This window comes from Mercenaria mercenaria, chromosome 12 (assembly GCF_021730395.1).
Source record: "Mercenaria mercenaria strain notata chromosome 12, MADL_Memer_1, whole genome shotgun sequence".
Taxonomy (NCBI): Eukaryota; Metazoa; Mollusca; class Bivalvia; order Venerida; family Veneridae; genus Mercenaria; species Mercenaria mercenaria.
Window position 1 is genome coordinate 25044 of NC_069372.1, and position 72089 is coordinate 97132.

The 72089-nt window shown below is 35.5% G+C and overlaps 2 protein-coding genes and 1 long non-coding RNA gene across 6 annotated transcripts; 1 reads left to right on the top strand and 2 right to left on the bottom strand.

Annotated features, from left to right (window-relative positions):
• Nucleotides 1-1438: 1438 nt before the first annotated feature.
• LOC123533919 (uncharacterized) lies at nt 1439-34886 on the bottom strand. 4 transcript variants are annotated; one of them, XR_008366348.1, is made up of 3 exons: nt 34787-34886; nt 17129-17182; nt 1439-4285 (listed from the first exon to the last, which is right to left on the bottom strand). It is a non-coding gene; the product is annotated as an uncharacterized LOC123533919 (long non-coding RNA). The 4 variants fall into 4 exon arrangements; XR_006682904.2 differs by lacking the exon at nt 34787-34886 and adding an exon at nt 32702-32860; XR_008366350.1 differs by lacking the exon at nt 34787-34886 and adding an exon at nt 30927-30942.
• A 1511-nt stretch (nt 34887-36397) lies between these two features.
• LOC128547146 (uncharacterized) lies at nt 36398-37276 on the bottom strand. Its single transcript, XM_053518893.1, has 2 exons — nt 36844-37276; nt 36398-36699 (listed from the first exon to the last, which is right to left on the bottom strand). Exons 1-2 carry the CDS (start codon nt 37274-37276, stop codon nt 36518-36520), a joined length of 615 nt encoding a protein of 204 aa, XP_053374868.1. The 3' UTR covers nt 36398-36517.
• A 4006-nt stretch (nt 37277-41282) lies between these two features.
• On the top strand, nt 41283-43478 carry LOC123534536 (uncharacterized). The gene has a single exon (XM_045316824.2). The coding sequence runs from the start codon at nt 41283-41285 to the stop codon at nt 43476-43478; it is 2196 nt and encodes a 731-aa protein (XP_045172759.2).
• The last annotated feature ends 28611 nt before the right edge of the window (nt 43479-72089 follow it).

Genomic DNA, 72089 nt, shown 5'->3' on the forward strand with positions numbered 1-72089 from the left:
AGATTATATATGTGCAGAGAACATATTTTTGTGCGTTGCATATAGTGGTTATTAACTATGTATGTGGATATATGTACGAGTTCTTCAGCGGTAATATTGCGCGACTTTAGGAGCGCAATATTATCCGCGAAAGAACAAGTGCATATACCCAAATGCAAAGTTGGTAACCTTTTTTTTTTTACATACCCACTATCAAATAATTAATTTATGTCTATCTTATCGTTTTGTAACGAAAGACAGGAAAAATACGAAAAGAGTTTCTCCAAAAATGTAATAAACAAATCAAACTGACGTTTATTAATATTTTTCGCAAAAATGACGTCAACTTATTGTCGCAACGTTCGCGTGGTCGCCATGGACGTCACGCGACTCTTTCCATTACAACATTAAGAAAACATTTCACGTCCGATATGAAAGCGTTCCACGTCAAAATAGAAAAAAAATTGCACGATCGCGATCCATTGAAACTCAATGGAAAATAATTTTAGGAATGTAATAAGACAAATATATGGTACTGGGAATGATTACTCTTGGCTTCCACAAAACTTATTCGTATTTGAATCAACGTAAATGAGGACCTAACACGTTATTCAAAGCCTTTGTAATTAGGGCTACTATGATCTAAGATAAATTTCACAAGTGACTTTTTCTGCTTTCACTGAACGCATCCGTATAAGACTTAGCGCAAGTCTGAACCGCATCACAAGCCTTTATAATATTGGGTTACAATATCTTATGAGTTTGTCCCTCCCTGTCAACGAAGGTATATCTTGAAGTTAAGATAACGATCTACAATTTGAGGGGTTACATTGCCGATTCAATGCATCGGTTAGGGGAGGCGGACGGTATCAATTCGGGTTAAAATTCCAGAGCAAATGTTTTCTATACGTTTCATAGGACAAATATATGGTATTGTGGATGATTATTCTGTGCTTTGAAACCTCGGACGAGTTTGAAACCGGGTCATGCCGTGCCAAAAACTGGATAACTAGTTCAACAATGTTTACACGTTTATGATATATTGCTAATTTAAGTGAGCGACCTAGGGCCATTTTGGCACTCTTATTTCTATTAAGTGTGTTTGCTTCAAAAATTTGCTCCGCACTGGTACATGACCGAAATCACTTCAAAATCTTGCGATAACATTTAAAGAATGCGTCTGATAATTGTCACTCTGAAAACGGTTTTCCAAATTTGAAAAAAAAAAATGTCTGTATCTACTTTTTGGCCACGTACTCATGACTCTTACCGCTATGGGTCTGGACCCTCGCTGACTTACGAAAGGTCGATGGTCAATACATTGTCTTGCTCGGCAAGCCTCGGCGAAAATAAATTTTTCTCCATCTCGGCGGACACACTCGGCGGATAAAGACAGTAACCTAATACTCTCTATAAATACACTAAAACCAAAACAAACAATAATGTTGAAAATGAATACTGTAATTTCTGTCTACTTTATTTATTCTATGAAAACATATGAAATGGATATACAAAAGCCATATCACAAATAAGGTAAACAATTGAAGTATTATTATCATGCCTCCATTGTTTGACGAGAACGCACCAGTGTCAGTCCGAAAAGTTGGATACATATATCAAATTCAAACAATTTTTATTCCCATGTGAAATACTTCATATTATCAACAAAGGAAATTAAAAAATGTTGAAGTAGAATAAAACAATTACAATAAGACGTGCATCAACAAGACAACAGTTTTTGCAGGCTCTAGTATCAATTATAAACAGTCAAAACCAAACATTTGACCCACTTTAGAAATTTCCTTGCATTCTCTGCTTTTTTTGGTTTGAACGTAAAACTATACATAAAATATAGCGCTGAAATAATTATGTCTCTTTAAACATGTCCGTTACGGAGGCGATAACGTGTTCATACATTCCAGTGCAACATTCAAATTTCATACATGAATATTTGGCCAAAGAGATATGTCAAAACGGACTCAGATTCAAGAAATATATATTTTTTCTGAGTATTTTATCTGAGGAAAAGTGATATAGAGCTTGAATTATCCCACATTACCGTTATGGAGGTGAGATAGTTTGTCCGACTGCATTGAACTTGTCCTTGTTTAGTCACTGCACCCAATATGATCTGGTTTCAGTAATGTTCCCGTCATTATGTAATATTTAAAATCTTACTAATTTTTTTTTAAAAATGTGACTTCGGCGACCCTAGGGTTAGGGTTAGGGTTAGCGAGAAGATATTTTGTTACGGAGGTTACATAGAAATTTTGTTATTTATGTAGTTGAAATAAGGTATTCTTAGACTTGCTTTATTGTAATTAGGTTTCTCTGAATTTCCTTTTTTGACAATTTTGACTATTTTTCTTCCATGTTCAAAGAAGATGTAGTGGCACATATGACTTACAATGATTTGAACGGACTTAATCAAACCGAGTCTGCTATTACTTTATTTGACTGCATTCTTTGCTTTCAAAAAATCTTTACAGAATTTATTATCCAGTAGAAACTGTTGTATGTTGAACGTCCAAAACATCGTTGTGACAGAATAAAAGACAGAAAATAGTTAGTATGGAAACGTTTATTAACATTATTGATTGAGTTGGAATTGTTCAGAAAGTGGTTGAAAAACACAATAATATCAGAAAAGTAATCGAAAAATGCAAATTCAACTGTTGCTGACAAATCACAGAAATTTGTGTGCGAAGAGAGACATCTGGATGGCTGCGTAATTTAAGACATGGCTCCTGATAAAGTTCTGATTAATTTTCTTCCTGAATCTTGGAAATATAGTAACAAATGCTAAGTCCAATTCGTCCAAGATGTAAAAAGAATAAAAGAAATCAGACTGATACAAAACAGCTGATTATTTAGAAAAGACAGGAACATCAAGAAATGTTCGATGTACTTTGACGGAGATCGTAGATGGATAGAAAGCCTGCATCATGAGAGGGCTTTATCATTTGAACTGTTTCTAATGAGCCTGTCTCTTTAATGAAATGTATTGTTTTTGAATTTATGTTAGGTGACAGGTTTCTAATACTTAAGCACTGCCCGAACTGTAATATGTCATCTTATTGCGTTGTGTTTTAATCAATTCTTTGAAACATTTGATAAAGTTCTAAAACCATGTTCCCATGGTAGAAAAACAACAACAATATATTCTTTAGACTTATTTTTTTCATTTCGTTGTAACGGAGTTGTATGCTTTTAGAATCGCTATTCCAGCACTGTGATATACGTAGCACATTCGCAAGTTTTTGTGTGGTGTTAAGCACATTCTAAATTGACAGAGGGTTGCCAATTTTCTTCTACACGACGCTAAATTTAATAATTATAACGAGTGTAAATATTCAAATTTTGGTTTTAAAAATACAGCTTAAAATTGTCAGTCATATACTTTTATTCTCTCTCGGTATGGACGGTAGAAAATGTCATATTGGTTGGATTGTGTGTCGGACGTGTTTTTCAATTATGTTGCATTAAAGTGTTTCTTTTGAATAAGTAACTGCGTTATTGTATAATTTCTTAATGTCCAAAAATATAGATGGTCACATAAATCTACCCTCCATAACATGAGTAAATGCACATATGTATCAACATTCGATATTGTTTAAACGCTATCAATTTTGTGGTAGAAATTTTTCAGAGACAACCAGGAAATGTTGGACGTTTGAATAATACAAGTTAAGAAGTGTTATTTAACATTCACATTTTTAAGATTTTTCTAATTGTAAGTGGGTCAAAGTTTTGGTTTTGGCTGTAAAGCTTATTACCATTTTCTATGTGGCTGTTATCATTATGTATTGTGAACAAATATCCATTTATCGATTTCTGTCTGTCAGAAAACATATGAAATAACGATTATGTGTTGATCTTGAGTTCGTGATAACACACAATTAAACCTGTATTAGAAAATTGTTTTAACAATCTCTTGTTTACATAGAACTAACAAAATAGCTGAGATAATGATGTAAAGTTAAAATCAAACCAAAGCCGTTAGACGTGAATTCATGATTAAGACAACATATGCCTCTATTAAGAATATGTGATATAGCATACAATGTACGTTTATATGCGTGTCTGGTAAGTCATGTATTATACATTTGTGACTTTCAATGAGCCGCTCACTTGATCAAACCGAGTCTGCTATTATTTCTCTTGGTTGCATTATTTGCTTCCAAAAGATCTCTGTACGGATTTTATTTACTACATATGCTTTGTAATGTCTTTCTTCCCGAGATGCCACAACGGCTCCAAGAATGGAACCTAAAACCGCTATAACAATTCCGAGGATGTCTACCATCTGCAAAGAGAAGATAAAATCCATTTGAAATAAAACAAAAAAGTTAATCTACCTCAGCAAAGTAATTTGACAATATTCGTTTCTCCAAATATCGCCTCGAACAGTACCAATCGGGTGACGATTTCAAATACAATTTAGGGTACTGACCGCAAGATCGTACATCAACAAACAAGGAACATTATTATTTTTTAGATTTCAGAACGGTATTGCAATATATCCTAAGAAGGCTTTGAAACTTAATTGATGACAGCTCAGATGCTATGGAAAAAAAAACATTCTATTTTCTTGGATCGATTTGAAAAATATTCAATGATCAATTTGCAAGAAATTCACAGTAAATGATGTTTACAATGCTGCAAGGGAGTCTAATGCATTGGTGTCAGTTTAAAGATGGTATTAAGTCACGTTTATAAATATTTTAATTTTGTTCACCCAAAAAAAAATTATTCATGTTTTGTTGACAATTTCAGCAAAAATATATTATAAACACATTGCATTGTTACATTTTAGTAGATAAAACCGCATTTTAGGACAAAATACAAAGTGGTTTAAAGGAATTAATTCAGCATAACAAACTGCTTTAGTTGCATTGTTTAGCTTGCAACATTTTAGTTTAAGTTTTGAAAAAAAATGGCAAGCTTGTTTGACGAAATAATATTGTAGATTTTAATGAGACTTGATCGGAAGTACGCGGATTAATTTGTACCCCTTTCATTGTTGTTACTTCATAATTGTCACTTTTAGCTTCTAAGAGTCTTGCGATAGCATTACCTCTGTATCTGCTTGATTATTTTCTAAGACTTTGACCGTTATGTCTCAAATTTGACTGCTGTATTCATTATAAATTGTAGCAAACCGACCTGCTTAATTTTACAACTTGGCATTCAAACGGAAATTAAGCACAAACGAAGGCTCTTGTTTTATATTAGTAGACATTTAATATACCGAATTATTAAATCATTGAATTTCCTTATATATAGTACCCGCCAATAGTTAGCTTTCCAAAGTTCAGCACATATTTGCTTGACAACAATTCAAACTTTATAATAAAATTTTGAAACGTACTCATTATGTCATTTTATAAAACACTTACTGTTTGGGTTGACGTAAAAAAGTCAAAACTATCATTTATGATCCTTCGGACCTCGGAAGAGACAAATGAGTTGCAGAAATTATGTATAAGTTAAACAAATGACATAGAAAGCTTATTATGTTGCTTATTTGCGTTTGAGCTTTCAACGGATCTTCGAAACGACTCTGTGCTTCAAAATGTAAGATAAGGAGGACATTTACTTGTTTTGATGACTTGAAATTTATTTCAAGATTTTTTTTTTAAAAAAAAAAATGCAGTTTATGCACTTTTAATAATAAAAACTTTTGAAATTTTCAGCGAAATTCCACAGAGCATAGGTAGCTTTAAATTTCGAAACATTTTGCAATAAACGTAAGCATAGACAATAATTGAAAAGTATATGCCAATACCATTCTAATAAGTCAACTTATACCGACATAATTGTAGTTACTTTATCGTGTTGACAATTAAGGAGACATGAATTTCTGCTGACTCAAATTATTTGCAGTTATATTTTCATACCGCGAGAAAGCGAAAACTATCGATTTTATAAGATATTAGGGTAGATTACTGCATTGATTAACATCGGAATTATAATGGTACAGAAAAGTTCTGTGTGCAATCAGATTATTTACTGAAACCTTGAACCTGAATACTGAAGACATAGATAGACTGGAATCATTACAGAATATCAATTGGATGGGCCAACACGTAATAAGGAAATCGGTTTTAGTTGCATTTTATTTTTTAAACGACAGATAATTTCCATTTATTTTCAAATTAGTTAATAGCCCGCCCGCTTAGCTCAGTAGGGAGAGCGTTGGTCTACGGATCGCGGGGTCGCGAGTTCGATCCCCGGACGGGGAGAAGTTCTCCGTGACGATTTGATAAAAGACACTGTGTCTGAAATCATTCGTCCTCCACCTCTGATAATTCATGCGGGGAAGTTGGCAGTTACTTGCGGTGAACAGGTTTGTACTGGTACAAAATCCAGGAATACTGGTTAGGATTACTGCCCGCCGTTACATGACTGAAATACTGTCGAAAAACGGCGCTAAACACAAAACAAACAAACAAACAAAGTAGTTGATTATACCTCTGACCTCTTTTAGCGTGTTTTCATCAGTAATTCAAAATTAAGCACGTTACCTAATGTAATTTCAGAATGATAATGGTAATTTGGTTATTGAAATTAATATAGCAATATTTTGTTTCATGTTTTTATGTAACAAATAATTCAATTTTTCAATAATAAAAATATTGTGTAGATTGCTGTCTTTAAAATAGACAAATACATATGTTCATGACAAAAGTGGATTATTCCCTTTTATTTTGTGTTATCGAACGGAATATTATCTGAAGAAAATATAACATCGTTTGAAATCGTATTTAAGGATGTACGAGCGTTTTTTTATGGGATATCCGCCATTTTGAAAAGTGTTTCTTAGAATATTGCTTTCTAACTAAAGTTTTGCCAAAAATTTATGCTCAACAACTAAAATATGGCTTATAATGTACCATTTAATCAAATATATTCTATTTTTTGCGAAAATAAAATTTTCACCATTATTTTTGGCTGGCATTTGCCTAAAATTGTCGTAATATTTACAATAGGGTAGGTGTAGGTGATTTCAAATATCTATTAAAGTAGATCAGGTTTGGTTTTGATATTTTCATGACTGATACATGTAATAATAAGCTATTACTGAAATAAATGTTTTCAAGATAGCACTTTATATTACTTTGAATCTTAGATGCGCGGTGACCCCAACATTTTTTCTTTCCATGATGAAGCATTTTTGTTGTGTTATTAAAGCTGTGTTACAACCACATTTGTAATAAAAATCAGATTTGTAATAATTATAACAATTCTCGTTTTTATTACAAAAGTGGTTGCAAAGGTTCAACCACATTTGTAATAACCAGATTTGTAATAACAATCGCAAACACTTTTTTTCGGGAGATGTGTTTTCCCACGTGATATTCAAGCTAAGGCATGCGTTATTAAGCACGTGCAGGTCGAATTGAACTGTCCTGGGTCATTTAAGACTCCAAATCTTTTACCCGAAATCCTTGTTCATGGACATATTTTACTTTAGAAAATTATTACATTTCTCGTTTTTATATCAAAAGTGGTTGCAAAGGTTCAACCACATTTGTAATAACCAGATTTGTAATAAAAATCGCAAACACTTTTTTTCGGGAGATGTGTTTTCCCACGTGATATTCAAGCTTAGGCATGCGTTATTAAGCACGTGCAGGTCGAATTGAACTGTCCTGGGTCATTTAAGACTCCAAATCTTTTACCCGAAATCCTTGTTCATGGACATATTTTACTTTAGAAAATTATTACATTTCTCGTTTTTATTACAAAAGTGGTTACAAAGGTTCAACCAGATTTGTAATAAAAATCGCAAACACTTTTTTTCGGGAGATTTGTTTTCCCACGTGATATTCAAGCTTAGGCATGCATTATTAAGCACGTGCAGGTCGAATTAAACTGTCATGGGTCATTTAAGACTCCAAATGTTTTAGCCAAAATCCTTGTTCATGGACATATTTTACCTTTTAAAAAATTATTACATTTCTCGTTTTTATTACAAAAGTGGTTGCAAAGGTTCAACCACATTTGTAATAACCAGAATTATAATAAAAAACGCAAACTTTTTTTTTCGGTAGATGTGTTTTCCCACGTGATATTCAAGCTTAGGCATGCGTTATTAGGCACGTGCAGGTCGAATTAAACTGTCCTGGGTCGTTTAAGACTCCAAATGTTTTACCCGAAGTCCTTGTTCATGGATATATTTTACTTTAAAAAGTTATTACATTTCTCATTTTTATTACAAAAGTGGTTGCAAAGGTTCAACCAGATTTGTAATAACCAGATTTGTAATAAAAATCGCAAACACTTTTTTTCGGGAGATGTGTTCTTCCACGTGTTATTCAAGCTTAGGCATCCGTTATTAAGCACCTGCAGGTCGAATTAAACTGTCATGGGTCATTTAAGACTCCAAATGTTTTACCCGAAATCCTTGTTCATAGACATATTTTACTTTAGAAAATTATTACATTTCTCGTTTTTATTACAAAAGTGGTTACAAAGGTTCAACCAGATTTGTAACAACCAGAATTTAATAAAAAACGCAAACTTTTTTTTTTCGGGAGATGTGTTTTCCCACGTGATATTCAAGCTTAGGCATGCGTTATTAGGCACGTGCAGGTCGAATTAAACTGTCCTGGGTCATTTAAGACTCCAAATGTTTTACCCAAAATCCTTGTTCATGGATTTATTTTATTTTAAAAAGTTATTACATTTCTCGTTTTTATTACAAAAGTGGCTGCAAAGGTTCAGCCACATTTGTAACATCCAGATTTGTAATAAAAATTGCATTTTTTTTTTGAGAGATGTGTTTTCCTGCGTGATATTCAAGCTAATGCCCGCGTTATTAAGCACGTGCAGGTCGAATTAAACTGTCCTGGGTCATTTAAGTCTCCAAATGTTTTACCTGAAATCCTTGTTCATGGACATATTGTACTTTATAAAAGTATTGCATTTCTCGTCGGTTACTAACATAAAGATACTGTTGTACTGATTTTAATATCATTGACATTCTTATCATCATTATAAACATTATCATAATAATAATAGTAATAATAATAATCCTCATCATCTTGAGCTGGTCCGTTCTAGGATCAATGGTAAGATTAATTGCCCTAAACTGTATTACCTAAATACTGTTGAAAGCAGGCTCTCTGAATCCAACAAACAAATATAATATTCATCAAAACCATTATACAGATTGCCAAAATTAGAGACGTTTGCAGTAATAGGTGTAATATGACCACTACAGATTGACAATAAATGGTGGTTATTTGTACCAAAGTATTTGGAAATCTGACTAAAGCGAGTTATGATTCGGGCACAAACATTATATATTACACAAAATAACAAAACAAATCTAAGTTCAAAGCTGTGACCTTGATCTTGGAGATAGCAACAAGGATCATGATCGCAACACATCTTCTTTCCATGCTGGTTATTTGTTCCAAATAATTTGAAATTTCTGACTATACATGGGCAAGTTATACCAAGGACAAAAACTTAAACATGAATATATAACTGCACGAACACACAAACTGCGCTGTTTCACGGCGGGATTATAATAAAAGAAGGCCTGTTAACTTATAGGCGGGCTCAATGAGGTGAGGGTAATTAGAAAATAAGGTATATTTTCTAAGAATCTCATAGACATTAGTTCGCAGCACAAGATCGGGCCCTCCTAGACTTAAGGTTGACAAGTTGTACATAACTTGTACCATGACATAGCAACTTCCTGTCTATCAACCAGCTTGAAACAGCTCTGGATGACGAAAGATAGCTACAAATGTATGTCGCCACCGGGTTCGAACCAGTGACCTGAACTTGTAGATAAACATTTCAGCTAGTCGAGGTAACAGTAGATGTAGCTGAAGTTGGCATTCTGACATTTTCGTGAATTTCCGGAAAGTCTATATTTAGGCTGACCTGTGCATTTAAGCATCTGAATTAGGGTCAGAAAATTTCATATTCAGGTAGAATAAGCCTTCTTTGAAATAACAGCGAACGGTGTTTACTAATTAACCCGTCACGTGGCTCAATTTTTGTTATCATTTCTGCATCCACTGTCACTACCACTTTAATATGATTACAACTTCAGCTACTTCTACTGTTACCTCGACCAGCTGAAATGTTTATCTACAAGTTCAGGTCACTGGTTCGAACCCGGTGGCGACATACATTTGTAGCTATCTTTCGTCATCCAGAGCTGTTTCAAGCTGGTTGACAGACAGGAAGTTGCTATGTCATGGTACAAATTATGTACAACTTGTCAACCTTAAGTCTAGGAGGGTACGATCTTGTGCTGCGAACTAATGTCTATGAGATTCTAAGAAAATACACCTTATTTTCTAATTACCCTCACCTCATTGAGCCCGCCTATGAGTTAACAGGCCATCTTTTATTATAATCCCGCCGTGAAACAGCGCAGTTTGTGTGTTCGTGCAGTTATATATACATGTATAAGTTTTTGTCCTTGGTATAACTTGCCCATGTATGGTCAGAAATTTCAAATTATTTGGAACAAATAACCAGCATGGAAAGAAGATGTGTTGCGATCATGATCCTTGTTGCTATCTCCAAGATCAAGGTCACAGCTTTGAACTTAGATTTGTTTTGTTATTTTGTGTAATATATAATATTTGTGCCCGAATCATAACTCGCTTTAGTCAGATTTCCAAATACTTTGGTACAAATAACCACCATTTATTGTCAATCTGTAGTGGTCATATTACACCTATTACTGCAAACGTCTCTAATTTTGGCAATCTGTATAATGGTTTTGATGAATATTATATTTGTTTGTTGGATTCAGAGAGCCTGCTTTCAACAGTATTTAGGTAATACAGTTTAGGGCAATTAATCTTACCATTGATCCTAGAACGGACCAGCTCAAGATGATGAGGATTAGTATTATTACTATTATTATTATGATAATGTTTATAATGATGATAAGAATGTCAATGATATTAAAATCAGTACAACAGTATCTTTATGTTAGTAACCGACGAGAAATGCAATACTTTTATAAAGTACATTGTGTCCATGAACAAGGATTTCAGGTAAAACATTTGGAGACTTAAATGACCCAGGACAGTTTAATTCGACCTGCACGTGCTTAATAACGCGGGCATTAGCTTGAATATTACGTGGGAAAACACATCTCTAAAAAAAAAAAACAATTTGCGATTTTTATTACAAATCTGGTTATTACAAATGTGGTTGAACCTTTGCAACCACTTTTGTAATAAAAATGAGAAATGTAATGATTTTCTAAAGTAAAATATGTCCATGTTCGGGTAAAACATCTGGAGTCTTAAATGACCCGTGACAGTTTAATTCGACCTGCACGTGCTTAATAACGCATGCCTAAACTTGAATATCACGTGGGAAAACACATCTACCGAAAAAAAGTGTTTGCGATTTTTATTACAAATCTGGTTATTACAAATGTGGTTGAACCTTTGTAACCACTTTTGTAATGAAAACGTGAAATGTAATAATTTTTTAAAGTAAAATATGTCCATGAACAAGAATTTCAGGTAAAACTTTTGGAGTCTTAAATGACCCGGGATAGTCTAATTCGACCTCCACGTGCTTAATAACGCATGCATAAGCTTGAATATCACGTGGGAAAACACATCTCCCGAAAAAAAGTGTTTGCGATATTTATTACAAATCTGGTTATTAAAAATGTGGTTGAACCTTTGAAACCACTTTTGTAATAAAAACGAGAAATGCAATAACTTTTTAAAGTAAAATATATCCATGAACAATGATTTCGGGTAAAACATTTGGAGTCTTAAATGACCCAGGACAGTTTAATTCGACCTGCACGTGCTTAATAACGCATGCCTAAGCTTGAATATCACGTGGGGTAACACATCTCCCGAAAAAAAAAGTTTGCGTTTCTTATTACAATTCTGGTTATTACAAATCTGGTTGAACTTTTGCAACTACTTTTGTAATAAAAACGAGAAATGTAATAATTTTCTAAAGTAAAATATGTCCATGAACAAGGATTTCGGGTAAAACATTTGGAGTCTTAAATGACCCATGACAGTTTTATTCGACCTGCAGGTGCTTAATAACGCATGCCTAAGCTTGAATATCCCGTGGAAGAACACATCTCCCGAAAAAAAGTGTTTGCGACTTTTATTACAAATCTGGTTATTACAAATGTGGTTGAACCTTTGCAACCACTTTTGTAATAAAAATGAGAAATGTAATAACATTTTAAAGTAAAATATATCCATGAACAAGGATTTCGTGTAAAATATTTGGAGTCTTAAACGACCCAGGACAGTTTAATTCGACCTGCACGTGCCTAATAACGCATGCCTAAGCTTGAATATCACGTGGGAAAACACATCTACCGAAAAAAAAAGTTTGCGTTTTTATTATAATTCTGGTTATTACAATATGTGGATATGTGGTTGAACCTTTGCAACCACTTTTGTAATAAAAACGAGAAATGTAATAATTTTTTGAAAGGTAAAATATGTCCATGAACAAGGATTTCGGGTAAAACGTTTGGAGTCTTAAATGATCCATGACAGTTTAATTCGACCTGCACGTGCTTAATAACGCATGCTTAAGCTTGAATATCACGTGGGGAAACACCTCTCCCGAAAAAAAGTGTTTGCGATTTTTATTACAAATCTGGTTATTACAAATCTGGTTGAACCTTTGTAACCACTTTTGTAATGAAAACGAGAAATGTAATAAATTTCTAAAGTAAAATATGTTCATGAACAGGGATTTCGGGTAAAACATTTGGAGTCTTAAATGACCCATGACAGTTCAATTCGACCTGCACGTGCTTAATAACGCATGCCTAAGCTTGAATATCACGTGGGAAAACACATCTCCCGAAAAAAAGTGTTTGCGATTTTTATTACAAATCTTGTTATTACAAATGTGGTTGAACCTTTGCAACCACTTTTGTAATAAAAACGAGAAATGTAATAATTTTCTAAAGTAAAATATGTCCATGAACAAGGATTTCGGGAAAAACATTTGGAGTCTTAAATGACCCATGACAGTTTAATTCGACCTGCACGTGCTTAATAACGCATGCCTAAGCTTGAATATCACGTGGGAAACCACATCTCCCGAAAAAAAGTGTTTGCGATTTTTATTACAAATCTGGTTATTACAAATGTGGTTGAACCTTTGCAACCACTTTTGTAATAAAAACGTGAAATGTGATAATTTTCTAAAGTAAAATATGTCCATGAACAAGGATTTCGGGTAAAACATTTGGAGTCTTAAATGACCCAGGACAGTTCATTTCGACCTGCACGTGCTTAATAACGCATGCCTAAGCTTGAATATCACGTGGGAAAACACATCTCCCGGAAAAAAGTGTTTGCGATTTTTATTACAAATCTTGTTATTACAAATGTGGTTGAACCTTTGCAACCACTTTTGTAATAAAAACGAGAAATGTAATAATTTTCTAAAGTAAAATATGTCCATGAACAAGGATTTCGGGAAAAACATTTGGAGTCTTAAATGACCCATGACAGTTTAATTCGACCTGCACGTGCTTAATAACGCATGCCTAAGCTTGAATATCACGTGGGAAAACACATCTCCCGAAAAAAAGTGTTTGCGAATTTTATTACAAATCTGGTTATTACAAATGTGGTTGAACCTTTGCAACCACTTTTGTCATAAAATCGAGAATTGTTATAATTATTACAAATCTGGTTTTTATTACAAATGTGGTTGTAACAAAGCTGCAAAATATTTTTAAAATCTTAATGCCATTATGTAAAAATGAAAGTGATGTTAGTGACATTTATGCTGATATAATATTGACATCACCTTGTATTCATATTAACCTGTAAGACCGAAATCCCTATGACATTAAGTGGGATATCATATGTTTTATATGGTACCACCAGTTGTTCAATTTTACTAAATTTCAGAAATGCTTAAACAGGGGGTGAAGGAAATGCCCTATAAAATTAAAATAAGTTATGTGACCTATATTATTTTCTCTCTTCTTTGTCTTGGAAACTAATGTTCTTCAAGCTCGCAGAGTATGAAAAAATTTTAAACGTTAGAAAACATTCTATCCTACATCCGTAAGCGACGCCTCCAAATCAAACTGTTAAAAGGTCCATTTGCCACGTTGACTTATATATCTCTGGAATAAATATTTTATTGCTTGATTTATTTTTCTCAACTTTTTAGCTGATTTGTCATATCCAGAAAGTTAAAACTCCAAAGCTGATGTTCAATCTTCATTTTTTATAAAAAGATTTGTCTTGCAAAAGCTTTGGAGGTTCGTATCTGTAACATGGAAAATGAGCTTTCATAATCATGATACATATGCGGCAAGAAGCTGTACATTTTACTTAAATGGTTTAGTGCAGTAATATATACTTTCCTTAAACATCTGGGGCCGTATTCATAAAGCATCTTAAGTATAAGTTTTGACTTAAGTTGAAGATTTTAAGTTTGTGGTGATTTCAACTTAAGTCTAAGTAAAAAACTTAAGTCCTATTCATAAAACAGCTTAAACTTAAGATACGTAAGAAAAGTCAGAAAACAAAATGTCATCGTCAGTACGATTAAAGTGCTGTTTTTCAGATAAAAGCACTTTAAACATAATTGTGCATGTTGTATCTGTCTGAAATTAATGTTGTCTTTTTTAATGTTTTCGTCCACAATAAAAGCTAAGAATTACTTATTAAGTTGTTTTATGAATAACAAATATACTTAAGTAAAATAAATTTCTTACCTAAGTAATACTTAAGTAAATAATCAATTTCTTATACTTATACTTAAGATGCTTTATGAATACGGCCCCTGGAGTGAAGTTCATATCTAAATTTGAGAGGTCTGTTCAAACTATTAGAAATAAAACGGTCTGGCGTTATTCCGACATACAAATATCCAGAACATATTTACTTTATTAAAATATGTATTTTAGTATTACTTAGAAAGGAGTTTGCAATTATTGATGTGTTTGGCATTAAATAAATTCTATTTTCTTGGACTGATCTTAATATTTTTTATCTTATGCTTTCAAGAAAGTTTGCAGGAAATTCACAGTCAAATATATATATTTATTATTATATGATATTAGTATATTATATTATTTTATATTCTTAAATTAGTATTATCTCAATGATATATATATATATATATATATATATATATATATATATATATATATATATATATATATATATATATATATAATATACACTTAACAAAATTCCTAATTGGTCAGTTTATATTGGGTTACTATTTTGTTAATAATGCATGTATTTACAAGAAATTTCAAATACAAGAGCAACGCGCCCGGGCTGTCGGAATTTTACAACAAAACTCAAAATCGGTCAATTCAAAGAATTGTCCTTGGGTTAAATTTTGCCAAAAGAGCGCGGATGGTAGATAACCAACGATTGAAGGTTCTTGTAAACGGAAATAAGGTTAAAAATGGAAATAACCATGAAAGTAACAGCTTAAGAAAAATTACATCAAAATTCTTTTGAAATTGCAAAATTAATTATACACGTGTCGTAAATGTGTCCCGGCTAGCAACATTCCGACAGCTTGATCACGTTGCTTTTGTGTCAATTTCACCATGATTTGTGTTTTTCTAGTAGGACTTTTGTCAGTTATGCCAAAAGTGTAAACAAACACGTGCATGTTGGTGCACATGCCCTGCACGTGCAAAAAAAGTAATGTCAGTCAAAACGCCTAATTCGGTTACTTTGGCTGTGAGTCGCCAAATATAAATCAATAATTAGCTGCAGTACCTATTCAAATGTCGGTATGTGAAATTTCATGCGAATACATGCATTATTAATAAAATAGTAATACAATATAAACTGACCAATTAGAAATTTTGTTGAGTGTATATGTTTGTGTGTGTTTAAAAATGGGTTTTAAGGAAATAGTCAAATCCTTTTGAGCTTGTATATTTGATTTATTCCTCAACCGGTTTCAGAAATTATCATCAGGAGGGTTACAAACAATATGGCGTCCTTTCATCGACATCCTATTAAGAAGACTGTTTAAATATAATATTGCCTTTTACATGATCTAAACTTCTGCTTTGGCCAGGGAATGCTTTCTGTGATATTTTCCCATGAATAAAGATAATTGTAGCCTACATGTAAGGAAATTTGATAGAAATACTAGGAATTTTGTCATTTAAAAAAATAATAAATAGGGAAATAAAAACGAATTGGAAAAGTTTGTTTTAAGATACATGCTAATTGAAATTTCTAACATAGAATTAATATAAAGAACTTTGACTTGATTATGTTTAAATATTTTATAAATGCAAGTACATTTCTTTTACCTAGAACAGTGTACCTATTCGGTTAAAAACAACTGTATGTAAGATATATCCTTTCATGCACCGTTAATACATTTGTATTTGCATTAATCATTATTTTTGTTTTAAAAGATATAAACCCAAAGTTTATTTCTGAAATCATTAACTGTTCCAACATATATAATATTTGATGCATACAGTTAGTACTAGCATGTGTATACACTGTTCTATACAATAGGTTAAAATAGTACACACTGTATACATGTGGGTTAAACAGAATATGTAAATACAGCCGCTAATTACTGGAAATTCTTTTACAATCGACTATTATTTTATGACATGATTCATGAATGTGTGTGTGTTCGGGTTTAACGGCTTTTCAACAATCTTTCAGTCATATAAACGACGGTGTCTGCTTGTAGCAGTGAGCACAATATCCACTTTATAGTGCTGCCTCACATTATACTGACATCGGACTGACCAGTCCTTGCACTACCCTCTGAATGCTGAGCCTAAAGCCAGGAAGCTACTAGTACTATTTTTCACGCCTTTGTTATGACGGGGACTTGGATCGAACCCACGACCTACCGCACTCGAAGCGGACGCTCTATCAATAGACTAGGCGGTTAGAATCATGAATGTAGCTCTACGCATAATCAATCTATATATTTAAATGTTAAATGTATTTCAATAGAATATTCCCAATTTGAAGTAAATAGTTCAAATATAATATTTAAATGAACAATGTCCATTAGATGTATCTCTACTATGTTCAAGCAACAAAGTCAAGTCTATTTTTTTCAAGCTTTTATACTTAACGTTACCAACGACTACTTGTGTATCTATTATGTTAACCATTCATGCACAAACCTTTCTTGATAGTGTCCTTAGTACGTAGTCCCGTAAAGTTGTCTGTAAATCGATCTGAAAGTATACATGGATAATTTTCATAAAATGCGATCAACAAATTATGTTTACAATGTTGCCAGGGAATCGAATGCATTTATGTCAAATTAAAGAAGGTATAAGGTCTCGTTTATAAATATTTTTTGTTCACCTTAAAACTTGTTATACATGTTATGTTGACAATTTCAGCAAATGATACATTTTAAACTCATGGCGTTGTTACATTTTAGTTGATAAAACCGCGTTTTAGAACAAAACAAGAAGTGGTTTACAACAATAAATTCAACCTAACAATCTGCTACAAACCTGTCAAAATGGCAAGCATTTATCAACAAAACCTCAAATGTCCACTTAAGTTAATGCGTCACAATATGATTTGCGGTTTTATTATCACTATTTGCTTTGTATGTTATTGTTTATATGTTCTTTGCCAGTTTATAGAATGATAATGTTTATGCTTAAACATTTCTCAGATGCAAGTTTTAGACACTCATGTTACTGTCTTGGTGTGTTTGTAGCTGCTTTATTGTCAGGATATTACTTTGAAGAGTAAATTAAAAGATTTGCCAATTAAAAAGGTCAATATCCAGCTAATACCGTGTTTAGACTACGTTTTTAATCCTATATTAACCTGGGTTTATTTTTTAAACTCCTTGCGTCCACACTATATGTGGCGTAAAACGTGAATTATATAAAGGTCAAGTGGGTTCTGTAATATAGCATTAAAACTACCTTAGGAGGTGGTTTTAATACTATATTAAAAAGTAATACTACATTATTTTACGAGTGCGAACGCAAATGTGAGTTATAACTGGTTTTACAATCCCAAATCCACAGATCTTACCTTTTGGCGGAATAATACCGTGTGTTTCTCTTTTGTATAAAACAATTGATGCTGTGGTTAGCAAAAGTAATTGAAGTGTTGAAGAAACAAAAACATTAAATTGCGATATGGAGTCATGCTGATTCTCAAAATAGACTATAGATGGAATGAACAGAAATTCTTAAATGAACACAGAAGTTTATTTATTTATTTCCAGCCTCCTTCTTTGTAACCTTTTCTGCTTGTTGCAAAATATTTGTTAACTTCCAACTTTGCATGTATATATTTAAACCACATTTCTAACTAGATTATATTTTTATGGGTTTTAAAATGTCAAATACCAGTTATAGCCAATCAGTGCCTAATAAAAATAAAACCGATCTGCTAGTGTGAATACGGCATTAGTCTTATTCAGGCAATTTTCGTAACAGTTTATTTTTAAAGCAGTCTGGTTAGCAAAGACCTACTTGATGAAATACTATCATTTGTAACAGTTTAGTTGTCTTAACTTTTTTCTTGTTTATGTTGTTTTATATAAGCCGTTCGTAAGAGTCAGCATCGCTTTAGTCGCAGTGTTTAGCTTTCAACATTTATTAGAAGCATACGTAACAAATTGGATTACATAAAAACAAATTTTTCTGAATATGACAGGTTAAGTTTTACAGACAGACCAGATAATACAGTTATGTTTGATGGATTTGACAAATTTTACAGAAAAGACAATGCTGCCCATTCAGGTGGTCTACTTACATATATTTCGCCGAATTTGATATCCAGACGGGTCAAATAACTAAAATATTTACTTTCGGAGTCTTTGTGGGTTGAATTCAGAAATAGAAATGAATCATATTTATTATGTAATATTTATCGCCCACCTAATACTTTTACTTTATACTTGTACTTTAGTACAATTCTGGAATAGATTTAACATTTGCATTGAACAAGCGACAGAATTATGCCATTAAATAATAAAAGTAGGTGGCATAAATGCAGACCAGTTAAAGATAAATAATAAAAAATTTAGAGAATTTTTAACTTTAAATGATATGGAAAATATCATTACAGAGCCTAACAGAATATGTACATACTCAAGAACGCTTCTTGACCCCCATCGGAAACAAAGAAACATATCATATCTTCGCTCAAAACCGACAACCATATTAGTGATCTTTTTGGCAGCTACGTATATCTTAAAGCGATTGGCGATACCAACGCATCTTACAAAAGGCGTGTCTGGAATTATAATAATGTTAATTACGAGTCTTTAAATGAATCCATACGTAACACTGACTGGTCTTTTGTACGCAATGAAGATATAAATTTGACTACTTTGAAATTTACCCAAATGTTTTAAGACTTAGTAAAATCGAACGTCCCCTATAAATATGTAACCCTTCACACACGGGACCGACACTGGTATAATTCTGAGGAGAAATTGCTCATGATTTAAAATCTAACAAAAAGAGACAATTGTTAAAAATAGTTTCTATTTTACTCTTTTGGGTGCTAATAAAATAGTAATGCAACAGACCAAGTTTGATGGCGACCCTTTAAGGAGTTCATGAAAAGACGTTCTGTATAGTATTCTATGTTTTACATCTTGCATCTCCTAACAAGGCCAAGTTCTTATAATACAGGTAATAGGTTGCATAAAAAGCCTTACTATAATGCTTCAAACCAAGTTTGAGTAAACTTAATCGAGTGGTTGATCAGAAGGAATTTTTAAACGGTATTTATATACTGTACACATTTCACACCAGTACGCCACAATCAAAATTTGGTGTAATTCTTTTACATTCAGAGAAGAGAAAAAGATATTTCAGTAAAAATGATGAGAGACGCTGGAATATCCGCATGACTTAATACGAACAATTTTCATGTGAGCTAAAAATGGTATTTGTAAAGTGGTATCGGCACAGTATCTGTATTACTGCTCGCCTTGAAATCAGTATTTTCACTTAATTGTTGCAGATGAAACGTTAAATTAACTGTCTTAAGTTTCACAATGGAAAGCAGGTATAAGGTCACAATATGCAGCAATGAAAAATCAGCAGTTATGAATTAAATGTTCTTTTGCTTTCCATCATTTTAATTTAAACTGGTCGACCCTTTTGGTAGTTCTGCACTTTTGAAAAACCATAAGTTTTATGTCCGAAAAACGTAGAACTAAGCCTGGATTCGGCGTACGGAAATGAAAATCATTAAATAATTTCATGAATTTATGGCAGCAAGTGTGTGAGTTTATTACAACAACAATATTACAATTTTTGTAATTTAAAAAAATGTAATCTATTCGGAAAATGTTATCAACCTTGTAATTTTCAAATAGGCTCCAATTATGAAAAATTGCGTGAGGTTTCTGTTTTGTTTTTATTTCAGATCAGTCTAGCTAAAACTCAAGCACACGACCGTATCGGGGTTTACTCAAAGTCTATCTCGTTAAAAAATTATCCTAATGTGCAGAATCACCTTAATGTTCATTGGTTAACTTACTTATAAATTTCTGTCTAAATAATGTGCTAAGACAATCGTTAAGTTTAAAAAATACAGTAACGTGTTATACTTGAATATTAGATTAATAAAGTGGTCCGAGAGCTCACGGACTTTTATTGCAACAATTGAGGCCAAAAGAAGTTTATACATTTTTGGAAACAATATTTCATATCCTCCATGAAAACCCATTTCTTAAGTGTCAAAGCCGTGTCTATCTATATTTTGTTCACTTATGTTTGTGATAGTGGAGGTAAAACTCACTTGTAAAAATTAAGGGGGTAGGGTAAAGTTTACGTCTACCAGTTTTTTCACTGTTTAATTACAGTAGCTATAAGATTGTCAGTAAATGTATATATGTCAACCAATGTCAGCAAAAAGAAATTCATTAAAAAGGAATGAAGGGCAAACTTGATATTTAAGGTCAAAGGTCAAATTTATGTATAAATCACAAAAATTGGCATATTTGAAATTTATTTTTATTCTTAAAAATTAGTTTGTTATCATAACTCACTCAGTTTTATATATGTAATGTGTATATATCAGTCAAAGTCAGAAATGCAAATCTTATTGCAAAACGTCAAAGTCAACCCTGATAATTGAAGGTCAAAGTTCATTTTCATGCAAAAATATGAAAAATGTTACATTTACTTTTTCTGGCGTTTTTAATATGTATCCACATTGTTAGTCACTGAAGTTAATTTGTTTTAATGTCTGTATGTCAGGCAAAGTCATCAGTGCAAAGCTAACTCCAAAACTGCCAAGGGTAAAGCTTATATCAAAGGTCAAAGGTCAAATTTGTGTGAAAAATTTCATAAATAGTTTCCAGTTTGCAATATAACAGCTATTTCTGATCATTATTTGTAATTGCTCGTGATTTATTTTAATGTATATATGTCCCACAATGTTAATAATAAAGAAATCGTCTGAAATCAGACATGTTCAAATGTGATATTAAGGGTCAAAGGTCATTTTCAAGTAAAATAATGAAAACATAGCTCTTTAACTTTTCTTCTTGTTAATGATATTTTGTCGATATAATCAACAATATCAGTTCATTTTAATGTATAAAAAGTAGGCGATGTGTGGTATGCACATATTATTTCAAAACATTCAAGGTCAACCATAATTTCAAAGGTCAAAGGTAAAAAAGTGAGTAAAATGTTGCTATAATATCACCTGTTTGTAATAATTTTTATTGTTTAAAAGTATTTGTTTTGTCATTTTAGTAACTGATCGTTGTTCATTTTACAGTATATATGTCAGACGATGTCATGGAAGAGAAAATAAGTCAAGGTCGAACCTGGTATTAAAGGTCAGGGGTCATTTTTGTGTAAAAGATCAAATTGTAGCATACTTACTCATTACTTTGTTAAAAAATAATAGCGTTTGTTAGAATTTTCTGTTTATTTTAATGTATCATGTCAACAAGGTCAGGAATGTAGGTCTTATCCAAATAAGGCAAAGCCAAACCTATTATCAAAGGTCAAAGGTCAAATTTGCGTGAAAATTAGCCAAAAAAAACCCCACAGTATTTTTGCAATGATTTTTCATTATTTGTTGAGGGTATTTCAAAACTATTAACTAATTATTATTCATTTTAAAGTATATATAACAGATGATATCATTCTTGAAATAATAATGAAAAATTAGTCAAGGTCAAATCTGACATTAAAGGTCAAATAAGAGGGCCTTAAAAGCTCGCCATTATGAAAAAAAACTGGCTTGAACAAGTTGGGGAGTAAATGCAAAGATCCTCTCCAAGTCTACAGAGACAACGTACGGCCCATAGCAGAGTACGCATCAACCTCATTGGTACCTGCTTCCAAAACCAGTAAAGATAAACTGGACAAGGTTAATTGTCAGGTCTGAGGATAATCAGGGGCAATGAAAACAACTCCAATAAAATAAATGGAAAAGACAGCCAACCCTGAGCCATAAGAGACAAGACGAGAGTACAAAGCTTTTGTGCATGCAGAGAAGGCAAACAGACTACCATCCCATCCACTCCACTCAAAACTTGAGAGCAGAACCAAGAACAGACTGAGAAGACAGAGTCTTAACCACTCGTCAAAGAACTGCAAAAAGGGAAAGCCGTAGCACTGGACACAGATGCAGAGCCGCTCGAACCCAATGAATGGGTTCCCAGACAATGTGCTCCCAAGATCAGATTGGAAGTGCCAGGAGTAGAAGAAAAGGGAAAGCAACATTAGGCTTACCAACAGTCTCTTACGCTAGAAATGATCAATAACCGCTATCCAGCACACTCCTGGATCCAAGCATACACCGATGGATTAGTGGAAAAGGCAGTTCAGAAAGCTGGGAGTGGTGCCTTCATCAGATTTTCAGACAGCTCCTCCTTCGTACTCTCTCATCCAGTCGGCAAGAGATGCTCCAACAACAGATGCAGATGCAAGTCCTCACAACTTAATCAGACAGCTGTTGAAAAACATCAATCTCCTGCCTTAGAGCAACAATGTAGCATTTCGATGGATTCCTGCACATGTGGGCATAGCTGGAAATGAAGCTGCGCACAAACCTTGCAAAGACAGCAACCAGGCAAATACAGCCCTACCTCCAACTTCATACAGAGAAGCCCAGACTCTGTGGAAGAACAGCTTGGCGTAAGACTGGAAGAACATAAATGGAGGTTACCTGCCAAATCAGGACTGTCTACACAAACTAAACAGCCAATTAACTGTCTTCCGCCTGGAAGACTGTGGCCTGAGAAAACATATGAAGAAGCTGGGAGTTGCAGAGAAAGCTAAATGTCAGTGCGGATGAGAGGAACAAACACCATTTCACATTCTGCAGAGCTGTTCCTATCTGGAAGAAGCACGCCAGACAGTTTGGCCAACAGACATCCCATTTGAGACCAAGCCGTGGAAAGATGCCAGCGACTTGCAGAATACGGTGCAGTTCATTGCCGCATCTAATCATAAGATATAAAACGGCCATAAGCAGATGGAAGGAAGTAAGTAAGTAAAGGTTAACATTAAAATGAATTAACATCAAGTTATAACAAGTTATGTTTGAACAAAGAAATATATTTCAGTGCTATCTTTTGAATTTATTACCCGAAAATGAATTTTAAACTTTAACATCAGGGCTGATCTAGACTCATGTCTTATGATATCTTCATTGTTGACATTGACCCATATATATATATATGTATGAAACTTCAAGGAATAACCATAAGATATTAATAATGACAAAATACCTTTAAACAATGAAAATTATTGCAAAAATGCTTTTTTGCGATCTTTCGCGCAAATTTCACCTTTTACCTTTGATATAAGCTTTACCAATCACTGTTTTTGAAATTAGATCTGCATTGCTGACATTGATTTACAAATAAACATAAGACAAAATTATTTTCAATTAACAAAATGACAAGATAATTTGTAACAAAGAAGAAATTAAAAAAGCTGTATTTTGAATTTTTACATGAAAATGACTTATGACCTTTAATGTCAGGTTTGACCTTGACTTATTTTTCATTATTATTTCAACAGTAATATTGTCAGTTGTATATACTTTAAAATGAATTCTGATAAGTTTTACTAGTAGTGACAAAAATAACCTACACAATAAAGAAAAATCATTCCAAAATTCTAGTTATTTTGCGAATCCTTAAACAAATTTGACCTTTGACCTTTGATAATAGGTTTGCCTTTGACTTATAAGAATAAGACCTACATTGCTTACTTTGCTTGACATGTATACATTAAAGTAAATTGCTAACAGTGAATTATAACAACAAGCTATTTTTGATCAAAGTAATGAGTAAGTATGGTAAATTTTGTGATTTTTTATACAAAAGTGACCCCTGACCTCAAATACCAGGTTTGACCTTGACTTACTTTCTCTTCCATGACATCGTCTGACATATATACAGTAAAATGAACAACGATCAGTTACTAAAATGACAAAACAAATACTTTAAAACAAAAAAATTATTACAAACATGTGATATTATAGCAACATTTTACTAACTTTTTTACCTTTGATCTTTGATATTATGGTTGACCTTGAATGTTTTGAAATTATATGTGCATAATAGACATTGCTTAACATTTATACATAAAAACGAACTGATATCGTTGACTTATATTGACGAAATATTATCAACAAGAAGAAAAGTTAAAGAGCCATTTTTTCATTCTTTTACTTGAAAATGACCTTTGACCCTTAATATCACATTCGATCTTGTCTGATTTCAGACGATTTCTTTATTACTGACGTTGTGGGACATATATACATTAAAATAAATCACGAGCAATTACTAATAATGATTAGAAATAGCATTTATATTTCAAACAGGAAGCTATTTATGCAATTTTTCACACAAATTTGACCTTTGACCTTTGATATAAGCTTTACCCTTGGCAGTTTTGGGGTTACATCTGCACTGCTGACTTTGACTGGCATACAGACATTAAAACAAATTAACTTCAGTGACTACTAATGTGAATACATATTAAACAGTTTAAAAAAGTAAAGGTAACATTTTTCACATTTTGCATGAAAATGAACTTTGACCTCCAATTGTCAGGGTTGACTTTGACGTTTTGCAATAAGATTTGCATTTCTGACTTTGGCTGATATATAGACATTACATAAGTAAAACTGAGTGAGTTATGATAACAAACTAATTTTTAAGAATAAAAATAAATTTCAAATATGCCAATTTTTGTGATTTGTACATAAATTTGATCTTTGACCTTAAATATCAAGTTTGCCCTTCATTCCTTTTTGATGAATTTCTTTTTGCTGACATTTGTTGACGTATATACATTTACTGACAATAAGATAGGTACTGTAATAAAACAGTGGAAAAACTGGTAGTCGTAAACTTTACCCTACCCCCTAAATTTTAACAAGTGAGTTTTACCTCCCCTATCACAAACATAAGTGAACAAAATATAGATAGGCACGGCTTTGACACTTAAGAAATGGGTTTTCATGGAGGATATGAAATATTGTTTCCAAAAATATATAAACTTCTTTTGGCCTCAATTGTTGCAATAAAAGTCCGTGAGCTCTCGGACCAAAGCTTCCCTTGCATGCTTGGATATATTATTTGTAAACACTATCGCTTCTATATCGAGTCTGTTCATGAGAGGTAATAAAATGTGCAACACCTCTCATGCCGCCTACCACTGGCTTAAGCGGAAGTCTGATACACATGTATTGAATGGACTCCATGAAAAAACGTGATCAGTATACACTTAATTAGACAGGTGATTTTATATTTTTGTCAAATTTAACTAATAAAATCTGTAATGATCGAGATAATCAACTTAGCAATTGAAATTTTCATGGAGATGAAAGAAAATATAGCTGAACAATAAAAGAAATCGTGTGCTTTACGCATTTTAAATGTGCAATACGCACATAACCTATTCTATGTACTGTAAACATGGTAAACGAAGAGTATAGCATAACATGGTTACTTTGTTATTGATTCTCATAAGGAAATTTTATTATTTTCAAATCAGTTTTCAAAGTGCTACCCTCTTGTAAAAATGTCCAAATCTCCAATTACGATCCGAGTTAGTAACCGTCATGTCATTAGACATACTTTTTGTTATTATAATAACGAAGTTGAATATAAGAATACATGAATCCAATATATGAATTACACTATAAAAGTCAGGAATAACCCGTAATAAATCAAATTGTTTAAATAAAAGAAGCAGAATATAATCAGAATATATCCCAGCTAAAATTCACATAACAGGCGACACAAGTCCTCTAACAATTTATCAAAATATCACTTCAAAACAAAATATAAAGCATCATCGCTTAATTTAGGTCCGTATCAAACACCATTTAAAAGCAAATGGTTCAATCAATTTGAAACAAAAGTCGAACCGACAGGCTTAAGATTGTCAACATTAAATCACGAATTTTCGATGTACGCACTTATTGAGTTTACTTTATACTGACTAAAGGTTAGGGGGTTTAATAGTGTACATTAAAGTCGTGCGTGAATTCAAAGCGGGAGTCTTACGGCCGACTGTCTTAAATACAGTCAATTTCTAAAGAAATTTAAAATCAAATTCATTTGTACAGAAAGTATTATATAAACACAAATTTATATAGCTTCTTCTATATCAGATTTAAATGATTGTTAACACTGGCAACACAATATTTAAAGGCCGGAGTCCGTGAACTCAAATATCCAGGTGGATGGCCATTAAGCCTATATGGCTAGAGGGGTGGAGTTTTACAACACTGTTACAGCACTGACCTGGGGTCAGATAAGTTTATAAACATTCACTCTCTAGTAAATAGAAGCACATGGTCTGCTGCATAGATAAAAGCTTTGGGGAAAGAGGTGTAATTTTGTATAATTAGAATTCAATTTAGCTTCTATTTAAACACAAAATGTTACAGAAATCTATGTAATTAAGATTATATACCTGCAGGATAAATAATTAAAATATAACTCACATGATTGTGAATTCCATTGCAATTTCTCTTATACTATATATGACATATTACAGACCGATATTTTTTAGAATGAAGCAGAAGCACTATTTAAAAGAATACACTATAAATGTACTTTTTGCATCAATTTTGTCACTTTACATGATTTGTCTTTGATCGAAGTAATGCTCTAAAATGTCACTTATTCATTAATGTCCTATATATATATACGAAAAAATGAGCCACATCACCGGAATATGTTCCTTCGGATATTTTCGCGAATTTCCGGAACGTGTTTTTAGGCTGTCCTGTACATTTATGCATCTGAATTAGGATAAGAAAATTGCATCTCCAGGTAGAATGAGCCTTCTTTGAGGTAACAGTAAAATTATAGTGTCGGGGGCCCTGATCAACCTGCACAGATGTGCAGGCTGATCAGGAACCACACTGGTCGCAAGGCCTCGAAGATTCCCGAAGACCTATTTTCCCATGATGCGGCTCAAATGTTCTTTTGTACATTGTAGAAAAGCATTTTAACACAATTTTCATGGCCTGATCTATTGTCTCCTCTGACGGCGTCTCTGGTAAATGGAATTCATATATTTATTCCAAATTTCATCACGGTATTTATAATTTAGTGACTTGTAGTTTTTTTTACCACGTTTCCTTCTCGGTGCTCGTGGATCACGTGGGTTCCAGACTGATGTGTACTCCCGGTCCACATTGGCATTCCAGTGCAGGACACTTAACATTGATCTGGTGTTGTATGTGGCATCACTGAAGGCAATCCTTTTGTCTTGGAAAATGTTCATTGTATTGTTGAATGATTCCACATAAGATGTGTCCCTAGCAAGTATGTAGTCCTCAGGACTCTTGTATATCACAGACTGCTCAATGACAGTCTGAAGTATCTTTTCAGCCTTTGGATCCGTGATCACTGTTCTTGAAGGTTCGTAGTTTGCATCAGTTTGGCATCTTGATGTATGGTGACAACTGCTGTGTTCATTTTTATAATGTGAAACAATGTTCAGAAGCAGCTTTTTCAGTTTTGCAGGATCATTATGACAGTTTCGGATTGCCCAGTGAAAGTGTGTGGCAACAGGCTCAACCTTATCCAGCAATTGTTTTGACCAAGTTTGTCCTTGTTTATACAGTGGTCCAGAAGACACTGCTTTCATTGCCTTTTTCAAATTCTTCACTCCATGCCAGATGCTACTGTCTTTTGCATTTTTACGCCAACCGTGGCGGGCGTCTGTCATGATGTCAATGCCATCAAGGTTTTCATACCAGGCAAATTCCTCCAGTAATGCCTCCTCAGTTGAAGAATTGTATGCCTCCTGGACACTTTCATTATAAATCCCTGACATGGTTTTTCTTTCCTTTTTCGTTATACATCAAATTCCAGCAGCATTGGCAAACCTTGTGTAATGGACAGGAAGCATTCCACTGCAAATAAATGCATGATGCATTCTGTAGTTTACAAGGAACTTGTTATTTGGTAGGTATGGGGATGATGACCACTTCATAACATGAGGTCTGTCTGCCTTGTCACACTGTAATGTATTAATTCCCACATGTCCACGACATACTGTTTTCACAACCCTGTTCGAATGCCTACACGACTTAACATGTTCCTCAGTCATTGTCACCAATCGTTGCAGTGAAGAGCCTGCCACCACAAACAGGCTTTTTTCTGTCTCATTCCTGTCAACTGTTGCGAAGGATGCAGTTGTTGTATTGTCTCCTTCATTTCCATTAAAGTTATCAATCCAAAACGAGAGAGCAGTATCTAATATGTCCAAGTTGTTGGCAGGCTTATTGTATGTTCGTGTTAATACATTCCTGACACTTTTTATTTTTTGCAGAAACTCTTTCTTTTTATCTTCATCTCCAGGTACCTCAATCCTAAAACTAGGCGGTCTTCTTCTATTCATTTTCAATGTCCAAAATAATATGTATTATAATAATGTATGTAAGTTGTAATAGAGAGCAATATCTATTGTAAAAGAGATTAGGATTCTGCACAAAGGAGTGAATGTATAATGGAGGAATCCTTTACAGGGGTATTAAAGGTTAATGTAACAGCCCAGTTATCCCTTTAATTGGTTGTTATAATAATAAAAAAAACATCTTACACACGTTATATTGTACTTCATTGTGCTGCTATTACACAAAACTTTGTTATTACATGCATATAAAAAGATGTCACAGTGACTTTCATTCAAGTTTTAATACCTACTTTACCTGCATGAACATAATATTTGACTATTCCAATGCCTATCTTGATCTTTATCCCTTCAGCATTTCTTGACCACATGCTGACCATAAAGTACCAGTACATTATGCAATTTTATCTATGTTGCAAATCTGATACAATGTTGAGTGCCATTTATAAAGAAGTGTTATACATTGAGTTGTTAGGATTAGGAAGTTTGTAATTTATTTCAGATCTACAGGTTTACAAGAAAAAATAAAATCATTTCTAATTGCAGTATTGGATTTATTAATATAACATAATATGTGTGACTTGATATTAAATTATCATGTCTGAGGAAAGAATCAGAGTAACTCTTGAATTATTACCAACCCAATTAGAGACAGTAAATCAATTATTCAATCATTATGAGTGGGAATATAAGGAAATTCAAAGGCAGAATGGTTGCACCAGTCATACAACTCAAACATGTATAGAAAATGAATAGCTTCATAATGAGGAAAACAGCAATTGTGTAACTGATTTTCAAATTGAACAGGATTATTCTCAAGACGAGTGTAGATACTGTCTATGTAGGCCATGTATTACGGACGAAAGTATGAGGCAACTTTGGTGGGAAACTGAAAATAACCCTGCCAGTGCGAGAAACAGTAGCTTGCGTAAGGAACTGTACAAACGCTTCTGGACAATGCTACTTCACCGCAAAGCCTGGTTTGATCCGCGTTATGTTGAAGCAAAAACTGTTGCATTACAAAGAGACAGGCGATTTAAAAAATATGTATGGCACAGGCGTGATATTATGCCAAAATGTGTCTTAACTGTCGTGAGGGAATGGTTCCCAAATCCAGTTGGAGATCCATACATGGGACATTTATGGGAATAAACAGTGCACATCATAATAAAAACATTCAGATGGAAACATTAATTTTTGTGAAGTTAAAATCAAATTTTATTCAATCAGTATTTATTATAAATGATTTCCATATCTATAACCAACACCTTGTTTACATTTTAATCGCTCTTCAAGGAAATCATTCAAGAACATTATTAGTGTATACTAATTCTGTAAAGGAAGTGTTTAATATAGTAAGATTATTTTCTAAAATGTGCATTCTGAATATGCTTTGACACCTTTATACTGTTACTAATGTACATTTGATTCAATAAGATACATCTCGTATTTAGGTAATTCCAGCAGTTTGTAGTATTTACTTCCCGCCATATGTCAAAACCTTAGCTGACCTCATTGCTGTGAGAAAGTTTACATTCCTACAGAAATCTAGTTGGCTGCTGGAAAGGTCATAACCTCTATTCACCTGTCACTCAAGCAACCGTCAGATTTGAATTTTTTTAAACTGCTTTGTAAAAGATTTTTGGATTAACACATTTATAAGTGTCAGAATTAAATAAAATTTTCAGATTATATTGCTTGTGTTCTAAATAAACAGTATGCCAAATTTCAGAAAAAAGTATGCAGTGTGTCTTTAGAAAATAAAAAAATAGCATTTTGATTTCTCTGTTTCTGCTAGCAGACAGCTCAGAGAGTTCAAAATAAGTGGCCATTTTTCTGGCTGGCTGGCTTTTATACTTTTCCTCTGGCCTTTAAGCTTTTGTGATGTCCATCAAGGATAATAATATATATATATATTTATATCCCGTTTCATACACAAATATCAAACAGACTAAAAGAATAAATAGCAAAAGTTCTTATAATGAAAAACATTAACCAATCTTTAAATCCTAATAAATTTTAGCATAAATATTGATCTTAACACAGACATTAGTGAATAGGTACTTACATGTTACCGCCTTAGCATTTTAATGGATTCACATGTTACTATTTAAGCCCATCTAAAATTAAACTGTTACTTAATATATAATGCGTTGACTCATTCCGTAAAAGAAAAAACTTTTAAATGGGTTTCCATGTTACTATTTAAGCCCATCTAAAATTAAACAGTTACTAAATATATAAGGCTTTGACTCTTTCCATCAAAGTAGATATTTTACATGCATTCCCATGTTACTATTTAAGCCCATCTAAAATTAAACAGTTACTAAATATATAAGGCTTTGACTCATTCCGTAAAAGTAGAAATTTTTAAATAGGTTCCCAGGTTACTACTTAAACCCGTCTAAAATTAAACGACCCTCCCTACACACACAGGCGCGCGCACACACACACACACACACACGTGTACGTGCACATACATTCAGAAAGAAAAACCACCAACACACACTCTCACAAAGAACACACACTAGGACAAAACGGACAAGTACAGGAATACAGTGGATCACCGCTTTGGAACGGTCAGTTGCAAAAACACCATTGTGGAGCTTAAATCCTTGTAATTGCTTATTAAGCATATCTAATTCATAGCTATTGGCAGCAAAAAAGGTAAGTAGAACACAATTTATTAAGATAAGATATTATAGAAGTGAAATATGCATTCCGTTGGATCGAACCTATGCCTTCAAGCATTGGCTACATGTGCAACTACATTGAACCCAGGACTTTGAAATGTAAAAAACTGAACAAACTATATAATAGGTAAGGCAATACAATCTGTAAAAAGATACTTTAAAGCATAGAATGCAACCAAAAATGAATAATAGAAGATTCGGTTTGATTGAGTCTGTTCATGAGAGGTAATAAAATGTGCAACACATTGTTACCTTGTTATTAATTCTTGTAAGGAAATTACATTATTTTCAAATCAGTTTTCAAAGTGCTACCCTCCTGTAGAAGTGTCCAACTCTGCAATAACGCTCTGAGTGAGTAGCCGTCATGTCATTAGACATATTTTTGTTATTTTAATAAAGAAGTTGAAGATAAGAAAACATGAATTCGATTTATGAATTTCTCTATAAAAGTCAGGAATAACCCGTTATAAATCAAATTGTGTAAACTAGAGAAGCAGAAAATAATTAGAATATATCCCAGCTAAAAATCACCTAACAGGCGACATAAGTCCTCTAACAATTTATCAAAATATCACTTCAAAACAAAATATAAAGCATCATAGCTAAATTTAGGTCCGTATCAAACACCATTTAAAAAAAGCAAATTGTTCAATCAATTTGAAACAAAAGTTGAACCGACAACCATACGATTGTCAACATTAAGTCACGAATTTTTGACGTACGCACGTATTGAGTTTACTTTATACTGTCTAAAGGTTAGGGGGTTTAAAAGTGTACATTCATGTCGTGCGTGAACTCAAAACTGTAGTCTAATAGTCGACTGTCTTAAAATACCGTCCATTTCTTAAGAAATTAAAAATCAAATTCATTTGCATAGAAAGTATAATATAAACACAAATTTATCTAGCTTCTTCTATATCAGGTTTGAAGGATTGTTAACATTGCATCACAATATTAAAACTTTGGTGATGTCCATAAAGGGTTATTTTTTATATATATTTATATTCCGTTTCATACACAAATATCAAACAGAATGAAACAATCAATAGCAAAAGTTCTTATAATGGAAAACATTAACCAATCTTTAAATCCTGATATATTTTAGCCTAAATATCGATCTTTACACAGACATTAGTAAATAGGTACTTACATGTTACCGCCTTAGCTGCCTATCTTAAATTGAAAAAATATTTACTGTATAAGGCCTTTATACCTTTATACTTCATAAAACCCGATTAAGAACGAAAAGTAGAAAATTTTAATGGATCCACACATAAGGCTTTGGCTCATTCCGTAAAAGTAGAAATTTTTAAATGGGTTCCCAAGTTACTATTTAAGCCCATCTAAAATTGAACAGTTACTAAATATATAAGGCTTTGACTCATTCCATAAAAGTAGACATTTTTAAATGCAGTCACATGTTACTATTTAAGCCCATCTAAAATTAAACTGTTACTATATATAAGGTTTTGACTCATTCGGTAAAAGTAGAAATTTTTAATGGGTTCCCATGTTACTATTCAAACCCGTCTAAAATTAAACGACCCTCCCTCACACATACAGGCACGCACGCACACACGCGTACGTGCACACAAATTCACAAAGCAAAACCACCAACACACACTCTCACAAAACACACACACTAGGACAAAACAGACAAATACAAGAACACAGTGGGTCACCGCCTTTGAACGGTCAGTGGCAAAAACACCATTGTGGAGCTTAAATCCTTGTAATTGCTTATTAAGCATATCTAATTCATAGCTATTGGTTGCCAAAATGGTAAGTGGAAAACAATTTATTAAGATATTATAGAAGTAAAATATGCATTCCGTTGGATCGAACTTGTACCTTCAAGCATCGGCTACATGTGCAAGTACATTGACACCAGGACTTTGAAATGTAAAAAAACTGAACAAAATATAAGTAAGGCAATACAATCTGTAAAGATACTTTGAAAGCAAAGAATGCAACCAAAAAGGAATAATAGCAGATTCGGTTTGATTGAGTCTGTTCATGAGAGGTAATAAAATGTGCAAAACCTATCATGCCCCCTAGAACCGGCTTAAGCGGAAGTCTGATACACATGTATTGAATTGACTCTATGAAATGACATGATCTTAATTAAACAGGTGATTTGTATTTTTGTCAAATTTATTACGCAAGTTTAACTAACAACCTGTAATGATAGTGTTAATCAATTGAGCAATTGAAATTTTCATGAAGATGAAAAAAATATAGCTGAACAATGAAAGCAATCGTGTGCCTACGCATCTTAAATGTACAATACGCACATAGCCTATTTTATATACTGTAAACATGGTAAACGAAGAGTATAGCATTACATGGTTACCTTGATATTGATTCTCGTAAGGAAATTATATTATTTTCAAATCAGTTTTCAAAGTGCTACCCTCTTATAGAAATGTCCAACACTCCAATAACGTTCCGAGTTAGTAACCGTCATGTCATTAGACATATTCTTGTCATTTTAATAAAGAAGTTGAAGATAAGAAAACATGAATCCGATGTATGAGTTTCTCTATAAAAGTCAGGAATAACCCGTAATAAATCAAATTGTGTAAACTAGAGAAGCAGAATATAATTAGAATATATCCCGGCTAAAAATCACACAACAGGCGACATAAGTCTTCAGAAATTTATCAAAATATCACTTCAAAACAAAATATAAAGCATCATCGCTTAATTTAGGTCCGTATCAAGCACCGTTTAAAAAAGCAAATGTTTTCAATCAATTTGAAACAAAAGTCGAACCGACAGCCATAAGATTGTCAACAATAAATCACCAATTTTAGATGTACGCACGTATTTAGTTTTCTATATACTGACTGAAGGTTAAGGGGTTTAAAAGTGTACATTCAAGCCGTGGGTGAACTCAAAGTGGAAGTCTTATGGCCGACTGTATTAAAATACCGTCCATTTCTAAAGAAATTAAAAATCAAATTCATTTGCGCAGAACACAAATTTATCTAGCTTCTTCTATATCAGGTTTAAATGATTGTTAACATTGGCAACAGAGTATTTAAGCTTTTGTGATGTCCATCAAGGGTAATATATATATATATATATCCCGTTTGATACACAGATATCAAACAGACTAAAAGAATAAATAGCAAAAGTTCTTATAATGAAAAACATTAACCAATCTTTAAATCCTGACAAATTTTAGCATAATTATCGATCTTTACACAAACATTAGTGAATAAGTACTTACATGTTATCCCCTTAGCTGTATATCTCAAATTGAAAAAAATACTTACTGTATAATAAATATATAATGCGTAAAAGTAGAAACTTTTAAATGGGTTCCCAAGTTACTATTAAAACCCATCTGAAATTGAATAATTACTAAATATATAAGGCGTTGACTCATTCCGTAAAAGTAGAAAATTTTAATTGGGTTCCAATGTTACTATTTAAGCCCATGTAAAATTAAACAGTACTAAATTTATAAGGCTTTAATATATATTTAACGACTCATTATGTAATAATAGGAATTCCCATGAACAAGTTACTATTTATGCCCATCTATAATTAAATGTTACCCTTTTAAATGTTATTTCGGGATGTTACAGAAAGATTCATAATACCTATAATATATATACAATAAACAATATGGTCACGTAGTGCATTTGTGAATCACGGAATCAATATATATATATAAACAGAGATTTGAGTTTATATATATGCAAATGTTAAACCAGTACGAATGTGTAGTACAATTCGGGCTCGTATATAAAGCAGCATCAAATCTAATCTTATTGGGTTAGTGGACTTGCTGTGGCATGTGCGTGTTCGTTTGTACTGCTAGGCGCTTTGCCGTAATTAGTTTGGTATCTTGTGATGGTGATTTAGTTCGTATACATTCTCTCTTCTATATAATAATTTATAATGCGAACTTGTATCCTAGCGGATCTCACGTATGGAAAATCAACTGTTCTAAATATTATTATATCCCTAAATGCAAACTATCTCTATATATTCAATGTATCCTCGAGATCCGGTTAACTTTCAGAGAGAGAAAATATAGCTATTCTAGTCCCAATCAGTTAAAAAGACTAAAATGTCACTACTGATTTGCGAGACATGAAAACAGAGATTCGAGTATATATATGCAACTGTTGAACCAGTACATATATGTAGTACAATTCGGGCTCGTAAAAATAGCAGCATCGAAACTAATCTTATTAGGTTAGTGGACTTGCTGTAGCATGTGCATGCTCGTTTATACTGCTAGGCGCTTTGCCGTAATTAGTGTCCGGTATATCGTGATATTTATTTAGTTCGTATAAATTCTCTCTACTGTATAATAATTTACAATGCGAACTTGTATCCTCGCACGCATGGGAAAGTGAGCTGTTCTGAATATAATAATATCCCTTAATGCAATATATATATATATATATATATATATATATATATATATATATATATGTGTGTGTGTGTTAAAATCACTGTAGGTCATTAGCTTTCACCTAGCTATTGAACTTCTTCGGGCAATATTTCCATTGTACTAAATATTGCTTATTCTGTCCTTTTCCTGTTGTCTTTATAATTCTGTCAACTTTAAAGCTTTGATCTGGATCATAGTTCACTTTCTGCATTTCACTCTCATAAAATGTTCCTTTGATTTCTTCTTCTTGCAAATCATTCAGTCTGTACACAGCCAAAAATCCTCTGTGATAACGTTTTGAAACTCGGAACACTTCTCCACTGTACGTAAAACTTTGATCATATGCGCGGGTAAACGCATTACTCATATATGTAATCCTTATATAGTCACCAATTTTATATTTAAACGGTTTTAGTTTCGCCTAATTTTGCCTTTCCTCGGATTTTGTGCAAAATATGTGGCTAATCTCACTTCTTCCTAATTAGCGTCTTTTACACTGGCCGGTGTTGTTCCAATTGTTCTATGGTATGTGGTATTGTATGACTTTGAAAATTATGATAAACTAGGTAGATATGTGTAGTTATCCTTGTATGCTAGGTAGCGCATTATTTTTGATTTTATGCTAAATACTGCACGTTCACTCGTGCTCGCCTTAGTCTCGTTCTGTGTTGGTGAGTATAAGACATTGTACTTTTTCATCAGATCTTGTACTGATTTGGCTCTGAACTTCTGACCTGAAATTGTACAATTGATAATTGTAGTCTTGTCTTGAGAATAGATGTATACATTTGAAAAAAAAAAGATGATATTACTTCTGATTGTAAATAATGTATTTATGTAACTTAAAGTAAATTTTATAAGATCTTCAAGACATATACCTTTGTCAGTTATCAATCTCTTTGGCATACGGCCTGAATGTGTGAAGATGTCTTTAAACGCCTCTGTCACATCATTTCCAGTTTTCTGTTTGAGAGGTTTTAGCCAAACGTACTTGCTGAATGTATCGATAACTAACAATATGTATTTGTATCCTTTGTTCCATTTCTCAAACTTGACCATATCGATTAAGTCTGCCATCCAAAGGTCGTCTTTTCCGCTACTGACCACATGATTTCTTTGAAACCGTCTTCTCACAGGTTTATGCAGACTGTAGGACTCTTGGTCATGAAGAAACTTTCTTATCCTGTGCATACCAATGTTAAATTTGCCTTCCTCTTTCACCACTTTGTACAATTTTTGTGGTCCACTGAAACTCGCAGGATGCGACGGATCAAAATAAATCCTTTTTAAATAGTTTTCCCATTGAGTCATGTCTGCACTCTCCGAAATCCACAACGTAAATGAAATACTTGATTATATATTAAGTATTTCATTCAGTATCAGACTCGTCCTCCTCGCTTTCTTCATCACTTTCCTCGTCCGACAATTCTGTCTCAAACAGTTCCTTAAAGTCAGACTTGTACTTTCGCAGTACACGCTTAATTGCCGATTGAGTTCTTACATTCTTCTGCGTCAATGAATGTATGTCTTGTAAAATCTTTTGATGCAGTGTACTGTTTTGAAGTGGCAGAATATACGAATCCAACAAATAATCGTATTTTGTGAAGAATGTGCGTTCATTATACGGATGAATACGATCTTCTGCCATTTCCTGTGCAGACTCCTTGTCTTCTCCATCCTGTATAAACTGATTATACAACTTGTCGTATTTATCGCCGTTACAGTCTATAGCTTTTCTCCAGAGGGAAAGATATGCCTGATTTTCTTCAACGTTATCTTCCATTTCGTCATCACTGCTGTCTTCTATTTTTCTTTTCTTTGGTTGTGTAGTATCGTCATTTTCTGCACACCACCCTCGTTTTACATGTCTCTGTACGTCGTGTGAAGAGTCAAACAAAAGTCCACAATCGTCGCAAGCATTTGAATTTTCAGCCATAATTTCGCTATTATTCCCTGCGATGTCCACAGCTTTAATTCCGACTGACAAATGATTCGAATCTGATTGATGTTCGCCTTTTATACAATGCTGGCCTGATTCTGTCATTTGATTGGTCAGTTCTGTAAGGCTTTCGTTGTTCGTAGATTTTCTGTCTATCCACATTAAATCATATTTCAGTTTGGCATGCTCAAGTGTAAATGGTTTTAGATCCACCAGTAGAAAACCATAGGGCTGTTTAGTTGCTTTCTCAAACTTCTTTAAAAAGTATTCAGTTTTACCAGGGTACATCTGCCTCGCTAATGTGATCATAGATTGTTTGTCCACCGGGCTACTGAACATTACCAGGTAATGACAGTTTCTTCTCTGTGTCGGATCCTTACTAGCGTATAGGTTTTGATTGATGGAAATCACCGACAAAGATCTATGATGAGACCCCTCTGTGAACAAATCCGTGATTCTTTTGTCCTTTCCAGCCTCTGACATCATATCGTCCAGAATTAGCAAATTATTTAACTTTGTGTCAAAATATTCGTCTTCGTTTAAGTCGGATGGAATGCCTTGGTATAATTCCACCTCAGGGTAAACTGTGCTTTGTATTAACCCATACGTTGGTTGCCATCTCTTGTAAAGCCACACTATTCTATGAACCGCAGGTTTAATTTTGTAGATATGATTTTGGAGCAATTCTTTTACAAATGTTGTTTTTCCACGCGCTGAAAAGGAGTACGTTTAAGCATTATAAATGTTCGAGAAAATAGACTAGTATTAGCAAAATTATAGAGAAAAAAGGAAACATATTTTAGGTTATATTCTCACTGGGAATAGTCTGGGAACGTAAATAAATGTTTATAAAATTTAGCAAACACTGAACACAAAACATATACCTGTGGGACCATCATAGTAAAAGGATGCTGGAGGATAGTTGGTTCAATATCCTGTGGCACTCCCTGATGCGCTCCCTGTGTCGCTTCCTGAGGCGCTCCTTGCGGAGCTCCCGGCGCTCCCTGTAGCATTCCAAATGCGCTCCCGGAGCTCCCTGTGGCGCTCCCTGCGGCGCTCCCGAATGCGCTCCCGGCGCTCCGTTTTGCGCTCCCTGTGCTCCCAAATGTGCTCATGGAGCTCCCAAATGCGCTCCCAAATGAGCTCCCTGCACTCCCAAATGCGCTCCCCGCTCGTGTTTTCCTGTCTGTATTTGATTTTGAAGTATATTCGGATGCCTATTTCTTTTGTGTCTTAACATATTGTACCTACTATGAAATGGTTGACTACACTCTGAACAAACTATGCTTTCCATGTTGACTCTCCGGTGGCTAGTGAACATATGAGTTTAATTTCTAAAACCTATGTATTTATATGTGTACAAAGGCGTCTCAAATCAGAAATAACAAATTATATTACACTCTGATTCCTATAAAAGTGAGAGAACTAAACATTTCCCCCATTATATTTTCAGACGTTAAACAGTAAAAATGTCGAAATACTCGTGTGAACAGTGTAGGGCCAGTTTCCCGAGACTAAGTGCGCATATGCAGCATAGGAGGACGGAAAATCATTGGCAAAATTTATGTGTCCGAGCTGTAAGAAGACCTTTACCCGAAAAGACAATTTGGACAGACATATGAAAAAACATAGTGATGAGAATACGCATCACTGTCCAGAGTGCCTTCGTGTATTTACGAGGAAAGACGCCCTGGATGATCACTGTTTACAACATGGCAACCAAAGCGGCAGTGGAACCAAGAGGGTTCAAACTCATGAAGAGGATGCAAGTATCGGTCATAAACGACAAAAGCTGACTCCAAAGGAGTTTTATAGTATGGAGAAAATAAATGAAAGGAGAATAGAAAAGTTCAACACAACGGCATCCTACTACAATGTAAAAATAAAAGATTTGGAAGTGAGAGATCTACCGAACATACTTAAAACACTAAAGGTAATATTCCAATCTATTGTGACAAGAATTACAGAAAACATTCCAGCCACCGATCTAGTGCGACTTACTATGGACAATCCGGAATTGGACTATCGAATTGTTTTGCGATTCATGCCGAGATCTTCTTTGACAGTGGAAAGGATTTTGACTGGATTAGAAAGAGTGTTACAGTCATATGAACAGTTTGTCGTGGACGAAACGTTTGGCATAGAACTGGTACATGTTGTTGATGTGAAAGGATCAGGATACAGAATGAAACCATTAGTCGACATTACACAAATGTTGGAAAGCAAGAAAAGCATTATTCAAATAAAAAATATAGATGACCTTTGTTGTGCAAGAGCTCTAGTCACAGCTATAGCTCGTGTTGACGACCATCCTCAGTGGAACAGCATACGCTAAGGTCGTCAGATACAGCGAGAGTTAGCCGTTGCCCTTCATCGAAAAGCCGATGTACCACTGAGAAAATGTGGTGTATATGAAATAAAGAAGTTCCAGACATGCCTGCTAAACTACCAGATCCATGTAGTGTCAAAAGCTCATTTAAATGCCATCATCTATCAAGGTCCAGAAGGAGGTGTACCGATATACATTTACAACCACAATGATCATTATGACGTTATAACCTCAATGACAGGATTTCTGAACAGAAGTTATTTTTGCAACAAATGCAAAAAAAGGCTGCCAGACCAAGGAACGCCATGCCTGTAACAACCCCTGTCATTTTTGCCGTAAGCTTCACACGGATGAATCTGAAGACTGGCAATACTGCGAATCCTGCAATTGTAAATTTCTTAACCAGACCTGTTTCGCTCTACACAAGAACAAGACAGAAAATGGAAAATCTATGTGTAAATTGTATTACAGATGTAAAGACTGCAATCAATTGATAAACCGTTCAAATCACAAGAAAGCACATGTTTGTGGTGAATACTACTGTAGTACTTGCAAGGACTATGTCAATGGCAGTCATTTATGCTTCATGCAACCAATTGAAGAAGAAGATAACACAAATGAAAATAGAACAAAACATGAAAAAGAAACAAAATACATCTTCTTTGACTTTGAATGTACTCAGGACAAACGTCTTGAATGTACCGCTGGTTATCTTCCTGGTGTGAAAAGCGTGTGTGTGAATTGTAAAAAATCGTGGTGTGGATCAATGGAGCATAGACCGAATTTATGTGTAGCACACAAGGTTTGTAGCGGTTGCATGCAAAAGGAAGTCACAGCCTCTTCTACATGTTCAAGTTGTGGTCCCAATGAAAGGGTGTTCTCAGGTCCAGACACATTAGAGTCATTTTGTAAATGGTTATTTACGCATGAAAATAAGGGTGCGACGGTTCTTTTCCATAATTTCAAGGGTTATGATAGTTACCCGATCATAAAATTCTTGTATAACAACCTCTATTCTGCCCGAGGTGATCACAACAGGACCGTAATACATGTCCATTGTAGAACCTCTTTTCAAAATCAGATTCATCGACTCTCTAAATTTCATTCCCACGGCCCTTGCTGATATGCCTAAAGCGTTTGGAGAAACAGAACTTGTCAAAGGTCATTTTCCTCATTTGTACAACACATTAGAAAATCAATCGTCGGAACTCAACCATTTACCCACCATAAAGTATTATAGCCCTGATAGTATGAAGCACGATGCACGCAAGACTTTTATTCAATGGTACAACGCAAACTTTCAAAAGCCTTTTGTGCTACAGACAGAACTGTTGCGTTACTGTCGATCTAATGTCGATGTGCTTCGGAAGTGTTGTCTTAAGTTTAGGACACTTTTCAAAGACCTCACCAAAACCCGAGATAATGATGGGATAAATCCTTTTGAAAAATGTATCACAATAGCTTCGGCTTGCAACCTAGTGTTCAGGACGCTTTTCCTCGACCATGAAACTATCGGCATCATCCCATCTCACGGTTACCGGCCTGAGGCCAAACAGTCTGTATTGGCTTATCAATGGTTATCCTTCCTTGCGTTTGAAAGAAACATTTATATTCAACATGGTCGGAATAAGGGGGAGAAACAGATAGGGCCATACAAAGTTGACGGGTACTATGAGACAGAAGACGGTCGGAAAGTTGTTCTAGAGTTTCAGAGTGATTTCTGGCATGGATGTCCAAAATGCTTTTCCAAAAGCACGATCAATCCTGTGAATGGGTTATCCATGTCTGAATTATACATGAATACCCTTGAAAAACAGTTATATCTTGAATCAGAAGGTTATCACTACGAATGTATCTGGGAATGTGATTTCAAGAAGAAGTTGGAATCAAATCCTACAATGAAAGAGTATATTGATTCTTTGGAAATAGCTCTACCCTTAGAACCGAGAGATGCTTTCCATGGTGGACGCACTGAAGCATTCAAAATGTATGCAGAGTCCACAGAAGACAAACATATTCGATACTTCGATGTCACATCCCTTTACCCCTTCATTAATAAAACAGGAAAAGTTCCCTTTGGTCATCCACAGATTATCACTGAAAATATTGAGGATATAAACAATTATGAAGGTTTAATAAAATGTAAGGTTCTACCACCAAAGAAACTGTATATCCCCGTTTTACCAACAAAGTGCAACGGAAAACTTATGTTCAGTCTATGTCGTACTTGCAGTGAAACATATGACAATGACGTGTGTCAACACAGTGATAATGATAGAGCCATAACAGGCACTTGGGTCACAGATGAAGTGAAAATGGCTTTATCCCAGGGCTATAGATTACTAAAAGTTTATGAAGTTTGGCATTTTGATGAAATTTCCCAGTATGATCACAACACCAAAACGGGTGGGCTTTTTACAGAATACGTTAACACTTTTCTGAAGGTGAAACAAGAAGCCAGTGGTTGGCCAGACTGGTGTAAAACAGGAACAGACAAGCAAATGTATATTCAAGAGTATTTTGAGAGGGAAGGTATTTTGCTAGAGTATGATAAGATTGAAGAAAATCCTGGTCTAAGACTGTTAGCCAAAATAATGTTGAACTCGTTCTGGGGGAAATTTGGCCAACGTTCAAACTTGATACAAACAAGCTTTATTGACGACCCGGTTCAGTTCATAGATATGATGAACTCTGATAAGCAAGAAGTTAAAAACGTACGTTTCATAAACGAAGAAGCAGTCCAACTAGACTGGGCATATAATAACGATTTTATAGAAGCTTCATGTAGGACCAATGTAGTTGTGGCCGCTTACACAACTGCTCAAGCCCGATTAAAACTATACAGTTATTTGCAACCATTAGGTGACAGAGTTCTTTATTGTGATACCGATTCTGTTGTGTTCACCTCTTCCCAGGGTGAGTGGGATCCTCCTTTAGGTGACTTCCTTGGTAATTTGACGGATGAAGTCCCAAACAATCAAATAACTAAATTTGTGACCGGAGGACCCAAGAACTACGCATTTTGTCTAGCGAGACCAAACAAAAAGGGCCAGTCTTCCATTTGTAAAGTCAGGGGGATTACATTAAATTTCAAAAATTCCCTAGATATCAATTTTGATACATTAAAAGAAATGATTACGGGACAGAAACAAAACACTTGCCTTAAGGTGGTAAATGAAAATAAGATAACCAGAAATACAGATACATGTGACATTATTACAAAGACTGAAACCAAAGATTATTGAATTATTTTCGACAAGAGGGTAATTTCTAAAAATTTCAACTCCTTTCCTTATGGTTATTGATAATGAAACATAAAAGCAAATAATGTAGGAAAAGATATATATTGTGTATGATGTGTTTGAGTAAAATGTATGTTTGCTGTATAAATGTCTATTTTACATTATGTAATTGACTGATTGTATTTACATGATTTACATACAAAGAAATAAAATCAGGAAACTGTAAAGATTGTTTTTTTTTTCATAAATCATCTATTCACCATATAAACGAAAGGTAGAGATCTAGCGCATAATATAGAGGCATGCATGTTAAACGGATGTTTTGTTAACTTATGTCGATATCAATAAAAACCTCAATGCCACCGCAAATAATGACAAAAGACCCAACCATTGTCCAATTACAATCTCTACTGACTTATAAACACATATTTCTAAAACAAGAATAGCTTGATATACCTTAATATAAACTCGCATTGCACAACAATATTAAGCGGGCGGATCTCGATACGGTTGAATGATTCCCATTTTTCCCTCAAAAATGTGGTCCAGACTCCCCCCACTGACTACTAGTATTAGTAAAAGAATAAGCAGCTCTCTGGTGTTACATATGCGGACTATTTAGAAACGATTAAAATAACACTGGATACTGGAGTGATAAAAACTGTATAAATTGTATTATAGTATAAATTGAATGTGACTATCTTCTACCTTTCTTTACCATCACATCCACTCTTATTTTTTTTTTTTTTTTTTTTTGAAAAAACGGATGTAGCTGACATTATGCCTAGAAAGAATTGTGCATTTTATGAAAGCAATTAATGTAAGAAAATATAGGTGAACTGCCAACTGATGAAATACTGTGTTTTATCAGTGGATATAATCCATATCATTAAAGTAAAGTGCATCTTTTATTAATTAAAAAATTCATGTCTTGAATATAGTATTTAAGTTTGAAAGAGCATAATGCCAGATGGGTGTATTTATCAACAAGAAGTGTTTACATACTATCTAGAAATTAAGAATTACTATCAAGAAATTACAACTTTATATTCTTCCCTCCTTACGCTCAGAAATTGAACATTCGCTAGTTTGTCAAATGCTGCTTCTAAATTTTTGATCTTGGGAGACATTTTTTTGTTACTTTCAAGTTGTAAAAATAAAGCCGATACATTCTGCCTGCACATTCATTTGCAGAAAATCGAGCAAGGACCAAAGTATTATAATGCATACAAATACTTTAAATGACATGAAGTTCTTGTTGTCCATGCCCCTGTAGACCAGTGTTGTGCAGAACTCAACATTTGCACTTGTTACAAGTATATAAAGATCTTATATGCCTGCCTGTGTAAGACAGGATTTTCACTACCCAAGGGACAGTGTGGAATGGAAAACCGAGCGTTAGCGAGGTCTTTTATCCATGCTGTCCCGATGTCTGGGAAAACAGCTGTCTTACAAAGGCAGACATGTTAGATAATTTTTCTTGCCTATCACGTTCAAAATAGATCGTGGAGGCAAATAGATCCGGGTATTTCCTGAAATAATTTATAAAATTTATGACGTCACAATAGTGCTAGCACTATGTGACGTCACCTTAGTGCACGCTATTTTAGATAATGTTTTTCCCTAGGGAAAGACAGGAATATCTATCTCAGGCGCGTGCTCGGACAAACGTATACTTTCCCCGAATAAACATGTTACTCTAGACTAAAAATATAAGAATCTTACATGCCTGCCTGTGTAAGACGGGGTTTTCCCTACCTGTCAGGGACAGTGTGGAATGGAAAACCGAGCGTAAGCGAAAAACCGAGCGTAAGCGAGGTTTTTTATCCATGCTTTCCCGAGGGTAGGGAAAACAGCTGTCTTACACATGCAGACATGTTAGGTCATTTTTCTTGCCTATCACGTTCAAAATAGATCGTGGAGACAAATAGATCTGGGTATTTCCTGACATTATTTATAAAATTTATGACGTCACAATAGTGCTAGTACTATGTGACGTCACCTTAGTGCACGCTATTTTAGACAAGGTATTTCCCTAGGGAAAGACAGGACTATCTATCCCCGGCGCATGCTCGGATAAATGTATACTTTCCCCGCTCGGTAGGCAAGAACCAGTTATCATCTACACTGATCTACAGGGCGTTGACAACAAGAACTTATGAAAGACTACATACAATTATAGCGCATCTATTAATTTTAATTATCCCTGTTCTAGCTGAGTTTGATTTCTTCTTATAGGGAAGGGCTACAGTACATAGTTAACAAGCAAAAACAGTACATAGTTAGCAAGCAAAAATGTGTTTAAAAACAAGTTTTAAAAGGAATACTTCATTAATCAAGAAGTGACGGTAGAAAACTCAACATGGAAGGTAAAGGTACATTTTATTTGTTGTCGCTTTGCAAAACAATGAACATAAGCTCTGCAGAGCTTTTGAGCCACCCTATTTTAAGAACAAGTATAACCAGTTATACCTTATTCCGCCCAGCAATTTGCTGGTACCTCTATATATCTGGGTCGACTGAGGCAATCGTGATAAAGTGCCTGGCCAAAGGACACACCGCAGTGGGAGTAGCCGGGAATCGTACCCGCCAATTACTGTTTTTGATTACCTCAAGCCTGCAATACCCGGGGCCTTCACCTCTGTACGAAAACACCTTGGCCCTTTCGTCCAATACTGAAAATAAGAGAATATATATTTCATAATAAACCCAAAATATCACAGGTAGTTATCAAAAAGGTCACATACATAGTTAACATGTTTGATACAAATATTAATCTAGCTAATTAATAAGTATATATATATATAGCATATAGGATCCCTTTTTTCCGCCTATTTTTCTGAGACCCCTTTGGGAATAAGTCAGTTAGAGTCATGCAGCTATAGTCTTATATGCTGTTCTTGTGGGGGGTTCCATGGCCGAGTGGTTAAGGTCGCTAACTTCAAATCCCTTGCTCCTGATCGATGTGGGTTCGAGCCGCCTCATTCAGGGCGTTGAATTTTTCATATGAGGCAGCCACTCAGCATAGAGCTCTGAATTTGGCCACCCCTGTTGGGCCTCAGTCAAACGGCAGCATGTTAGTACATGTGATTAGCTTTTAAGACGGAATAGAAGCTATGACTACCACCCAGCTGGATTACGGAAGGTCGGTGGTTCTACCAGGTTGTAATGAAATAATTAACGATGGGACACCTGGGGTCTTCCTCCATCGTCAAAGCTAGAAAGTCGCCATATGACCTATGTGTCGGTGGGACGTTAAACCCAACAAAATCTGATAAAGATATTATCCATGTACCGCGCGTCTCAACATCTAAGACAAGTTTAGGTGTCGGCCCGGTACAATTTCTCCTTCTTTGCTGTATAGTAAAACAAGCACTTTTGGACATGGATTGTGAATTTCACAACAAAATTGCAGCATTGACAGCTCTGTTTTTCTGAAGAGTAATACTATTCCAGTCAATATATCACAGAAAAACACCACCATCAACGATGAACTTTTTTGCTACACATCAAAGTATCTAGTCCATGTTTGAATTTCCCACTGACATCTGTCACGGCCACCAGTCTAATGTAGTTTTTTAATCCTTCCGCACAGAAATGTAATCCTGAAAAACACACATAAAACAACTGTTAAAGACATCAGAAATGACAAAAAATGTACACAGTATCAATAAATACATTTGGAATATAACATGTCAAAATAGGGATAGCGTTAAATTGGAAAATTCAAAATTTCAAAGAACTACTTTCTAGGATACAACGACCCGGAAGTACTTCTATATCGGGGTTACACCTAAATGTCAGCATCAGCGCATTTGTGTACCAAACGTATACATACACCATTTTGTTGGTATTTAACTAAACTTTCACTGATACAAATATGTTTTTGGTACACGGATGCGCTGATACTGAATTATTCACCTGAACAATGAAAAATAGCGAAAATTCAGGTTTTTTGGCGAAACTAAGGTTGGATTGAAGCGATGTAAATATTCACATACTGTGGATAGAACTGATCTATTGATGTTTTTGAGAAGCTCTAAGGTTAGTCTATTTGAAAGAAGACGTAAATGTTATTTTTTTAAGTATTTAATGTATTTGAAATTACAGGGCAAAATAGTAGAGTTAGTGAACTTATCCCTTTGTAAAAAGCTGTCGGGGCTCATCCATTGATCTTTTGAGATATACACTCAACAAAATTGCGCGCGACACGTCGTCTTACTGTGGTACACATTCATGCCAAGTTATTTGAAAATCCATCCATCGATGACAAAGATATGGACCGGACACGCCCATCAATGCACTATCCTTTAACGTCTACGTGTGACCTTGACCTTTGAGCTACAGGCCTGGGTCTTGCGCGCGACACGTCGTCTTACTGTGGTACACATTCATGTCAAGTTATTTGAAAATCCATCCATCGATGACAAAGATATGGACCGGACACGAAAATTGCGGACAGACTGACAGACCGACAGACAGACTGACAGACCGACAGACGGTTCAAAAACTATATGTCTCCCTTCGGGGCATAAAAATGTCAAAGAATGGACATTCAGGGGTATTTTGGTGTAATGAAAAGTGCAAGCTATGCCGAAAAGGTGGGGAGGGGGGTGGGGGATGAGATCGCACCCGTCGCATCCCCATCCCCTGGTACGCCCTTGAAATATTAGTAAAAATTCCAAGAGAAAGGCTCTTTCATTCTTTTAAGCATATAAACATATTGGATCCTTTTCAAACTGAATTAGATGTACTAGTAAAACATTCTGCTGATGTTATCATAACAACTTGAAGATGAAATGCAAAACATAATAAAATCATATATCTTTATTAAATCCCTTAATTAATTCCAAATATCTTAATAATCTGTTTATGGCACCGGCCAGGGTTTCATAAAATAGTAATACATTGTAATAAGGAGAAGAAAAAGAAGAAGAATAGAACAGTCTGTAGTTTTATCTCAAGGAATTTCAAATGTTTATTATCAACATGCTGAACACAATTAGTTAATATGTCATTTCTACACCCTACTCTCTCGTGTCCCTCCTCTGTTAAAAATCGACACTGCATGTAACAAAAGGGCCTATTTCTGAAAATAAACGAGAAATTTCAGAATAAAATCTATTTGAGAATCGCTGTGTCACAAGTGAAACAAAAATCCCAAGTAAAAATATTTGTATTTTTCTTTCATTCATCACATTAAAACATAATTACGTATTACTATTTCATGTAACACACATAGATATAACTTACTATCGTTCATTTTATACCATAAATTATGTATGTTAAAAGTTCTAATAAATACCAATACTTAAAGACTTTAAAAAAAATCCCCAAATTAAGAAATTTATCTGCCGTTTGATTATTTAATATAACTATATTTTATGATTTATTTAAACTATTATATATCCATAAATAATAACCGCGAAATATATTTCTAAATATAGAGTTCAGCTTCCGTACATTTCCTCCATTCTCCGTACAAAAACGAGTGTTCCCGAAGATGGATGTACGGTACGGGATTCACGCCCTATAAACGACTGTACTCCCCCTTTTCCTCTTGCAGGTGATCAAAACAATAAACTGACAGATAAAAATTGGAAAACAGCATTTTAAAGTGACTGATTTGCTTTGGAGGTATGTATATTTATATTTTTTTTGAAGCTGAACATGATTTGTTTCTTTATATAATGTGTCTGATTTCAGGTAGAATTATAGCAAAAAAAACTCGATTGATCACTGATTTTGTCCATAAGTTGTACATTGTCGGCGTCAAAAGTACATATTTTCTTGCTTGAAGAATTACCTACATGTCAGTTCCACCGTTTCGTGGATAAAGAAACAATAGTTTGGTAAAATAAAATCAAATCATTGCTAAAATCTCCAATTTGTTTATAACCGTCAATGAAAGAAGATTCGGTGTGATTACCTGACTGTATGCATGCTTGTTTTAGTACTGTACAAGTGCTTGCGACTTTCTGAAAAAAGACTGTTTGCGACTGACTTATGTATAATACAGTGGCGCCTGCGAGTTTGTTCCCCGAGTTTGCGTGATAACACGAGCAACTCGCGTGTTGAGGGCGAAACGTGAAACGTGTTGCACGGTTAGAAACGCGTGCATAAACGAGAAATAGTTATTGCGCATGCTCAGCGTGCAGCGTGCGCTATCGCGCAAATAAATGTTCCCCTGCGCATGCCCAGCGTGCCAAACCGAGAAGGTTAAATGCGCATGCCCAGCGTGCAAAACCGAGCAGTTTAAATACGCATGCTCAGCGTGCAATGGATTTAAGTGTTCATCGGCTTACTGTTCTAGTTTGAAAGATATATGATATTTCTCTCAAATTTTATTTTTGATTTGAAATTTATCTTTTTGATCATTTCCGTAAAGATTTTTTTTGTAAACAGTATACCCGGAAAGTAGTGTAGACAGGATATAGTAGATATTGTCTACGTCATAAAAAGACGGCAGTTCCACTGCTTATCAAAGCGGCGACCCTGAAATTCTATATCGCCAAGAATTTGGATTCGCATTCCATAAGTAAGTGTTGAAATGTAACTAAGTTACTGTAATTACTAGGTAAAATATGTTTACACTGTTACGTGTGTTACACAGGTGAGAGACCTGGTGCCATCATGGCCCTCTTGTTCTTTATTAGATCAATCATTTAGTAGAGGAGGATTTACACATCCTCTCTGCCCATAAATTTTCAGAATCTCTGCCGTACTGTTTATCTGTTCTTACTGCTCCTTCTGGTAAAGTCTACTTTCGAGCTGGGCAGCCCTCCGATGTTCCCTGACCAAATCTGTAGCAAATATGTTGTTGTTGTGATGCTGTTCATACAGCTACTGTTGGGCAACAATCCACCTGTGATCATCTTCCTCCACAGTGTGGTATGCACTGGCTCTGTACCTCTTTGAAACTTGAAGACCAGGCAACCAAATGAATCTTGAAGAATTGCTTGTCATCCCCTCCTTAAACCCCCAACTGCCATATAAAAGCCAGAAGATGGCGCTGGGGCAGGTTTCTATGTAAATTATACATGCTTCACATCAGGGAGCCCTTTTTCAAAATTTTGAATGAACTACTGTTAATTTTAAAATGAAAAATTGCATAAACATACATTGAAACATGCTTTATCAAATGGTGCAATTATTTTTACAAACAAAAAATTGTGAAGTATACTTTCAAAAAAAAATTTAAACCAACTGCCAAAAATTCGAATTTGCCGGGAGGAGCTAATGGGGTCATGAACCCAGGAGAGATCAAGAATGTAAACAGTTCCCACGTGGTAATGTTTATAAACAATCCTGAAACAGGAGAGAGGGTCATTAATCAATGAAATCAACACCAGTTACATGTAAAGCTTTGCTGTGATTTATTTTTGAAGAAAACTAATTGGTATTTAACTGATAAAATATCATAATAGATCATTATATTTTATTTCTCAGTGTATTTACATTAAATGTTTATTTGATAAAGTTTTAAATCCAGATGTAAGTTTTATGAGTAAAATTATACTGTTTTACTGTCATACAATGGTTCACCAATAATGTCCCATGTAAGGTACTCCTTTTGGATTTGGATACAGTGTTCGAACCTGGTTTAATACACAATCTGGCATCAACTCCCTTTGTGTCAGTTCAACATGAGCTTCTGTCATAGCACTATTTTTTCTTTCCAAATAAACAGTATTACTCCATAAACCTCTCCGATCTAGCATTGTCCAAAACTTTCTGTACAATCTTTTCCTGATGATATTATTCCCGGGACGAGCTGTTAGACCATTCCCGAGCCACGACTGTGGACTTGCAGTCACACATGGAAAATTCAAGCAAAATACACATGGAATGTCAGTCATCCCTGGGTTGATCACTTTGGCTATCCTCTTGGTTAGATTTATCTTGATTTGCTGGTTGGCAAACATTTGATTCTTGTTGCAAAACACAGTTACCGTCATTTTCTGTCGAAGTTGTGCATACATTTACAGACATCTGTTCTGGATCTGCTATATTAGATTCATCAACATGCTGGCTTCTAACAGCACTAGGAGAGTATGTATCATCATGTTCTATAAGAATGTCCCATCCATTAAAATTAAAAAATTCTTCTGTGATTTCAATTTGTTCATTTGTCATGACCATTGTATATCTTTTTTTCTCACTTGCAACAAAATTAGAATCCATCCTTTCCTCACAAACATGCACACTTGCAGTGTTTACTTTTATCAAACTCTGATAATTTTGGCCACAGCAACATTTGTTAATGGATGCTTATTGTTCTACATTCCAGACTTTAATAGTTTATTATTTCTACATCGATTGATACATTATCTCAATTAATGGGCCAGTGCCAGCAGTGTCAGAAATGTCAAATGAGTATGCTGGATTTTAGGTTTCACTCATTTTCATCTAATAAGTTGTGAGGAATGCAATTTTTCTAGTTTGTTCATAACGGATATAAAATGGATGAACAAAATATGGATATTATCAATGAGCAGCCACCATTAAAAAGACTACGAGATGACCTCAGAAAAGAACGACAGGACTGTCCATCCCACTCAAAAGAAGCCAGAAAAGAATCTAACAGAAAGCTGAAATTAGCCAAGAACAGACTTCGAAGAAGACTAGAGTATTACTACAAGGAGGAAAATGACAAAATTGAATTACTGAACAAAATGGATAAACTGAAAATATTTCTTGGTGAAGGAAAATTAAATGTTGTGTCTACATTTGAATTATTACACAGAGTGTTTGATTATTTCATAAACCAAAACATTCCGAGTGAAAGAGATAGAAATCAAAATCCTACAGATGTTGAGGGTTCTATGTACATGTACCAAGAAATACAGAAAGAAGATGCCAGAACTGATCAGCTGTATGTTGGAAGTACGACTTCTTTACGGACACTAATCTCCCAAGTTGAGTCACACTCGTCAAGGTGTCCTCAAAGTTTACAAGTTAGAGGGACTACAATGCTTCGGCATGTCATGTCAATGGATATGGAATGTGATGATTCTCAGCATTCATTTTCATGGACATCATCACCACACATGAAAAATGGCAAATTCCTAGTGAATGCCAGGATTGCTCATGGATACTTTTCATCTGGTATATTACCAAATCAATTTGGCAAATTTTGCGAGGCATCAAATATTGGAGACATGGGAGAAAAATACCTGAAAGAATTTCAAAAATCTTATGAAGAAGTTGTTTCACAAGAAACCAAAAAACCTAAGGAAAACGCATTACAACAAGAAATTGCATCAACAGCTGCTATGTTGCCAGATGACGAAAATATTACTGGAATAAATATACTTACTGACGCACGCCATTGTTGGCCTAAAAATGCAGCATTTAGTGATATAGTGTGCCTAGGACAGGCAACAAGCAAAGTTTTGGACATACAAACTGTGTCAAAAAAAGGATGATGACCATGCTCTCAAAGACACAAGCTTATTGGAGTTAAAAGAATTTAACAAAATTTGGATGAACAATCTGGCCCTGTCAATATTCACGTACATGATAACAATAATCAAATAAATAAATACATTCAAGAGGAAAGGAGCCCAACTGAAAATGCCCTTGATTCATGGCACATGACAAAGTCAATTGCAAAAGCTGCCAAAAAAATAACATCTGGTCAAAAAGCAACTCATGGAAAAATTTGGCATGAAGAACTCTCGGATAAAGGTGCTTCTATTAGAACTCATGTGTATCATTCAATGAAAAATTGTCAAAATAATGCGGATATTTTAAGAAAAAATCTTTTGAATTTGATAGATCACTATAAGGGCGATCATGAAAACTGTCTTCTTACATCGAGGTGTAAGACTGACTAAAATTATGAATGTTCCAAATATTTGATCAAAAGTGAAACAGCTGAAAAAAATCCTGACAGACTTCTTAAAAGGACTGCAAGTCTATAAAAATGCTGAAAAATACAAATTTTGCATGGATACACATTACGTGGAATCATTCAATAATGCACTGTTACAATATGTCTTCCAGGGTAAGAAATAGTCATGCAAGTACAAAAATGCAGCATTTGAGCCTAGGACCCTCAAACTTGATATGAAGATTGGGCTTGACTGGTATGTGACCCATAGATAAAAAGGGACTGTTACAAGAAAATATTTATCCTGATGATATTTTTTTTGGTTGGCCAAAGATTTTACCCAATCTTAAGTGCCTTTTCAATTTACAATGTCCAATTATTGCTGGTTTGCCCCTGTTTCCATAATTCAATGGGTATTTACATAGTAAACACTTTGCCATTCCCTTCTCATTAATTTTCCTCACACGCTCAGAAACGTAGAAAACTTTGTTTTGCCCGTCAATCATGTCTGTTTTTAGCTCACCTGAGCCAAAGGCTCATGGTGAGTTTTTGTGACCGTTTGATGTCTGTCGTGTGGTGTGCGTCGTCCGTCTGTCAACAATTCCTAAAAAAATCTTCAAAACCATTGGGCAGATTTACATCGGACTTCATAGGAATGATCGTTTGGTAGCCCCCTTTCAAAATGTTTCAATTAATTGAAATTCCATACAGAACTCTCTTTGCCATGGCAACCAAAAGGAAAACTTAAAAAATCTTCTTGTCCAAAACCACAGGTCATAGGGCTTTGATATTTGGTATGTAGCGTCATCTAGTGGTACTCTACTAAGATTGTTCAAATCATCTCCCTAGGGTCAGACATGGCCCCTGTTTAAATAGACTTACATAGGGAAAATATTGAAAATCTTCTTTTCCAAAATCACAAGGTGTAGAGCTTTGATATTTGGCATATGACATTATCTAGGGGTCCTCTATATAGATTGTGCCTCTGGGGTAAAAGGAAGCCCAACCCCGGGAGTCCCAAGTTTTGCATAGACTTATATAGGAAAAAACTTTCAAAATCTTCTTGTCCAAAACCACAAGACCTAGGCCTTCGATATTTGGTATGTAGCATTGCCTTGTGGCCCTCGACCATAATTGTTCAAATTATGCCCCTAGGATGAAAAGAGGCCTTGTCCTGGGGGTCCCAAGTTTTACATAGGCTTATACAAGAACTTTTTTTTTTAAATATTCTTGTCTGAAAGTTCAAGGCCTATGCCTTTGATATTTGGTATGAAGCATTGCCTAGTGGTCCTCTACCAAGGTTGTTCAAATTATGCCCCTGGGGTGAAAAGAGGCCCTGCCCCGGGGTCACTTGTTATATGGACTTACACATAGGAAAAAAATACTTTAAAAATTATCTGATCATATTTTCTAGACAGTTTAATTATAATTACCTGATGACCCAAAGTAGGGGTCATTTGACTGTGACCTTGACCTACCGACCTACTTTCTTGTTTTTAGCTCACCTGTCACATAGTGACAGGGTGAGCTTTTGTGATCGCCCTTCATCTGTCGTCCGTCCACAATTTCTTGTCTGCACGATAGAGGTTTCATTTATGATTTTATTTTAACCAAACTTGCACACAACTTGTATCACCATAAGATCTCGGTTCCTTTCTTGAACTGGCCAGATCCCATTATGGGTTCCAGAGTTATGGCCCCTGAAAGGGCCAAAATTAGCTATTTTGACATTGTCTGCACAATAGCAACTTTATTTATGATTTGATTTTTACCAAACTTGCATACAACTTGTATCACCATAAGATCTCGGTTCCTTTCTTGAACTGGCCAGACTCCATTATGGGTTCCAGAGTTATGGCTCCTGAAAGGGCCAAAATTAGCTATTTTGACCTTGTCTGCACAGTAGCAGCTTTATTTATGATTTGATTTTTACCAAACTGGCATACAACTTGTATCACCATAAGATCTTGGTTCCTTTCTTGAACTGGCGAGATTCCATTATGGGTTCCAGAGTTATGGCCCCTGAAAGGGCCAAAATTAGCTATTTTGACCTTGTCTGCACAGTAGCAGCTTTATTATGTCTCCCCCAGGAGACATATTGTTTTTGCCCTGTCCGTCCGTCCTTCCGTCGTCCGTCCGTCCGTATGTCACACTTCATTTCCGAGCAATAACTTGAGAACCATTTGACCTAGAACCTTCAAACTTTATAGGGTTGTAGGGCTGCTGGAGTAGACGACCCCTATTGTTTTTGGGGTCACTCCGTCAAAGGTCAAGGTCACAGGGGCCTGAACATTGAAAACCATTTCCGATCAATAACTAGAGAACCACTTGACCCAGAATGTTGAAACTTCATAGTATGATTGGTCATGAAGAGTAGATGACCCCTATTGATTTTGGGGTCACTCCGTCAAAGGTCAAGGTCACAGGGGCCTGAACATTGAAAACCATTTCCGATCAATAACTAGAGAACCACTTGACCCAGAATGTTGAAACTTGATAGGATGATTGGTCATGAAGAGTAGATGACCCCTATTGATTTTGGGGTCACTCCATCAAAGGTCAAGGTCACAGGGGCCTGAACATGGAAAACCATTTCCGATCAATAACTAGAGAACCACTTGACCCAGAATGTTGAAACTTCATAGGATGATTGTACATGCAAAGTAGATGACCCCTATCGATTTAGGGGTCACTCCATTAAAGGTCAAGGTCACAGGGGCCTGAACATTGAAAACCATTTCCGGTCAGTAACTTGAGAACCACTTGACCCAGAATGATGAAACTTCATAGGATGATTGGTCATGCAGAGTAGATGACCCCTAACAATTTTGGGGTCACTCTGTTAAAGGTCAAGGCCACGGGCCTGAACATGGAAAACCATTTCCAATCAATAACTTGAGAACCTCTCGACCCAGAATGTTGAAACTTCATAGGATGATTGTTCATGCAGAGTAAATGACCCCTATTGTTTTTGGGATCACTCCGTTAAAGGTCAAGGTCACAGGGGCCTGAACATTGATAACCAGTTCCGATCAATAACTTGAGAACCACTTGACCCAGAATGTTAAAACTTCATAGGATGATTGAACATGCAGAGTAGATGACCCCTATTGATTTTGGGGTCAGTCAATTAAAGGTCAAGGTCACAGTGGCCTGTTCATGTAAAATCATTTTTTGGAAATAACTTGAGAACCTCTTGACCTACAATGTTGAAACTTAATAGGATGATTGGACATGCAGAGTAGATGACCCCTATTTATTTTGAGGTCACTTGATCAAAGGTCAAGGTCACAGGAGCCTGAACAGTGACTTGAGAACCACTAGGCCAAGAGTGTTGAAATTTAGCGGGATGACTGGACATGCCAAGTAGATGATCCCTATTGCAGCCAACCATCAGTGTCTCTTTGACTTTCGCTCCTGACCCCTATTGACTTCTTGCCTATAGGACTTTGCATTGGGGGAGACATGCGCTTTTTTACAAAAGCATTTTCTAGTTTATGATTTGATTTTTACCAAACTGGCACACAACTTGTATCACCTTAAGATCTCGGTTCCTTTCTTGAACTGGCGAGATTCCATTATGGGTTCCAGAGTTATGGCCCCTGAAAGGGCCAAAATTAGCTATTTTGACCTTGTCTGCACAATAGCAGCTTTATTTATGATTGGATTTTAACCAAACTTGCACACAACTTGTATCACCACAAGATCTTGGTTCCTTTCTTGAACTGGCCAGATTTCTTCATGGGTTTCAGAGTTATGGCCCCTTAAAGGTCCAAAATTGGCTATTTTTGCTTTTGCAGCCATATAGAGACTTCATTTATGGTTTTATTTGATACAAACTTCCAAAATAAGTTCAACAACAATAATTCAAGATTGGTTTCCATGACAAATCAGATCCAAGCATAGGTTCAGAGTTATTTTATATCTGATTACCTCCCCTGATTGTAATCAAAATGGATTTATATCGGTAAGTACTTATAGGACTTATTTGAAATTTTATTATTGTTATTAGTTGGACTGAGACAATCAGGGTAGATAACTATGAACTGATTTTATGTCAAATTACCTCCCTTTATTTCAAATTAAAATGGGTATATCTCCGTAACTAATGAAGATACTGATCTGAAATTTCATTTATGTCAACAGATTTATTTGGCAGATCCTTCTTTTCTTCACTTACAATAATTTTTTTTTTCTTAATTACTTCCCTTTTACGTTACTATAAATAGCTTATATTTAGTAACTTTTTTATTATTGGCCGTAGGGAAAAACCGAGACCACTTTTCTGTGGTACAACATGGATGGTACCCCCAATTTGTAGGTGTATTTTGACATATCTGTACCTTGTAAGAATTTTTTTTTTCTTTTTGGTTAAATTTCTTCCCTTTGTTGTTACTGTCCTTTGGACTTAGATAATTTTTCTGAGGACCTTCTTGTCCTCAAGTGCAATGATAACAGGTGAGCGATATAGGGCCATCATGGCCCTCTTGTTTAAGATACAGCAATGAAATTTGGATGTCATATACAGTTTTGCACATCAGTCTTAAAAAACCGACTTTCATTGAATGTGAATGTGTCCTACTGACCTACTTTCTTAATATTTTAACATCAGTTTGACATTTGAAACATGTAGCTCATATTACTCAGGTGAGCGATCCAGGGTCATCATGACCCTCTTGTTTCTTGTAACCATTGCCATGTCCACGTACACCCTTCGTCAGTTTCCTTCACAACATGGGTATTGATAAGTATGATCGAGAATTTGCTCCATTTTTAGCTCACCAGAGCACAAAGTGCTCAAGGTGAGCTAATGTGACTAGTCATTGTCCGTCGTGTGGTGTGCATTGTGCGTTAACATTTGCCTTGTTAACAATCTAGAAGCCACATTTGTGACCTAATCTTTGTGAAACATGGTCAGAATGTTTGTCTTGATAAATTCTAGGTCAAGTTCGAAACTGAGTCATGTGGGGTTTAAAATTAGGTCACAGGCCAGATCAAAGGAAAATCTTGTTAACACTCTAGAGTCTTCAGTTTAAGTTTGAAACTGGTGAGAATTGGCCAGAATGATTGTCTTGATGACTTCTAGGTTAAGTTCGAATCTGGGTCATGTGGGGTCAAAAACTAGGTCACCCAGTCAAGTCAAAGGAAAAGCTTGTTAACACTCTAGAGGCCACATTTGTGACCCAATCTTTATGAAACTCTAGATCGAGTTTGAAAATGGGTCATGTGGGGTTAAAAGTTAGGTCTCTAGGGCAGATCAAAGGAAAATCTTGTTAACACTCTATTGTCCACAGTTTACTTTAAGTTTGAAACTGATGAGAATTGGTCAGAATGTTTGTCTTGATGACCTCTAGGTCAAGTTTGAATCTAGGTCAAAAATTAGGTCAACCGGTCAAATCAAAGGGAAAGCTTGTTAACACTCTAGAGGCCACATTTGTGAGCCAGTCTTTATTAAACTTGGTCAGAATGTTTGTCCTGATGATTTCTTGGTCATGTCAGGTCAAAAACTAGGTCACTCAGTCAAATCAAAGGAAAAGCTTGTTAACACTCTAGAGGCCACATTTGTGACCCAATCTTTATGAAACTTGGTCAGAATGTTTGTCTTGATGATCTCTAGGTCAAGTTTAAAACTGGGTCATGTGTGGTTAACAATTAGGTCACTAAGGCAAATCAAAGGAAAATCTTGTTAACGCTCTAAAGTTTACAGTTAAAGTTTGAAACTGATGAGAATTGGTCAGAATGGTTGTCTTGATGACCTCTAGGTCAGTAGGCCAGTTCAACTCTGGTGAGCGATATAGAGCCATGATGGCCCTCTTGTTAATTCTTTATTTATTGGCTGCATCACATTGTTATATCACATATTTTCCAGCATCCATTGCGCTATTGACACATGAAATTTGATTCGCTATTGTCCCAGCTTTTAACCAGTGGGCATTCTGCTATTGGCATGTACTAAATTGCACTTCAACTTGAACAGGTGTGCACCACCAGTGTTACCATAAAAATGTCCCAACTAAACCTACGATGTGTGAGCGATGTATGCTCTCTCTCCTCTCTCCAAAGCGAATGTGGTCTCTGCTGCAGCCAGCAGCTTCTATTTTTCTGCTTCTGCCTAAACCAGTTTAATTTCACTTTCTTGTTGTTCATTATAATCTACTTTATTTTGCTCTTCCAAAATTGCGGACATATGCAAGTTTGGACTTACTGTTGGATAGGGGTCTTCGGACGCAGCAGCCAACACCTGTGAGAAGCTTGGTCCAGGATCTTTATCTGTCACTTGTCTGGATCCAGGTGTTGTCCAAAATCTAGGGTGGCACCAGTTATGCAGTTGACAGTCGCTATAATCATATAAGTTGACCAGTCAGGAAGGTTATACATTTTTGTATGGAACTTTTCACATAGAATTTTTTCTCAGTTACTATGCTCCCCTTCGAAGAAGCGGGGTGGTGGGGGGGGGTGTATATTGTTTTGCAGATGTCGGTTGGTCTGTCTGTCAGTTGGTCGGACTGTATGTAGACCAATCCGTTTTAGGATGATAACTCAAGAATTGTATAGAAATGAGAAAACATTCTAGACATATTGTCCAACAACGAAAATTGGTACCTCCATACGTCCATCTGCTCCTCGTCAACTTCCTCCGGAGTGGTAACGGTTGCAGATGCAGTTTAGGATGAGGAAGATGGAATACCCGGGAGCTGCCCTGGGCCCTTAGTAGGAAGCCGTTGGGCCATTTTCGTGGTCACAGAGCTCCCTTTAACGAGAGCAAAGTCAGTCCTAAATGACAACCATTCGGACTCGGTCCATTCCAGTCTAGCACGTTTCATGGGAACTCCAAAAGTACTGACTGAAGCAGAGGCTTGGCATTTGCACGTCGTTTTTTGGTTGGCATGACTCTTATCCAACGCCATTGTGGCCTCTGCTGCAGCCAGCAACTTCTTTTTTTCTTCTTTGGCCCGAGCCAGTTTAATTTGTCTTTCATGCTGGTCATTATAATCGATTTTATTTTATTCTTCCAAAATTTCAGACATGTGCCAGTTTGGACTCGCGGTCGGATAGGGGTCTTCCGACTTGGCAGCCAACACCTGTGAAAAGCTCGGTCCAGGATTTTTATCTGTTCGGTCCAGGATTTTTATCTGTTACCTGTTCCGGGTCTTCTTCACAACCAAAGGTGGCACCAGTTAAGAAATTGACAATGGTTGGGAATACGCTAAACGATCAGCTTTTGTGGTTGAAAATCAGCTTTTGTGACAATCGACCCGCTTTTGTGTCCAATTTGCCTCGCTTTTGTGGCACATAAATCGTCGTTTGTGACACTTTGCCCGCTTTTGTGGCCTATTGCAGGGTGACTTAGGGGTGATTTTTAAAGGGGTAGGGTTATGTAATTAACCACCCCAGAAGTGTTTTTAATTGATAATTGTGTGTATCTATGTTCATTTTAGCTTACATATGTCCATTAACTCTGAAAACTTAATAGAATATTTTTTTCCTTGAAATTTATGAAAAACACATACCTATATAGGAGCCCCAAGAAAAATTGATTTTAATTAATATTTTGTATTATTATAGCCTTAAATGACATATTATACACCTTTTGCCGCAATTTGAGCCGTAGGGTAGGATTTTTAGCTCACCTGTCACAAAGTGACAAGGTGAGCTTTTGTGATCGCGCGGTGTCCGTCGTCCGTCCGTGAGTCCGTAAACTTTTGCTTGTGACCACTCTAGAGGTCACATTTTTCATGGGATCTTTATGAAAGTTGGTCAGAATGTTCATCTTGATGATATCTAGGTCAAGTTCGAAACTGGGTCACGTGCCTTCAAAAACTAGGTCAGTAGGTCTAAAAATAGAAAAACCTTGTGACCTCTCTAGAGACCATATATTTCACAAGATCTTCATGAAAATTGGTCAGAATGTTCACCTTGATGATATCTAGGTCAAGTTCGAAAGTGGGTCACGTGCCGTCAAAAACTAGATCAGTAGGTCTAAAAATAGAAAAACCTTGTGACCTCTCTAGAGGCCATATTTTTCATGAGATCTTCATGAATATTGGTCAGAATGTTTATCTTGATGATATCTAGGTCAAGTTCGAAACTGGGTCACGTAGGGTCAAAAACTAGGTCATTAGGTCTAAAAATAGAAAAACCTTGTGACCTCTCTAGAGGCCATATTTCTCAATGCATCTTCATGAAAATTGGTCAGAATGTTCATCTTGATGATATCTAGGTCAGGTTCGAAACTGGGTCACGTGGGTTTAAAAACTATGTCAGTAGATCTAAAAATAGAAAAACCTTGTGACCTCTCTAGAGGCCATATTTTTCATGAGATCTTCATGAATATTGGTCAGAATGTTCACCTTGATGATATCTAGGTCAAGTTCGAAACTGGGTCATGTGGGGTCAAAAACTAGGTCAGTAGGTCGAAAAATAGAAAAACCTTGTGACCTCTCTAGAGGCCATATTTTTCACGAGATCTTCATGAAAATTGGTGAGAATGTTCACCTTGATGATATCTAGGTCAAGTTTAAAAGTGGGTCACGTGCCTTCAAAAACTAGGTCATTAGGTCAAATAATAGAAAAACCTTGTGACCTCTCTAGAGGCCATATTTTTCAATGGATCTTCATGAAAATTGGTCAGAATTTTTTATCTTGATGATATCTAGGTCACATGTGCTCAAAAACTAGGTCACTATGTCAAATAATAGAAATAACGATGTCATACTCAGTTGAACACTGGGTCATGTGGAGATAGGTGAGCGATTCAGGACCATCATGGTCCTCTTGTTAAAAAAGTTATTGATATTCAAAATTTGCGGGTCTAGGGTAAGAAATGTTGGGAATATATCTGCCACAAACAATTTTTTCTACTTAATGTCAAAGTTGAATGACTTATTTTTTTATATTTTTAGCTCACCTGAGCAATGCTCAGGTGAGTTTTTCTGATCGCTCGATGTCCGGCGTCTGTCGTCCGTCGTCTGTCGTCTGTCGTCTGTCGTCCGTCGTCTGTCAACATTTAGCTTGTGTATGCAATAGAGGCTGTATTTTTCAATTAATCTTCATGAATATTGGTCAGAATGATAACCTTGATGAAATCTAGGCCGAGTTCGAAAATGGGTCATCTCGGGTCAAAAACTAGGTCACTAGGTCAAATCAAAGAAAAACCTTGTGTATGCGATAGAGGCTGTATTTTTCATTTAATCTTCATGAATATTGGTCAGAATGATAACTTTGATGAAATCTAGGCCGAGTTCGAAAATGGGTCATCTCGGGTCAAAAACTAGGTCACTAGGTCAAATCAAAGAAAAACCTTGTGTATGCGATAGAGGCGGTATTTTTCAATTAATCTTCATGAATATTGGTCAGAATGATAACCTTGATGAAATCTAAGCCGAGTTCGAAAATGGGTCATCTCGGATCAAAAACTAGGTCACTAGGTCAAATCAAAGAAAAACCTTGTGTATGCAATAGAGGCTGTATTTTTCAATTCTTCTTCATGAATATTGGTCAGAATGATAACCTTGATGAAATATAGGCCGAGTTCTAAAATGGGACATCTGGGGTCAAAAACTAGGTCACTAGGTCAAATCAAAGAAAAACCTTGTGTATGCGATAGAGGCTGTATTTTTCAATTCATCTTCATGAATTTTGGTCAGAATGATTGCCTTGATGAAATCTAGGCCGAGTTCGTAAATGGGTCATCTTGGGTCAAAAACTAGGTCACTAGGTCAAATCAAAGAAAAACCTTGTGTATGCGATAGAGGCGGTATTTTTCAATTGATCTTCATGAATTTTGGTCAGAATGATTGCCTTGATGAAATCTAGGCCAAGTTCGAAAATGGGTCATCTCGGGTCAAAAACTAGGTCACTAGGTTAAATCAAAGAAAAACCTTGTGTATGCGATAGAGGCGGTATTTTTCAATTGATCTTCATGAATTTTGGTCAGAATGATAACCTTGAAGAAATCTAGGCCGAGTTCGAAAATGGGTCATCTGGGGTCAAAAACTAGGTCACTAGGTTATATCACGTAAAAACCTTGTGTATGCAATAGAGGCGGTACTTTTCAATTGATCTTCATGAATTTTGGTCAGAATGATTACCTTGATGAAAGTTAGACCAAGTTCGAAAATGGGTCATCTCGGGTCAAAAACTAGGTCACTAGGTCAAATCAAAGAAAAACCTTGTGTATGCAATAGAGGCGGTATTTTTCAACTGATCTTCATGAAATTTAGCCAGAATGATTACCTTGATAAAATCTAGGCCGAGTTCGAAAATGGGTCATCTCGGATCAAAAACTAGGTCACTAGGTCAAATCGAAGAAAAACATTGTGTATGCAATAGAGGATGTATTTTTCAATTGATCTTCATGAAATTTGGTCAGAGTGATTGCCTTGATGAAATCTAGGTCGATTTTGAATATGGGTTATCTCAGGTCAAAAATTAGGTCACTAGGTCAAATTAAAGAAAAATCTTGTGTATGCGATAGAGACTGTTTTTTTCAATTGATTTTTATGAAATTTGGTCAGGTTGATTGCCTTAATAAAATCTAGGTCGAATTTGAATATGGGTCATCTGAGGTCAAAAACTAGGTCACTTGGTCAAATCAAAGAAAAAACATCTGTATGTGATAGAGGCTGTATTTTTCAGTTGATCTTCATGAATTTTGGTCAGAATGATTGCCTTGATAAAATCTAGGTCGAGTTTGAACATGGGTCATCTAGGATCAAAAACTAGGTCATATCTAAGAAAATGCTTGTTTTATCGCAAGAGACCAATTTTTTGGTCCAATCTTAATGAAAATTGGTCAGAATATTTGTTTCCATGAAATCACTAGGTCAAACATGTTTTACACTGTTATGGAGTGTTTCTTAGGTGAGCGACCTAGGGCCATCTTGGCCCTCTTGTTTTTGTGAGAAATCAATCAAATTATGATCCATAATGCACGGGTATGAAACGTTGCCTGCGGCACAAAATGTGCCGCACTGAAATGAAGGCATTGCGCTTCCGACGGCGCAGGCATTGCGCAGGATGTTTACAAAAATAACGAGCAAGGTGAGTAGAATTGAAGGTTTTTGGTTATTGTCTTTTTACAGTAAAAACTTTTTAGAAATCGGGAATGCAGCGGGATGTAGTTGTGTCTTGCCGATAAATCCATGCCCAGTTTGTGAAGAAATATGTAATATTGTTACTTTGCGCGTGTTTTTCATCGGATACAGTAACGTGAAAATTACAAAAGCAGTGAATATTCTGAGTCATTTCACCTCCTGCTGAAAAAGAAATGATGTATTTCTGTAGTATATTATATAAAGACATGACATCTGATTGATTGAGATAAACTACATGTCAGGAAAAGGCATATCCCCTCGTTCTGCCGATTTTTCAGTCCAGTGCCGCAGGCATCTCGATGGTGCCGCAGACATCATGAGAGGCGCAGTCATCTTGAATACTATTGTAGTCAGTAGTACGTATAATTTCGACCTTCTAACATGTATTAAAGTACAAAAATACTAATGACAATGTTGTTCCTCCAGTTATTGTGTAAGACAAATCTTCTCAATCCGAACTTTGTAATATTAATAGCTATTTTAAGAAGTTTGCAATATTTTTTCTTGCTCTTTTGGGGGATGGGACCAGGTGCCTCCCAGTTGAGAAAGTCACATCATTTTGTATCGAATTTGGATTATTTTCTGCTAAAAAACATTATTCAATTACCAAACATTCTCATTTGTAACAATTATTGATACTTAGTTCAAAGCAAGGTATGAAAACCAGCATTGGAGCACAAAAACTGTCATGACTTTTGTCATTTTTCAACCAGTTTTGATGTTTTTGTTTCAGCATCAAGTTGTGTTGTTGTTGTTTTTCTTTACAGTTTGGGCGTACTATTTTGATAAGCGATGAGTTGAATTTCGCCCCCTCCCCGTTCTCCCGAAAAAAGAAATGGCGAAAAATCACTGTTTTGGCTTTCCGAAGAAAAGGAACGGCAAAAAAGACACACACACACACAAAAAAACTCGTAAAAAATCACTGAACTTCCCTTAAAACGATACCGTTCCCAAGTTTTGTGTGGAAAAGAAGCAATGAAGTTATCGATAGTTAAATATCTTGATATATTATATTTTCAGATAGATGCACATGCATTCAGTGTATATTAAAAGGAAAAAGAAAATAATTTCTCCTTATGATTAGACGAAAACTTTATGTGTACAGTCGGTGCACAGACCTAAATCATAGTTGAACGACAAAGAGTGGGTAAAATACGTAAGTATTTTTGTAGAATTTCAGAAATAATTAGAACAAGTTAAGCCCCATTTGGACAATTTTTTCATTGGTTCTTTTCTACACAAAACTTGGGAACAGTATCGTTTTAAATATTCTTCATTCGTATCTAAATATCTTGACATAACAGTTAAATTTGTGCTGATATACTGTTACAGAAAAACATGGTGCGAGATGAGCGAGAGAAATTCCATGTTTTTATGTGTGTGTGTGTTTTGTCTTATTGCGTTCCTTGTTTTCGGAACGACAAAACTGCGAATCTCACCATTTATTTATATTTTTTGGAGGTGGGGGGGGGGGGGGGGGGGAGTACTGAAATTCAGCTCACCGCTAATAAAAAAGTACGCTCAAACTGTAAAGAAAAAGAAACTCGATGCTGAAACAAAAACATTAAAATTGGTTGAAAAATAACAAAAGTTATGACAGTTTTTGTGCTCCGATGCTGGTTTTCATACCTTGCTTTGAACTATAAGCATCAATAATTGTTACAAATGGGATGTTTAGTAATTGAATATTGCTATTTTACGAGAGAAAATGAATCCCAAATCGATACAAAATGACGTGATTTTCCCTGGCCCCATTCCCAAAACAGCGAGAAAAAATACTGCAAACTTCTTAAAATAGCTATTTATATTACTAAGTTCGGATTGAGAAGATTTGTCTTACAACTACAATAACTGGAGGAACAACATTGTTACTGATATTTTTGTACTTCAATACATGTTAGAAGGTCGAAATTGTACGTACTACTGACTACAGTAGTATTCAAGATGACTGCGCCTCTCACAATGTCTGCGGCACCATCGAGATGCCTGCGGCACTGGACTGAAAAGTCGGCAGAACGAGGGGATATGCCTTTTCCTAGGCATGTATTTTATCTCAATCGATCAGATACCATGTCTTTATATAATATACTACAGAAATACATCATTTCTTTTTCAGCAGGAGGTGAAATGACTCGGAATATTCACTACTTTTGTAATTTCCACATTACTGTATCCGATGAAAAACACGCGCAAAATAACAATATTACATATTTCTTCACAAACTGGGCATGAATTTGTCGGCAAGACACAACTACACCCCGCTGCATTCCCGATTTCTAAAAAGTTTTTACTGTAAAAAGACAATAACCAAAAACCTTCAATTTTACTCACCTTGCTCGTTATTTTTGTAAACATCCTGCGCAATGCCTGCGCCGTCGGAGGCGCGATGCCTTCATTTCAGTGCGGCACATTTTGTGCCGCAGGCAACGTTTCATACCCGTGTAATGTTACTTTAACTATTTACAGTCTCAAATTTTGGTATTTTTTTCAGCTGACCTCTGATATATATATAAGGTTAGTTTCTATATATAGAAGTTACAATATCCAAATTTGCTTTCAAATGATCTATTATTGAGCAATTTAATCTAGAAATGATTTGACTATGTATCTTTCCAAGATATACATATTCCAGAAAATGAAAAACTAATATCTTAAATTATATAGAAAAATGAAATCCAGATATTTTGGTCATATAGCATAGTCCTAAAACGTTTTCAGTATATCAAGGGCATCTCACTGGGACTTGAAGTAAGACCAAAAAGCCTGTTTCCTAGACAGGCTTTAATTATATTGCTTATAAAAGGTAAATATATGCAAAATGCAAACAATGAATGGTATTGAATCGATTGATATGTGTATGCAATAATTTGTCAACATGTCTAGGGCTTCTCACTAGGACTTGAACCTAGAATTCTTACAAGAGTAAGTGTGTTTCCTTACACTACAAGAAGGTATCCCTTTGAAACAAAGACGTTTATTACACGTGCATTTATCAATATCTTTTCATCTGCTATTTTGTTTTATGAATTTGAATTGTTGTTACCAGACTAACATTTGGGAATGTGTAATGATTTTCCAACGTATCGAGGGCTTCTCGCTGGGACTTGAACCCAAAATTCTTACAAAAGTAAGCGTGTTTCCTTACACTACCTGAAGTGACCCCTGGCCAACGCAGAAAACCATTACACATCTGCTGGTCAAGAGAAGGTCAAAAAATAACAAACACATTTAGTCTTTTTATTTTGTTTTTATTTTTCAAACACAACCACTATCTTTATGATAGATTCATGAAGTAAATTTTTCAGAAACGACATGATACTGTATTAAAAAGAGTCTGTCCGTTGGCCATTATACTTGAGTTATTGGTATAATGTTCACCGTTGCACCACGCTGAGGTCGACAGACAAGCAAGGGGCGGTTCTGAATCCCAACAAGGGTTCATAGGTATATAGCATCTGCCTCGGACATGCTATTACCTGAAAGGAGCCATAACATACGGACATTTCAAGTAAGTTGAAGCTTTACTTGTATATGGAGGAGTCAAAGCATAATGATATTTCATATGAATTTAGCAACCTAATAAATGAAAGAGTCAAAAGCTTCGGAATTTTTAATAAGTTTAAGCCTATGTAGTAAATCAAAGAGCCAAAACATATGGACATTTAAATTGTTTTTAAGCTTTACTAGTGTATCAAAGAGCCAAAACATAAAGATATTTCAAATGAATTTAAGCCAACCTAATAAATCAAACAGTCAAAAGATTTGGGAATTTCTAATAAGTTTAAGCCTATGTAGTAAATCAAGGAGCCAAAACATATTGACATTTTAAATGGTTTTAAACTTAACTAGTGTATCAAAGAGCCAAAAATGATTTTAAACCAAACTTGAAAATCGAAAAGCCAAAACATATTAACATTTTTAAGAAAAAGTCTGAACGGCAAAAATGAAACACAAACAGGCAAACATACATACAAACAAGACAGACAAAGACAAGACAAGTAGACAGGAAAGTGAACATGGACAAAACATATAAATAAATAACATCAAGTACTGAAAATTCGAGTGAGTAGAAAACTCTACTTATCCGGTTTAGGGAGGAAGATAGAATGCAAATAGAGTCAGGGGTAGCTGAAAAATAAGTTGACATTATATTAGATTACTGAAGGTATGCAGCAGATGAAATATGGCGTACCATCCAGCTGTGGGGACTGAAATAGAAAAAAAATAACATTGATTAAAAGAAATTTAGCCAGCTCTGTCGTGGCTCAAAAATAGGAGTTATCGACAGTTCGAATGTCTCCATTTAATGAACCACTTTAAAAACAAGTGTAACGGATTTAACATTGATTGAAGGAACTTTAGTAAGGGATTTATCATTGGTTGAAAGAACTTTAGACTTTGTGTATGTAGAAAGAGACGAGTGTGTTGAAATGACATGCCGGAAGACCCCAAAGATTTCAAAACCGATAGAAATATAACAATGTTGAACCATATGAAAAGCAAGACACAATAAGGTAATATCATTTCTGAGAAATACATCAGTGTTTGTAACTGTTCCAAATTATTGGGCAGTCCCTACCTATAAGGTTCGGCCACACCAAAGATATACTTCCAGAAAAGATATCTTACATTTTGAACTGACATAATTAACCAGTATGATGTCTGTGAAATGCATCACAGCATGCAAACCGTCCCGGATGGGAACATGCATGATACATCCCACAGAAAAAATACCGCCAATAGTATTGTAGGTTTAACATTGTAATACTCCTATGGTAGCTAGTGCAATTTGGCAAATTTTTTAGCGGCAGTCCCCTTGCCTTTAGACTCGGTCCAGATCTTATCACGGATTTGATAAATCTCCAGGTGTTTCCATTTCTCACCTAATGAATTTACCCTGGCTCGAACCTCAGAAATGGGAGTCTTTCTCCCTGAGGCAGCGGTTGTCTCAATCTCTAAAGCAAAATCGGCCCTGAAGGACAACCACTCGGACTCGGTCCATTCCCGTCTGGAGCGTTTTTGTTGGAACTCCCGAGGTACTGGCTGTATCAGAGGCCGGGCGTTTGCATGTGGTCTTTTGGATAGCGTGATTCATATCTAATGCCATTGTGGCCTCTGCTGCAGCCAGCAACTTCTTTCTCTCTTCTTCGGCCCGAGCCAGTTTAATTTGCTTTTCGTGTTTTTCGTTAAAATCTATTTTATTCTGCTCTTCTAAAATTTCTGACATGTGCCAACTCGGACTGATCGTAGGGTAGGGGTCTTCCGCCGCGGCAGCCAACACCTGTGCAATGCTCAGTCCAGGATCTTTATCAGTTACCTGTTCCGGGTCTTGTTCAGAACCTAGGGTGGCACCAATTAGACAATTAACTACGGCCATGATCATGTAAGTGGACCGGTCAGGGAGGTCATACTTTTTTGTAGGGAACTTTTCACATAATAGTCCCACAAGATTAAGATTAAACCGAGTACTAACTCGGGTGCAAAGTGCTTCAGACATTTGTATATAACATGTCTGGGTGCGGAACTTCGCCTCTCCGCCTTTGACCAACAGAGGAATAATTACGTCCCTTACATTTTCTGGATCAATTTCAACCTCTTTAATATGTTGTAGAAAATCGTCTTTAGACATATTGTCCAATAACGGAAATCGGTACCTCCCTAGGTCCATCTGCTCCTCGTCAACTTCCTCGGGAGTGGTAACGGTTGCTGTGGCAGTTGAGGAGGAGGAGGACGGAATACCCAGGAGCTGCTCTGGGCCCTTAGTCGGAAGCCGTTGGGCCATTTTCGCGGTCACAGAGCTCCCTTCAACGACTTGCTTCAGGTATTCGCAGCCTCCTCATCCTCAACATTTGCCCGATAATATCGGTCACTGGTGCTCTGGCTATGTTTTAATTGGTTAGCCAATGGTCTCGCCAGCAAAGGGTCAGCCTGCTGACTATGGGTGGTAAGTGACTTCCTATTTAGGGTTGCATTAAACTTACCAAAATCTTTAGAAATGCCAGCGGCTTTCCAGGCTAAACTGAGTTCGTAGCTTATCCTGGCCACTGTCAGTCAAAAATGCTTCAACAGGTTTGTTTTTTGGAAATTTACAACTCATTAAAAACTGATAATGACACAAGGCTTTGAACTCATCGGTCGAGACGGGCAGTTTAAAGGAGCCGTGGCAATGAGTTTTATGGCGTGCAACCGCTACCACATACTTCACATCATTTGTTTTAGTAACAATACTTTTGGCCTTTAAAATTTCGTTATATGTCATTCCCTCGAGGACTGAGGTTCGAGCCCCGGTATACAGACACAGGGATAGCATTAGGACTCGCCTATAGTAACAGACTTTATCATTGGTTACATTATTGTAGTCCTTTAACTCTACCAGTTCTTGGATCGCCTGTGTATAGTATTTTGAGTTAACAAACTCCACCCGGGCAGCTGGGTCTATTAACTCCCTTGAAAAGTTGTCCCTTACTTCGTTCCTTCTTTTAGATTTTTCTTCCCCTAACTCTGTACGGACTGACGATATTGACAATTTAATTCTATTATCAGTGTTTGCATCTATATGGCCTTCCTGTGTTAAAAATTTTACAAATTTAGTCACGTGGGTAAGTACAGAATCTAAAGTACCCGGCTGCAATCCTTTGCCTTGCTTATGGCCAAGGTACTCTTGATTGTTTTTTAGCTCACCTGTCACAAAGTGACAAGGTGAGCTTTTGTGATCGCGCGGTGTCCGTCGTCCGTCGTCCGTGCGTCAGTGCGTCCGTAAACTTTTGCTTGTGACCACTCTAGAGGTCACATTTTTTGTGGGATCTTTATAAAAGTTGGTCAGAATGTTCATCTTGATGATATCTAGGTCAAGTTCGAAACTGGGTCACGTGCCGACAAAAACTAGGTCAGTAAGTCTAAAAATAGAAAAACCTTGTGACCTCTCTAGAGGCCATATATTTCACAAGATCTTCATGAAAATTGGTCAGAATGTTCACCTTGATGATATCTAGGTCAAGTTCGAAACTGGGTCACGTGCCATCAAAAACTAGGTCAGTAGGTCTAAAAATAGAAAAACCTTGTGACCTCTCTAGAGGCCATATATTTCATGAGATCTTCATGAAACTTGGTCAGAACGTTCACCTTGATGATATCTAGGTCAAGTTCGAAACTGGGTCACATGCCTTCAAAAGCTAGGTCAGTAGGTCAGATAATAGAAAAACCTTGTGACCTCTCTAAAGGCCATATTTTTCATTGGATCTGTATGAAAGTTGGTCTGAATGTTCATCTTGATGATATCTAGGTCAAGTTTGAAACTGGGTCCCGTGCGGTCAAAAACTAGGTCAGTAGGTCTAAAAATAGAAAAACCTTGTGACCTCTCTAGAGGCCATATATTTCATGAGATCTTCATGAAAATTGGTCAGAATGTTCACCTTGATGATATCTATGTCAAATTCGAAAGTGGGTCACGTGCCATCAAAAACTAGGTCAGTAGGTCTAAAAATAGAAGAACCTTGTGACCTCTCTAGAGGCCATACTTGTGAATGGATCTCCATAAAAATTGGTCAGAATGTTCATCTTGATGATATCTAGGTCATGTTTGAAAGTGGGTCACGTGCCTTCAAAAAGTAGGTCATTAGGTCAAATAATGAAAAAATGTTGTGACCTCTCTATAGGCCATATTTTTCATAGGATCTGTATGAA

Bases quoted from the DNA above. Each gene is read 5' to 3' on its own strand.
- LOC123534536 (XM_045316824.2), top strand. From the start codon at position 41,283: ATGTCCATTGTAGAACCTCTTTTCAAAATCAGATTCATCGACTCTCTA.
- LOC128547146 (XM_053518893.1), bottom strand. From the start codon at position 37,276: ATGACTCAATGGGAAAACTATTTAAAAAGGATTTATTTTGATCCGTCG. The intron at 36,700-36,843 runs GTATATGTCTTG...GTACAATTTCAG, and splicing joins GAGATTGATAACTGACAAAG to GTCAGAAGTTCAGAGCCAAA.